This window comes from Mustelus asterias, chromosome 27 (genome assembly GCF_964213995.1).
Source record: "Mustelus asterias chromosome 27, sMusAst1.hap1.1, whole genome shotgun sequence".
NCBI lineage: Eukaryota > Metazoa > Chordata > Chondrichthyes > Carcharhiniformes > Triakidae > Mustelus > Mustelus asterias.
The window spans coordinates 20,464,947-20,525,894 of NC_135827.1; the positions used below are offsets into that span (position 1 = coordinate 20,464,947).

The 60,948-nt window shown below is 45.0% G+C and overlaps 1 protein-coding gene across 1 annotated transcript; it reads left to right on the forward strand.

Annotated features, from left to right (window-relative positions):
• Positions 1 to 21,705: 21,705 nt before the first annotated feature.
• LOC144480026 (galactosylgalactosylxylosylprotein 3-beta-glucuronosyltransferase 1) lies at positions 21,706 to 57,084 on the forward strand. Its single transcript, XM_078199177.1, has 4 exons — positions 21,706 to 21,829; positions 29,332 to 29,846; positions 36,289 to 36,585; positions 56,998 to 57,084. Exons 1-4 carry the CDS (start codon positions 21,718 to 21,720, stop codon positions 57,082 to 57,084), a joined length of 1,011 nt encoding a protein of 336 aa, XP_078055303.1. The 5' UTR covers positions 21,706 to 21,717.
• The last annotated feature ends 3,864 nt before the right edge of the window (positions 57,085 to 60,948 follow it).

Below are 60,948 nucleotides of genomic sequence, written 5' to 3' on the forward strand. Positions count from 1 at the left end.
AGGCAATGGGAAGTGTAGACAGAGTCAATGGATGGGAGGCTGGTTTGCGTGATGGATTGGACTGCATTCACGACCTTTTGTAGTTACTTGTGATCTTGGGCAGAACAGGAGCCATACCAAGCTGTGATACAACCAGAAAGAATGCCTTCTATGGTGCATCTGTAAAAGTTGGTGAGAGTTGTAGCTGACATGCCAAATTTCCTTAGTCTTCTGAGAAAGTAGAGGCATTGATGGGCTTTCTTAACTATTGTGTCGGCATGGGAGGACCAGGAAAGGTTGTTGGTGATCTGGACACCTAAAAACTTGAAGCTCTCGAGCCTTTCACCATTCGTTCCCGTTGATGTAGACATAGACAGGGGCATGTTCAAGATAGCAACTCATTACCATCTACTCAATGGCAGTTGGGGATGGGCAATAAATGCTGGCCTAGCCAGAGATGCCCACAACCTACATACAGGGTAAAGGTACAGAAATACTTCAGCCCGCTGGTTAGAATATTGGAACATTTTGAAATGTTATGAAGAAGACAATTCACCTACTCTAACTAACATCAGAAAGGTAAACATCGTGGAGTTACTTGGCATTAGAGGCAATTCTACTGTACAATTATATTGCAATGTGTCAGCAATTATACTATAGTTGCTATCAGTTACCTACCCAAAGGTGACCTCCTTCTCAAAGTTGGCTGATACTATTTGTCAAATTTCAGATCTCATTGAGATCAGCAACCTGAAACTAGCATCATAATGTGTTGCATTGACAGATAAATGACAGTATAATTGACTCGCACAATTCCAATCCTCAACTGGTCTTATGTTCCTGTCCTTGAACTTTCATTCATCTGCCTTTGTGCTCTGCCTTAAGGCAGGTCCTTGGCTCGTTGTCCGCTGATGCTTCATCTTGACTGTTTCTTCAGCAGCTGTCTTCTACTCTCAGGGCCATGGTAAAATGTCAGGCCCCGAGTCTATCTCACCCAGAATAGGAATCAAGTCTGCCCTGCTGGTGGTGCAGTATTCTGAATCATACACAAGCTATCTCACCAACTGAGCTAACCTGGCCCCTCCCTTACACTTTATACACTTGGAATTGATTCTCTTTGAGGGGAAGGAAGGATGAATTTTCTATTCGTTGAGCTGAGCACCTTTGTCCAGGCAGAATAAAAAATAATTTTGCCATTTTGTACCAGCAGTCTATGCCAATCTCTGACTGGTTTAGATGCATCACAGGTACAAGTCCTCCTATTCTGTGCCAAAATGTATCTCGACCCAAAATTATTCAAGCAACTTTATTTGTTGTTTATAACATTGGCTTTAATTGTCATTTTACCGAGGAAATCAATATCTTCTGTGTCATACTTTAGTTCCTTACAAGTCATGTGTCACATTGATAAGAGTATTGACGTTTAAAGGTATCAAGCTGAAATGTCTTTGAAAGTGATTCTTTAACCCTTACATTGTTTGTATAATTTGTGCCTTTATGTAGTGCCTTTTTGGACCTTTGGAAGTTCCAATGCACTTCACAGCCAATGAAGTACTTTTAAAGTGTAGTCATTGTTGTAACGTTGGAAAGGTGGCAGCAATTGCTGGCACAGCCCTCTCCACCAATAGCAACATGTAATTATCAGATAACTTAAACATTGGATGGTTCACTGGGACAAATTTCCTCACTCACTGCCTTTGGATCCTTTTCATCCATGTAAGAGGCCAAATATCTCATCTGAAAGATGTCAGTTCCGACAGTGCAGCTCTCTTCCTCTCATTCTCAGTACTGCACTGGAGTGTCAATCTATATTATGTGCTTAAGTCTGCAGAGAGACCCGCGCTCCTCCGACCCAGAAGCAAGAGAGTTACCACTGAGGTATGGCTGACACTGAAAAAGGGGCAATCTTCTGAATAAAGTGTGTGTATGAGTGCATGTATGTGTAAGTTAGTGTGTGTGCGCATATGTATGTACCTGTGTATGTATGGATGGGTGGCTTTATAAGTTTGTGCGTGTGTGTAATACAAATGACAGATCCCCAGTTGAAGTAAATCAATCTTGACTGTTAGAAAACTGCCACAAAATTAATAAGTGACCTTAGAAAAAAGAACAAAATTAATAAGTGACTTCAGAACAAAGAACAAAATTAATAAGTAAGCATACTTTAACCTGCTTATAAGTGATCTTTTTGATAAGGGGCCAGATTATCCGACCTTGCCTGCAGCTGGGATTCTCCAGTCCCACTGCAGTGAACAGAGATTTAGCTGAGCGCCTAGCTCTCCATTTACACTGGCAGGGCGTGAACGGCCAGAGAATCCCAGCCAAGGTCTTTTCTGACTTGAAACATTGGCTCTATGCTCTCTCCAGAGATGCTGTCAGACCTGCTGAGATTTTCCAGCATTTTCTGTTTTTGTGTCTTCCCTATTTATTCCACTATTAATTTGCGGCAGGAGCCTTCAGGACCTGAAGGCATTTGTTGTTTAAAATTCAGTATGTTTTATTTTGGAAATCAATTACGATCGTTGTGATATAAGCCAGACTTTGGATCATCGATAGTCATTTATCTCCTTCCCTCTCCAATTTTCTCTGTTTCTTTAACCAGAAGTGATGAATCTCTTTACCTGGGTCTGCGCCCAAGTAACCACTCTTCACATCTGGAGAAAGAAGTGATCCCAGGCAAGATGATGAACCTCTGAATCTATCAAACACAAATTTTTACCCTATCGTCACCTGCTTTCCACACATGTACACAGCTTGTAACGAACGGTGAAACTAAGCTGATTTTCCCCTTTGATTATTCTGGGTGATGGAAGCCAATTTGAGCATCCTTGCCATGGGCTGGCCTCCCGTCAATTTACTCACCACACACCGAGGATCTGGCATGGATTTCCCTGATCTGTGGAGCTGAGTACCACAGTGGTTGCTGACTCTTTCTCCAGTGAAACAGGGAAGCAGTGAAGCATCAGGTCAGAGGGCAACCATTGCAGTCTTGGCTTTAATCTCTTGCTGCCATGTTTTTTGTTTAGAAATTGAATCAGCTTTCAGCTTCAAGATTATTTCATGAATTCAAATTAAGAACAACCGATATACCAGCAATCAGAATGTTCAGATTAACACAAAATATGTTGGCTGATTGCTTCTACGGTTTATTGTTCAAGGATTATCCATCATAATTATAGTTTGGTTGGGACCTGAGCTACATCATTTTGGTGGAATTGAATCCGCCTGTTCCATTTAAACAAATGTACCAACATGCAGATGTATCCAAACAAGCTGTAAGATTTTCCATGAATGTATCTCATTGTTAACTCTTATATTTAGTCTTAAGGAGAAAAAGAGTACAATATCGACTAAAATGTTTCACATCATTTACTATAAATGAATAAATTTTGCATTGAATTTTTCAAAATTCATTTACAGGATGTGGGCATCGCTGGCTGGACCAGCTTTTATTGTCCAGCCCTAATTTAGAAGATGGTGGTGAGCTGCCTTCTTGAAAGGCTGCAGTCCCTGAGCTGTAGGTGCATCCACAGGGCACTTGGAGTACAACACATTATTGTTAAAATCCCTGACTGATATCACATGGAGTATCATCGCTGTGGGGACTGTAGAAGTCGAAGAAAAAGGGCAGCACGGTGGCACAGTGGTTAGCACTGCTGCCTCACAGTGCCAGGGATCCGGGTTCGACTCCCGGCTTGGGTCACTGTCTGTGTGGAGTTTACACATTCTCCCCATGTCTGCATGGGTTTCCTCCGGGTGCTCCAGTTTCCTCCCATAGTCTGAAAGATGTGCTGGCTAGGTGCATTGGCCATGCTAAATTGCCCTTTATTTTCCAAAGATGTGTAGGTCAGGTGGATTAGCCATGGTAAATGTGCAGGGTTATGGGGATAGGGTGGGGGAGAGAGCCAGGGTGGGATGCTGTTACAGAGAGTCTGTGCAGACTCAGTGGGCCGAATGGCCTCTTTCTGTACTGTAGGGATTCTATGGTTCTAAGAAAGCTCATCGCTCATCGCCACTTCTCCTGTTGGCTGCCTGAAGGCAGATCAGACCCAGATCACTGCAGTCACCACCAGAGGTAGGGCCGGGAGGCTGGTCCCAAATTCGTCACAGCCAGAATGGGAATTGAACTCCATGCTGTTGGCACCAATCTGATCCACACCAGCAGACCAGCCAACTTAACTGGTACCACAAGGAGTCCAAGTTGCTGTGGCAAGATACACTTATACATGTTGTAGTTTGGAGCTATGGATAGTGATGGTAGAGGTCCAATTTGTTTCCGTCACATATCTGACCAAGAATCTCTACCACTCTGACCATTACTGGACCTGATGGGGCTTTTACAACAACCAAAGATAGGTAACTATCACTGAGACTAGCTTTCAATTCCAGATTTGTTATTGACTGAATTTGAATGACACCAGCTGCCTTGGTGGGATTTGAACCCATGCCCCCAGAGAATTAGCCTGGGACTCTGGATGGTTAGACTGGTGATGTTACCATCTCCCCGCTTGAACATGAAGCTTCTGGCTCAGAAGTAGGGGTGTTACCCGACACACCACAAGACCTTTCCCACCATCACAAAGTAGGTAAATAAATGTAGCCTTATCAGCATTGGGCTAGGAATGAATTAGAAACAAAATCATTAAGTTGCATCCACTTTTCAAAGGCAAATGTTTGTGTTTGTCCCATTATATAGAATGAAGAGGTGGATCTCATAAATCCTTTAAGCAGAAACAGACGTCAACAGCAGACTAAAAGCAGTCCCGCTTTAAGAGCTCGCAGACAGGAGAATTCTTTGTCACTGAAGATAAACACTGCAGGCTGGTCTTGGAAGAAGAATCCATCCAGTAACAGTTCCAAAATAGCTAAAAGAAACTCTGTCAAAAACTTCCTTCACTGTTTGCCTTCATTTTAGAAGCCCTGCAGCCATTTTCCAACCTAATTGATTGCTTTGTGAGCTGAGCTTAGAGTCAACACGAAAAATATCAGAAACAGCATCACTGTTAAAGCCACGCAGTGATCAGCTAAAGAAGTGGCTGCTAAAGGTACTGCAGTTCAGAGCTATGTTAACTCGAAAGGAGCTGCTAAAGTTTATTAGTCACAAGTAGGCTTATACTAACACTGCAATGAAGTTACTGTTAAAATCCCCTAGTCGCCACACTCCGGTGTATGTTCGGGTACACTGAGGGAGAATTTAGCATGGCCAATGCACCTAACCAGCACGTCTTCCAGACTGTGGGAGGAAACCAGAGCACCCGGAGGAAACCCACGTAAACACGAAGAGAATGTGCAAATTCCACACAGATAGTGACCCAGGTCGGAATCGATCCCAAATCCGTGGCGCTGTAAGGCAGCAGTGCAAACCACTGTGCCACCATGCCACCATAATAGCTGCAGACAACATTAAAAACTCATTAGCATGGTGGCACAGTGGCTAGCACTGCTGCCTCACAGCTCCAGTGACCCAGGTTCAATTCCTGGGGGCTTTGGGAGACTGTGTGGAGTTTGCACATTCTCACTGGCCGGAACTTTACCACCACGCCCGCCCGGGAATCTTGACGGGCACGGCTCGCAGAACGGAATTCTCCATTGGCCTCAGGCAGGATGTTACAAGCCTTGCCCGAGCGAGGTCATGAAATAACGGCCACTGTATCTGTGTGGGTTTCCTCCAGGTGCTCCAGTTTCCTCCCACACTCCAAAGATGTGCAGGTTTGGCCATGTTGAATTGCCCCTTAGTGTCCCACTAGCCATGGGAAATGTGTGGGGTTATAGGGATAGGGCAGAGTAGAGGGCCTAGGTAAGATACTCTGTCAGAGAGGCAGTGCAAACTCGAGGGGCCGAATGCACTGCAGGGGTTCTGTGATTCTATTCGATGAAAAAGGTAAAGGTGACCACAAAATTTCCAGCCCTCAATCGGAAGGCAGCTGATATCTTACCTGAATTTACACTATTCTGACAATGCATCGAATTGTGTTTCCTGGACGTCAATAGTTCTGAAGCAGAAAACAAGCCATTAAAATTTAAACTGCCGCAGCCAACAAAGGCCTCAGACTGAACAGGTCAGGTCTGTCCGACAATCATCTGGACTCAGATACAATGGGCTAAACAGCCTCCTTCAGTGCTGTAACTATTCTGTGATTCACAGTGGCGCAGTGGTTAATACTGCTGCCTCACAGTGCCAGGGACCCAAATTCGATTCCTGGCTTGGGTCACTGTCTATGCAGAGTTTGCACGTTCTCCCCATGTCTGCATGGGTTTCCTCCGGGTGCTCCGGTTTCCTCCCACAATCCAAAAGACTGCTGGTTAGGTGCATTAGTCATGCTGAATTCTCCCTCAGTGTACCCGAACAGGCGCAGGAGTGTGACAAGTAGGGGATTTTCACAGTAACTTCATTGCAATGTTAATGTAAGCTCACTTGTGACACTAATAAATAAACTTTAAACTTAAAACTTTGGCCGCCATCTAAAATGCTTGTTATGGCAAAGTGCATGGTGTAGAATGGTTTCGGTGAGTGACCCAAATGCCATCTGCATTTTAAGAGAGAGGTAATTCAGCCTGTCATTGTGAGGGGAGAGAGCATTTATTCTGCTCCTGCAAACCCAAAATATAATCCGTTTATTATCCAGCTCATTCTGGTCCTGATGCTATATTCAGATTATGACTTTCATGTTCTTTGCCCTGCAACATTTTTCCGTCAAGTAGCTATCCAATTTCTTTATGAAAGTTCCAATATACGAGCGAGGCCCTTGGATTTGCTTAGAAATGGGCTTTCAGCTGTGCTCCTGGATGATGTTATCGGGGTGGGGGCCTTCGTAACTTGGCACGCATTATTCCCCTGGTGCGGAATGAGTGCGTGCTGATTAGGACATCTCACCTCCCGACCGAACCCCGTGAAATAGGTACAGTGCAATCCAATTTCTAGGCCAAGATATTCAAGGAAACTTTGTGCAAACATGATAGAAGAGTCCAGTTGTACGAGAGGATGATGAGAGAGAGAGAATTGTGAAGGTGATTAACAGAGGGAGACCAGTGATGAATGAATTTCAAAATTCCTGAGTCAGTGATTGAAGTTTGCTGAGCTGTATTTTAGAATATATTACACAGGTTATTATGTATTGGCTGAAAAGTGCCAAAGCAAACAACTCATTTGATATTTTGAAAATGCGATAGGAATGATCCTATTACAGTAATAAAAAAAAATGGCTTCACATTAAACCTGCAGTAGACTGCTTCGCTTTGGCCTGTCATAACAAGAGTGATTCTACTCTTGTACAGAGGGAAGTTAATGGAATGCAAGGGAATGTACACTAATTTGGCATTATGAGACCTTGTTGGGTGGCAACATGCTTTTGTGTAGGTGTATAAATTAACGTTGGTGCCGAAGCTTTTCTGTAAATTTTGCTTGGGGACAGTCGTGGCATTAGAAAACTGGAACATAGCCAATGCTATTCCACATTGAACAATGTGTGGGGAAATGATAGATGAGTTGCATTTGCCTGCGGGTGGTACTCGGTACCTCTGTGCATTGCCACAAGCCTGTTTTTATTATTGATTGCTGAAGTTGTTATAATTTTTATTCAAAGTTCATCATTTAATTTTGGGCAGTGACGTGGTATGCATGTACATGGTTGTTACTGATAAATGCAGTGAACAAGCTGTTCATTGACTATAACACGAATTGTTAATTAATCCTTTGTAGACCACCACCAACAGTAATGCTCTCAATATTTTCTCAGGTTCAGCATTTCCAGTCACTCCCATCAGTTACTTACAATGAGACCCAGCCTTTACTGAAAATTTACTGTCTACTGTCTGTAATAAGTTCACAAGAGGCAGAAGTTCCTTCACCAGAATCCCTTTATTTACAATTCCAACAGCAGTACACAGAGTGCTGTCAGCCAGCAGTCCACCTTCGAGAGTGCCAGAGGAATTGATACTCCCAGTTCTATACAAAGTAAAGTCTTCTAATTAGCCCATCAATTGGCCCCTTAATCAGAGAGTTTGTATTCCAATAGGCCAACCTCAATGGCCTGATTAAAGTCACCACACTATCTAGTCAGAAAATAGCATGACTCAACAATAACTTACGTTTATATAGCACCTAGAATCATAGAATCCCTACAGTGCAGAAGGAGACCATTCGGCCCATCAAGCCTGCACTGATAACAATCCCACCCAGGCCCTATCCCCTTAATCCTATGTATTTACCCTAACTAGTCCCCCTGACACTAAGGGCCAATTTAGCACAGCCAATCAACCTAACCCGCACATCTTTGGAGTGTGGGAGGAAACCAGAGCACCCAGAGGAAACTCCATGCAGACACAAGGAGAATGTACAAATTCCACACAGACAGTCACCTGAGGCCAGAATTGAACCCGGGTCCCTGGCGCTGTGAGGCAGCAGTGCTAGCCACTGTGCCACCGTGCCACCCATTAATATAGCAAAAATATCTACGCTTCACAGAAGTGTAATTGGACAAAATTTGATACTGATACACTTGCAGTGGACTACTTTACATTTCCTTGTGTAACTCTATGCCATTTTCTGCAGGCAGGTTTTAGACATATGGTCATAAGTCTATGATTGACACTTGTATCATCAATCCTTTTGACTCATTTGACATCTGTGTGTGTCGCTTAATGTCTCTACTGCAAAAAGTGCTGGAAGCACAGGCCATTACTTAAAGACTACACACATTGTAGTAATGGAAAGACCCAGTGATTTTTTTTATTCAGTTCTTTGGCTGTGCCAGCTCTTCCATTAGTTTGGTCACAAAAAATGGCAAGGTTCAGTGGGAGTACATAATGAAGAAATTGGAACTCTTTGAATTGTTTGTTGTGTTTGCTTGAGGGAAGGTGCCTCTTTCTGGATGGATTTTTACGTGACACAAGAATGTTGCCATGGTGACCAGTACAGCTAACGCTTTTAGCCAAGTTACATAAAGAGTCATTTCTCTGGCAGGATGAAAAGTAATATGCTGTCATTTGCTTCATACTCAGGGAAGTTAGAAGTGGCCGCATAACCCAGTTTTAGCTCACAAGCCACAGAAAGGATTTCCTTTTGGGAATCAAAGCTTTGGACAAAATTCCTGCAGAGGCCATTGCGCCAGGCACTGGTTGGCAGAACTGTTCTGTTGGCTGCCGAAAATGATGTGAACTAACAGGCGATTAAGGAAAGAAAGTTACTTTCTTAAGAGGTTTCCTTTGAGCATCACAGAGAGTTCCGGCCTACGTTCTAGTTCCTAGTCTCAAGCGATAAATGTACATTTGAATAAAACGACCCTTGGGGAGGAAGAGGTAGAATTTCTCTGTGCATTGTATCTAATAAAGGAGTAAAATCACTTATACCAGAACAGAATCGTAACTGCATCGCTGAGTGTAGGGAGGAAGTGGCATTCAGAGGAAAGGTAGCAATTTGAAATTGTGCTGCTCCTGTTGTTTGAGGGAGCCACTATCATTTCTGAGCTGCGTGGGCTTCTGAGAATGAGGGAAGCTTTGAGTCTGAACACTGAAGGAGGAGAGGCTTAGGCTCCAGCTGTGATAGCCTCAGTGATTGACTATCTCTCTGATGTTCAGTGTCAGAACATCATGAAGGAAAAAGCAAAGCTGCAATGCAATTCATTGGGAGGGTGGAGGAGAGGTGAAAGCAGACCGTGCAACAGCTCTTAAAGGAAATTACTTGCCGGTGTTTGTATAACTGATTATCTGATTGTTTTATTTGGCCTTGGCTCCTGCAGAATAGTTAAGTGTAGGGTTGAAACTGTAGGGATAGTGGGACAGAAGGAAAGATTACAGCCAGAATTCTCCCGTTCCGCCCACCACGGGAATTGTAGCAGGCAGGCGGGTGGACCATGCAAAAGTCCATTGACCTCGGGCGGGATTCTTCGGGTTTGAGGTGAGCGTGGCTGGAAATTCCTGCCCCACAAGTGACCACGTCAGTGGGAATCTTTCTCCTTTCAGTGCCAGTGTACCGCTAACTGTGTTGAATGCCGAGTGAGTCTTCAAGAATGGACCTTAGATGTTTGCTATGTATCCATTTCCACATCGAGGTGGAAATTCAATCATTTTAGTTGGATTATGTCCCACGTTTGCCTGCAGCCACATGCTTGCTGAGGGGTGGCTGTATCTCACTCCAGTGGGGAAACATCGACAAATATGCAAGTCTGTTCTTTCCAATGGAATCCTGGAGAAAGAGCTTGACTGGAGCCAGCCAGATTGAGTTAACGTATCCCATGGGCAGAAATTGTAGCCCTTCACCACCTCCACCATGCCGCGTTTCAAATTTCCACCCTGCTCGCGAGACTTTCTCAGATTCAGCATTTCCAATCACTCCCATTGGTGATTCCCATATCGCTTACAAAGAGGCTTTACTGGTGAATTTCTAGCCTGAAACCTGCATTTAGCCTGCATCTTTAGCATAGGTGTGACAGAAATGGAATCAAACAAAATTTGATACTGATCCGCATAAAGGGATGAGCTGCGTCAGGGGCAGAGATGGCCCAAGGGTTACCCAGGACCATAACCATGAAGTCTTTCATTAAATAAATCATAGAACCCCAAGAGTACAGAATAAGGCCATTTGGCCCATCAAACCTGCTCCGACAACAATCCCCCCCAGGCCCTATCCCCATAACCCCACTTATTTACCCTGCTGATCTCCTTGATACTAAGGAGTAATTTAGCATAGCCAATCCACCTAACCTGCAAATCTTTGAACTGTGGGAGGAAACCAGAGGAAACCCACGCAGACACGGGGAGAACATGCAAACTCCGCACAGACAGTGACCTGAAGCCGGAATCGAACCCGGGTCCCTGGCGCTATGAGGCAGCAGTGCTAACCACTGTGCCACAGTGCCGCCCCATAGTTATTTATCACCTCACAGCGCACTTCTGTTCTCAAAGGCAGACTGATTCACACTTCAGTGTGACAAGGCCAAACATAAATCACCAAATCATACAGCAGAGAAGGAGGCCATTCAGCCCAACGTACCCAAGCCAGCTCTTTTAAAGCTAGCCAATGAGCCCCACTACCTGGCTGTGTTCAAATCAATATCAATAAATTTGTTTGGTTTGCAATTAAGTGAGCATACAGTGAACATTTCCACTTTCTCATTGCACTTAGCCCTGATGACAACAACAAACCACAAACAATATGCCACCATGTCCCAATGCGTATGCTAAAGATGGATAGAGCACTCTGGAGGAGGAGGACCTGACTGGGCCTGGAGGTCTGGAGTGCATCTGCTTCAATGCGAGGAGTGTAACGGGTAAAACAGATGAACTTAGGGCCTTAATGCTTGTGCGGAATTTGGATGTGGTTGCGGTGACGGAAACTTGGTTAAAAGAAGGACAGGACTGGCAGCTGAATATTCCGGGGTATCAGTGTTTTAGGCGAGACAGAGGAGGGGCTAAAAAAGGTGGGGGAGTAGCGATATTAGTTAAGGAGCATATTACCGCGGTGCAGAGGGTAGACAACTTAGAGGGGTCATGTACTGAGTCGCTGTGGGTGGAACTCAGAAACAGGAAGGGTGCAGTCACTATGCTGGGGGTGTACTACAGACCACCCAACAGCCCACGGGAAGTGGAGGAAAGGATATGTCAGGAGATTCTGGATAGGTGCAGAAAAAATAGGGTTGTTGTAGTGGGGGACTTTAATTTCCCTGGCACAGACTGGAAAGTGCTTAGAGCTGGGGGACCGGACGGGGAGGAATTTGTAAAATGCGTACTGGAAGGTTCTTTGGAACAGTATGTAGATAGCCCGACTAGAGAGGGGGCTATACTGGACCTAGTTCTGGGAAATGAGCCCGGTCAGGTCGTCAAAGTTTCGGTAGGGGAACATGTGGCAAATAGTGACCACAACTCTGTTAACTTTAGGATAGTAATGGACAAGGATGAGTGCTGTCCTACGGGCAGGGTGCTAAATTGGGGGAAGGCTGACTATAGCCGGATTAGGCAGGAATTGGTGGATGTTGATTGGGAGAGGATGTTCGAGGGTAAGTCCGCGTCTGGCATGTGGGAGTCTTTTAAGGAACTATTGATAAGGCTGCAGGATAGGCATGTGCCTGTAAAAAAGAAAGATAGGAAAGGTAGGATTCGAGAGCCGTGGATAACCAGGGAAATTGAGGATCTGATTAAAATGAAAAGGGAGGTGTACGTTAAGTCCAGGCAACTGAAAACAGATGGAGCTCTGGAGGAATACAGAGAGAGTAGGAAAGATCTCAAACGGGGAGTTAGAAGGGCAAAAAGAGGGCACGAGATGTTCTTGGCAGGCAGGATTAAGGAGAATCCTAAGGCATTCTATTCATACGTTAGGAACAAAAGAGTTGTCAGGGAGAAAATCGGACCTCTCAGGGACAAAGGAGGGGAATTATGCTTAGAACCCAAGGGAATAGGGGAGATCCTAAATGAATACTTTGCATCGGTATTCACGAAGGAGAGGGGCGTGTTAACCGGGAGTGTCTCGGAGGGAGGTGTTGACCCGTTAGAGAAAATCTCCATTACGAGAGAGGAAGTGTTAGGTTTTTTAGGGAACATTAAAACTGACAAAGCCCCAGGGCCTGATGGCATCTATCCTCGACTGCTCAGGGAGACGAGAGAGGAAATTGCTGGGCCTCTGACGGAAATCTTTGTCGCTTCTTTGGACACGGGTGAGGTCCCTGAGGATTGGAGGATAGCGAATGTGGTCCCGTTGTTTAAGAAGGGTAGCAGGGATAACCCAGGAAATTATAGGCCGGTGAGCTTGACGTCCGTGGTAGGGAAGTTGTTGGAGAGGATTCTTAGAGACAGGATGTATGTGCATTTAGAACGGAACAATCTCATTAGTGACAGACAGCATGGTTTTGTAAGAGGGAGGTCGTGCCTTACAAATTTGGTGGAGTTTTTTGAGGAAGTGACAAAAACGGTTGATGAAGGAAGGGCCGTGGATGTCGTCTATATGGATTTCAGTAAGGCATTTGACAAAGTCCCACATGGCAGGTTGGTTAAGAAGGTTAAGGCTCATGGGATACAAGGAGAAGTGGCTCGATGGGTGGAGAACTGGCTTGGCCATAGGAGACAGAGGGTAGTGGTCGAAGGGTCTTTTTCCGGCTGGAGGTCTGTGACCAGTGGTGTTCCGCAGGGCTCTGTACTGGGACCTCTGCTATTTGTGATATATATAAATGATTTGGAAGAAGGTGTAACTGGTGTAATCAGCAAGTTTGCGGATGACACAAAGATGGCTGGAATTGCGGATAGCGAAGAGCATTGTCGGGCAATACAGCAGGATATAGATAGGCTGGAAAATTGGGCGGAGAGGTGGCAGATGGAATTTAATCCGGATAAATGCGAAGTGATGCATTTTGGAAGAAATAATGTAGGGAGGAGTTATGCAATAAATGGCAGAGTCATCAGGAGTATAGAAACACAGAGGGACCTAGGTGTGCAAGTCCACAAATCCTTGAAGGTGGCAACACAGGTGGAGAAGGTGGTGAAGAAGGCATATGGTATGCTTGCCTTTATAGGACGGGGTATAGAGTATAAAAGCTGGAGTCTGATGATGCAGCTGTATAGAACGCTGGTTAGGCCGCATTTGGAGTACTGCGTCCAGTTCTGGTCGCCGCACTACCAGAAGGACGTGGAGGCATTGGAGAGAGTGCAGAGAAGGTTTACCAGGATGTTGCCTGGTATGGAGGGTCTTAGCTATGAGGAGAGATTGGGTAGACTGGGGTTGTTCTCCTTGGAAAGACGGAGAATGAGGGGAGATCTAATAGAGGTATACAAGATTATGAAGGGTATAGATAGGGTGAACAGTGGGAAGCTTTTTCCCAGGTCGGAGGTGACGATCACGAGGGGTCACGGGCTCAAGCTGAGAGGGGCGAAGTATAACTCAGACATCAGAGGGACGTTTTTTACACAGAGGGTGGTGGGGGCCTGGAATGCGCTGCCAAGTAGGGTGGTGGAGGCAGGCACGCTGACATCGTTTAAGACTTACCTGGATAGTCACATGAGCAGCCTGGGAATGGAGGGATACAAACGATTGGTCTAGTTGGACCAAGGAGCGGCACAGGCTTGGAGGGCCGAAGGGCCTGTTTCCTGTGCTGTACTGTTCTTTGTTCTTTTGTTCTTAGCTGTGAAGAAGGCCTATAGTGTGTTAGCTTTTATTAACAGGGGGTTGGAGTTTAAGAGCCATGGGGTTATGCTGCAATTGTACAGGACCTTGGTGAGACCACATTTGGAATATTGTGTGCAGTTCTGGTCACCTCACTATAAGAAGGATGTGGAAGCGCTGGAAAGAGTGCAAAGGAGATTTACCAGAATGCTGCCTGGTTTGGAGGGTAGGTCTTATGAGGAAAGGTTGAGGGAGCGAGGGTTTTTCTCTCTGGAGCGGAGGAGTTTGAGGGGAGACGTAATAGAGGTTTATAAAATGATGAAGGGGATAGATAGAGCGAACGTTCAAAGACTATTTCCTCGGGTGGATGGAGCTATTACAAGGGGGCATAACTATAGGGTTCATGGTGGGAGATATAGGAAGGATGTCCGAGGTAGATTCTTTAATCAGAGAATGGTTGGGGTGTGGAATGGACTGCCTGCAGTGATAGTGGAGTCAGACACTTTAGGAACATTTAAGCAGCTATTGGATAGGCACATGGAGCACACCAGGATGATAGGGAGTGGGATAGCTTGATCCTGGTTTCAGATTAAGCTCGGCACAACATTGTGGGCTGAAGGGCCTGTTCTGTGCTGTACTGTTCTATGTTCTATCCAGTTTTCCACTCGACCGTTTCCCTGAATCGGACAGAGCCTATCTCGGTCTGGCTGTTTCTATCTTGCAGCATATCTCCTGAAACTGACACCAGGCCATGCGTTGATCAAACTTTGTTCCGAGCTGGATAACAAGCTTGCAGTTTGACTGCTTATTCTCTCTCTGGCTCCAGGTTGGCCAGTAGGGCTCCCAATTAAACTAGTTACAGGGCCAACATAATGAGTAAGGGTAGCAGAGATCATTCAGATATGACCCACCCAATCTCTTATCTGCAATGAGTTAATGACTCTGTAGCACCAGGCCATGCACTGGTTCCTCTAGTTTTACATATCTCCCAGACTTCCTGGATAGAACCTTTAGCTACTTGAGAACAACATTTCAATTAAAAGTAATATTTTAATATAAATCAAACCAAAGGGTGGCACAATGGTTAGCACTGCTGCCTCACAGCGCCAGGGACCCGGGTTCGGTCACAGTCCCAGCTTGGGTCACTGTCTGTGTGGAGTTCTCCTGGGTCTGTATGGGTTTACTCCAGGTGCTCCGGTTTCCTCCCACAGTCCGAAAGATGTGCTAGTTAGGTGCATTGAGATGGCGGGAGAAATAGCAAATGCACTAGTGGTAATTTATCAAAATTTGCTGGACTCTGGGGTGGTTCCCGCGGATTGGAAAACAGCAAATGAGACGCCACTGTTTAAAAAAGGAGGTTGACAAAAGGCGGGTAACTATAGGTGGTTAGCTTAACTTCTGTAGTAGGGAAAATGCTTGAATCTATTATCAAGAAAGAAATAGCGAGACATCTGGATATAAATTTTCCCATTGGAAAGATGCAGCATGGGTTTATGAAGGGACGGAGGATGAGGGGAGACTTAATAGAGGTGTATAAAATTATGAAAGGCATAGATAGGGTGAACGGTGGGAAGCTTTTCCCCAGGTTGGTGGTGACGTTCACGAGGGGTCATAGGTTCAAGGTGAAGGGGGGAAGGTTTAACACAGATATCAGAAGGACATATTTTACACAGAGGGTGGTGGGGGCCTGGAATGCGCTGCCAGGCAAGGTGGTGGAGGCGGACACACTGGGAACGTTTAAGACTTATCTAGACAGCCATATGAACGGAGTGGGAATGGAGGGATACAAAAGAATGGTCTAGTTTGGACCAGGGAGCGGCACGGGCTTGGAGGGCCGAAGGGCCTGTTCCTGTGCTGTACTGTTCTTTGTTCTTTGTTCTTGTTCTTGGAAGGTCATGTTTTACTAATCAAGCCCTTCAATGTTGATTGAACTCTTCTGCCTATTGACTCAATATTCCATCAGCACAGAAAAGGGCTGCAGTACTTAACATAACCACGGTAAACAGGATTGCTAGAGGGATGGAGTTTAAAAACAGCGAGGTTATGTTGCAGCTGTATAAGGTGCTGGTGTACAATTTTGGTCTCCTTACTTAAGAAAGGACAATTTATGAAATTAGATGTTGTCAATTGAAATGAGAGGGTTGATTTTCTGACTTGGCACACACCTGGTGGAGAGACTTGATTACAGCAAGAGAGCTCGGAACCTAAATGATTGAGAACTAATAGGCACTACATATCTGAATTTGCAATACTCGCAGAGGCAAGACTCCCCGCCAGCCGCAGCATCAGAAAATGTACCTGGAAGTTTGTACTTTAAAAGCGCGAGGTGAATCTTCACAGTACAGCATCTATTGGTGTGTAACAGTCTTTGAGCTGGTTTCCTATTTATGGCTCTTCTGGGGGACTGAAAATAAAATCTTGCTTTTATAACCAAAATTTCCCCAGTGAGATGACAATCTCTCTTCACGACACCTCAAAATTACTTTCTCATTAAAAGTGAGTCAATGTCAATTAAAACCCTCACTTGCAACACACAGACTAATCACGGGGGAACCTTGTTATGGCAAAGCCTATCAAGTACATCTCCCAAGTAACAAACAATTTCCTTCATCTCCATTACAGACAGTGGGAAGATTTGAATTTCAATAAGCCAACTTAAAGCTGCTTTACCAGTCCCCGGAGCTCATAATAATCCCGTTTCAATGTGATGTAACAAATAGTATAATGCACTCGCTATTAGTTGATGTCACCTTGGCTCCTCTGCAGACCCGGATAAATAAATGTGACACTGCAGAGTGCTGCGTTGTCAAAGGTGCAACGCATGTTACACCAATGCCCCATCTACCTGCTTTGCTGTCTCAGGTGAGTATGAAAGACTCCATTAACTTGGCTTCCCTTAATAACACCACCAAACATAAAATGGATGATTTTAACATAAGGACACAAGCAATAGAAGTAGGAGTAGCCATACAGCTATATGAGACTGCTCCACCACTCAGCATGACTTTTTACTTATTCATTCAATAGTGGGACATGGGCGTGGCTGGCTGGTCAGCATTTATTGCCCATCTCTAGTTGCCCCTGAGAAGGGGTGGTGAGCTGCCTTCTTGAGTTGCTCTAGTCCACATGCTGAGGATTGACCCACAATGCCAATAGGGAGGGAATTCCAGGATTTTGACCCAGCAACTGCAAAGGAACGGCGATATCTTTCAAGTTATGGTGGTGAGAGGTTTGGAGGGGGAACTTGCAGGTGGTGGTGTTCTCATGTATCTGCTGCCCTTGTCCTTCCAGATGGAAGCGGTCATGGATTTGGAAGGTGCTGCCTAAGGATCTTCGGTGAATTGCTGCAGTGTATCTTGTAGATGGTACACACTGCTGCGACTGAGCGTTGGTGGTGGAGAGAGTGGATGTTTGCGGATGTGGTGCCAATCAAGCAGGCTGTTTTGTCCCGGATGGTGAAAAGCTTCTTGAGTGTTGTTGGAGCTGCACCCATGCAGGCAAGGGGGGAGTATTCCATCACACCCCTGACTTGTGCCTTGTAGAGGGTGGACAGGCTTTGGGGAGTCAGGAGATGAGTTACTCACCGCAGTATTCCTAGCCTCTGTCCTCTTCTTGTAGCCACTGTGTTTATGTGGTGAATCCAGTTGAATTTCTGGTTGACAATCTGGGCCTGATTTTACCATTTTGAGTCTAAGTGCTGAATCTGGGCGTCAAATAGATCCGAGCCTGGAATCCTCTTTCCAGCGCGCCCATATGTGTTTTGCCGGCTCCAGTCCGATTCGCGCAGTGGGCGGGGCTTAGCGCTGCCAGACCGATCAAAGCTCTGAACTGCGCGTGCGCAGTTCGAAAAAAATCCGAAGCAGCGCACCCAGGCAGGGAGAAAAAAGCAGAGAGAGCGGCTCGCTGACCCAGATCATGTGGGGAGGGGGGAGGGCGGGGGGGAGGGGGGAGGGCGGGGGGGAGGGGGGAGGAGGAGAGGGGGCAGGACCCAGATCACCCTCTTGTGGGGGGGGGAGGAGGAGAGGGGTTGTGACGGGTCCATCTGGCTCAGCAAGTCGGTTACAATACTGCGTTCCGCATCTACTGAACCATCTTGGATACAAAGGATAATGGCATTAGGGTTCTGCATGTAAGCTTTGCTTATGCTAAAAATTATATCCTTGGTGTCGGCAGCCATTCCTGATGTTACAGTATCGATAGCACCAGGAAGATCGGCCAGTACCATTCATTATCCTTTGTATCCAAGATGGTTCAGTAGATGCTGAACGCAGTATTGTAACTGACTTGTTGAGCCAGATGGACCCACAAGGCAGAAGGACCATCTTTGTGTTGACCAAAGTGGATCTAGCTGAGGAACATACAACTTATCTTGCTAACGGAAGGATGGTGTAGGGAGACCAGCGATCGAGGTAGGTTGGGGATGTGCTCTGCTGAGGGGGACCTGCTTCCCAGGGGTATCCGATCCTGGGGGGGGGGGGGGGGTCTGCCGGGGGGGTCTGCCTCCCAGGGGGGTCTGATCCGGGGGGGGGTCTGCTGAGGTGGTTAGCGGGGGGGTCCACGAAGGATGGTCGAGGAGGATAGTGACTTCACAAGAGCAGAGAGGGCTTTGGAGGTTCCCCAGAAGAATAGAAATCCGCTTCGGACTTTTATTCCCCAGGTCGCTAAAAGCGTGGATCCGGAACAGGCCAGAAGACAGTAAGATGGGATTTGGCGATAGGGTTGGGCGCACGGTATATTAAGTCAAGTTAAATGCATGCTAATGCATTTAAATCGTCGGGCCGCCCGATTCGGGCGCAGGCTGGACCCGCGCCTGAATCGGGTGTCGGTAAAGCTGCAATCTGCTCGGAATCGGGTGCAGATCGCGGTATAGGCCCGACACCCAACTTTACCACGATTCCGCGCTGTTACCAACCTGCAAAATAAAAGTCTGAAGTCACCGCTGCAGCCTCCGAAGAGCGGGGTCAGAGGCTGCAGCGGCTCTCTGACCCAGGTCATCCTCTGGTCGGGGCGGGAGGGGGGTGGGAGGAGGAGAGGGGGTGTGATGTCTCATCCCCTTGGGTGGGGGTGGGGTGGGGGGTGGGAGGGAGGGAGGGGGTGTGACCGATCATCCCCTGTGGACAGGGGGGGGGGGGGGCGCGAGTGGAGGAGAGGGGGAGTGACGTATCATCCTCTGGTCGGGGGGGTTCCACTACCTGTCTGCGGCCGATCCCTCCTGGCACCATCACTGGGACACTACCAAAAACAGATTACTCTTCCCTGCAGGTGCGAGAGAGCGGGAGAGATGGCTGTGGCTGGTCGTGTACCAGTGATGGTGCCAGGAGGGATCGGCCGCAGACAGGCAGCGGAACCCCCCTGACCAGAGGATGATTCGTCACACCCCCTCTCCTCCACCCCCCCCCCGAGGGGATGATCGGTCACACCCCCTCCCCTCACACCGCCCGACCAGAGGATGAACATCAGAGAGCCGCTCTCTCCGCTTTCTGCTTTTTTATTCACACCCGGGCGCGCTCTGTCAGATTTTTTTGAAACTGCGCATGCGCAGTTTTGCCGGAGCCGGCAAAACGCGTATGGGCGCGCTGAAAAGAGGATTCCAGGCGCGGATCTATTTGACGCCCAGATCCGGCACTTAGACTCAAAATGGTAAAATTCCCCCCTGAGAAACAGGTGTAGCAGTGTCATGGAGAGTGAAAAACAGGGTTAAACCTTTGGGCCAATGACCTTCTGTCAGGATTCTGTTAAGTCTATTTCTTCCTCAACCGAAGCTGCCAGGCCCACTGAGATTTTCCAATATTTTGAGGGGAATTTCACCCACTGCAGGAATCGCAACGGGCAGGGGCCGGACCATGCAAAGATCTGTTGACCGCGGATGGGATTTTCCAGTCTTGGTGCGAGCACGGCTGGAAAATCCTACCCTTTGTGTTTTTATGTTAAAATTCCAGCTTCCACAATATCCTTGCTTTTGCATTATGTTGTACCTACTGTGTAAATGTTAACCCACCGAAGCAACTCAGGGAAATAACATTCAGGTACTCTTATTAAATCATTTATTTATAATCACGTCAAGAGAATCTAAGACGAGATATAATTGTCACCTAATGCTTGAGAATCATAGTTCCTTAAGGTACACACTCTCCTGATTCCTGCACTGATTAAAGTAAAGTTTATTTATTCGTTGTAAGTAAGGCTTAAATTAACACTGCCATGAAGTTACTGTGAAATTCCCCATGTCACCACGTTCCGGCACCTGTTCGGGTCAATGCACCTAACCAGTACGTCTTTCAGATTGTGGGAGGAAACTGGAGCACCCGGAGGAAACCCACGCGGACATGGGGAGAAAGTATAGTCTCCACACAGACAGTGACCCAAGCCAGGAATTGAACCTGGGACCCTGGCGCTGTGAGGCAGCAGTGATAGCCACTGTGCCACCGTGCTGCCCGTGAGCTTGGCATTTATAGAGGTTGTACCTCCACTTCCCTCCACCAGCAGCCTCGCCCACCTAAGGTATTGGCTCCAGATTGAAACAAAGGGATCAAGAGAGTAACCATCTCCGAAAGCGCTGTCACTGCCTTGCTGAAGTGATCATTGGGAAGTACTTCTTCCTCAGATCTCCCTTTAGCTCAAACTCTCAGCTTAATGGAGTCAGCATAGCTGAAACCAATAATGCAGCACATGGAAAGCAGAGATGAAAGTCTATGCCCCAGCATTCTGGATGCTACATTACGCTTCAATTGTTTGTCCCAAAACTAGTTAAGCAACATCTCACTATCCATGTTCACGGGGAGGCAGTGGCGTAGTGTTATTTCCACTAGACTAGTAATCAAGAGACCCAGGTTGTGGGGACCTGGCTTCAAATCCCACCGTTGCAGATGGTGAAATTTGAATTCAATATTTAAAAAAATCTGGAACTAAGGTGTAATGATGACCATGGAACCATTGTCGATTGTCATAAAAACCCACCTGGTTCACGAACGTCCTTTAGGGAAGGAAATCTGCCATCCTTACCTGGTCTGGCCTACATGTCATTCCAGACCCACAGCAATGTGGTTGACTCTTAAATGCCCTCCGAAATGGCCTGGCAAACCACTCACTTCAAGGGCAATTAGCGATGGGCAATAAATGCTGCCCCAGCATTTGTTGCCCATCCCCAAGTAGGTTTACATTAACATTGCAATGAAATTACTGTGAAAATCCCCGAGTCTCCACACTCCAGCACCTGTTTGGGTAAACTGAGGGAGAATTTATCATGAACAATGCAACTAACTAGCACATCTTTCGGACTGTGGGAGGAAGCTGGAGCACCCGGAGGAAACCCATGCAGACCCAGGGATAACGTGCAGACTCCACACAGACAGTGACCCAAGTTGGGAATCATACCCAGGTCCTAGTGGTGTGAAGCAGCAGTGCTAACCACTGTGCCGCCCACAGCACATCACATTCCCACAACACATTTGCTTCATTTGCCAATCACTTTAAATCTGTGCCCTCTCATTACTGTCGTAATAAAGGCCTTATGGTAAGGAGTGTGTAAAGTAGGAATATCTTGTGTGTCTTGTGTAGAATATTTTGAACTCTACTGTCTGTTGAATGTCTGTAGTTCTGAACCTTATGGGGTTTGTGGTAGGTGATGAAGAAATGTACGACCAAACCTGGAGATGCCGAAGAGACGAGACATCCTCGCAATTGTGTTGATTGTTTTACCCTGGACACTGCTCATTACAGTTTGGCACCAAAACACCATCTCACCTCTGCTGGCCCTGAGAAAGGGTAAGTGACGACCAGGCTGAGTGACTCCCCACAATGTTCATTGTTTTAAGTTTAAGTTTATTTATTATTGTCACAAGTAGGCTTACGTTTACACCGCAATGAAGTTACTGTAAAAATCCCCTAGTCGCCACATTCCGGCGCCTGTTCGGGTCACACTGAAGGGCAATTTAGCATGGCCAAGGCACCGAACCAGCACATCTTTGGACTGTGGGAGGAATGATGTGGAGATGTGGGAGGAAACCAGAGCACCCAGAGGAAACCCACGCAGAAATTGGGAGAATATACAGACTCTGCATGCAGGGAGGCAGCAGTGCTAACTATTATGCCACCGTGCCACCCTATTTTTAAAATGATTCTTGAAAGAAACGTGAGGAACGATATTCCATTGTGTCCTCTCGATGTAGAAATCTAGGAATCTGGAAAATATAAATTAAGAGAAGATCAACAGTTTCAGTGTTCACATGACATTCCTCTATTTGCTATGTTAAAGGAGAAACTAACTACGTATCTTAACCTATCTACTAAAATAGCACATATTGTCCTGTAAATACTAATATTGCATTATCGTTTCTAGGTAATCGAGAAGTGTCCACAGCCATTATTTTCTGTTTAGATTGAAACAGGCGGCATGGTGGCACAATGATTAGCACTGTTGCCTCACAGTGCCAGGGACCTGGGTTCAATTCTGGCTTCGGGTGACTATTTGTGTGGAGTTTGCACATTCCCCCCGTGTCTGTGTGGGTTTCCTGTGGGTTTCCTCTGGGTGCTCTGGTTCCCTCCCACACTGCAAAGATGTGCGGATTAGGTTGATTGGCCATGCTAAATTGCCCCTTAGTGTCAGGGTAAATACGTGGGGTTATGGGGATAGGGCCTAGGTGGGATTGTGGTCGGCGCAGACTCGATGGGTTGAATGGCCTCCTTCTGCACTGCAGGGATTCTATGAACAGATGACGGAACATTTATAAATTAGAACCATTCCAGAAATGTTGTTGAACTTTGTGTGGATATTTTATGTTAAATTATCTTTTTTCAATTGTTCTGAACTCTGCCAATTGTACATTACATTGCTGCCTCACAGGACCAGGGACCCGGGTTCAATTCCGACCTCGGGTGACTGTCTGTGTGGGGTTGGAAATTTTCCCCATGTTTGTGTGGGTTTCCTCTGGGTGCGCCAGTTTCTTCCCACAGTCCACAGATGTGTAGGTTAGGTGGATTGGCCATATTAAATTGCCCTTTAGTGTCCAATGATGTGCAGGGTAAATACATGGGGTTTAAGGGGTGGGATTGATGTTGGTGCAGGCTCGATGGGCCGAATTGTCTCCTGCACTGAAGGGATTCTATGATAATCTAATGAACAGATTTTTGTCTCTATTAGCCTGCCCCGATTGTTCAGGAAATTTGGTCACATTCCACTCAAATAAAGCATTGGATTTTCCCTCTCCTTAAATTATTGTACGGAATGCGACATGGTGGCACAGTGGTTAGCACTGCTGCCTCACAGCACCAGGGACTCAAGTTCGTTTCCCCACTTGGGTCACTGTCTGTGTGGAGTTTACAAGTTCTCTCCGTATCTGCATGGGTTTCCTCCGGGTGCTCTGGTTTCCTCCCACAGTCCAAAGATGTATGGGTTAGGCCATGCTAAATTGCTCCTTAGTGTCCCAGGATGAGTAGGTTGGAGGGATTAGTGGGGTAAATATGTGGGGTTACTGGGATTGGGCCTGGCTGGGATTGTTATCAGTGCAGACTCGCTGGGCCGAATGGTCTCCTTCTGCACTGTCGGGATTCTATGATTCTATCAAGGTCAGAGAGGAGAGGTAACTAGTGTGAGACCTTTCCTGTTGGACTTTCCTCACTGTGTTCCATCCAAAACATAGGAAAAGCTGAAAGTATCAAGCCAATGGCTAGTTACTAAAATGAGAGATTGAGGTGAATATGAATAAGGAAACAGTAACTGAACAGGGACAAGGCTGTACAATTAGAGAATAAATGCAACAACAAAAAACATTGGAATATAAATGGCAGATCAATCAGTTGTGCAACAGAGTTAATTAGAAAATCAATCAGAACCAGTCAAGCATTCACAGCTGAAGGAAAGCGGGGTGGCCAAAGCTCTGGTAGCATTTTAAAACATACAAGGTTAGCACTGCTGCCTCACAGCACCAGGCACCCAGGTTCAATTCCGCCCTTGGGTCACTGTCTGTGTGGAGTTTGCACATTCTCCCCTTATCTGCGTGGGTTTCCTCCGGGTGCTCCGGTTTCCTTCCGCAGTCCAAAGATGGTCAGGTTAGGTTGACTGGCCATGCTAAATTGCCCCTTAGTGTCGGGGGAACTAGCTCGGGTAAATGCATGGAGTTGTGAGGATAGAGCCTGGGTGGGATTGTGGTTGGTGCAGACTCGATGGGCTGAATGGCCTCCTTCTGCACTGTAGGGATTCTATGAAACAGATGAAAGGAGCCTGATCCATCGTCCTGACCTATGCTGCCATATAGTGTAACTTCACTTCAATATCATCCTCATCCCTGCCAGGCCTTTCCAACATTCAGTGAATCTCAGAGCAGAAGCAAAGTATCAGATCCTAGAGTAACTCAGTGTTCTAGGTAGGGCCAGACCGAGACGGTATACAGGGAACGGAATGGTATTTCCTGGTATTTATTTAATTATCTTGGAAATATTTTCCACCATTCCATTTGCTTTCACAATACCCTCACGGTATTGGTCAGGAATCTTCAAAACCTCAGGCATTGTGACACCTATTGTGCTCCCAACGTCAGTTTCACATTCCCCCAAGTTACAACATTTATCTAACTTGATCAACATCTGCCAGATATGGGCCCATTCACCTACTGCATCTAGAAATGCCATCAGTCTTTTTTTCTCATCTAAGGTCCCTACACCAGCATATAACTAGGTCCATCAGCAAAAATCTGCAAGTCTCCTGATGCTGTCATCCAGATCATCAATAAAGATGGTGACAAGAATCAGCCCTCATAATGATCATCGTGAGACTCCATTAATAACCAATCCTCACACAGAACCACCAACATTGATAGCTACTCTTCCGTCCATGAAAATCCCATTGATTCTTATCCAAACCAAAATCTGCCTGTTAACCCATAGGACTCCATTTTATTTAGTAGCCTTAAAGTAATGAAGACTATTCTGGTCCATGAATATGTGAGACCTGCGCATTGCTTACAATGAATTTACAGAACGTACAAGGGAGACGGTGGCGCACTGGGATTGTTACTGGACTAATAATCCAAAGATCCAGGGTAATGCTCTGCGGACCTGGGTTCAAATCCCGTCATGGCAGATGGCGAAATTTGAATTGAATAAAAATCTGGAATTAAAAGTCTAATAATGACCATTGTCGTAAAAACCCACCTGGTTCACTAAAGTCCTTTAGTGATGGAAATCTGCCGTCCTTACCTGGTCTGGCCTACATGTGACTCCAAACCCACAGCAATGTGGTTGACTCTTAAAAATGCCCTCTGAAATGGCCCACTCAGTTCAAGGGCAATTAGGGATGGGCAATAAATGTTAGCGACGCCCAGATCCCATGAACGAATAAAAAAAATCTTAACTTCATCCTGAGTGCAGTTTATATAATATTGTGAGGTTCAAATGTACACATAACATTTTGAGGCCGATCTTTGACTGCTATTCGATTGTCTTGGTTGTTCTTGTTATGCCTTTTTGGTACAGATGTTCATCACCATTCAGTGTATGGTTTGCCTGAAGGGAGCTCTTTCGCTCTTTAGCTCATTGTCTGTTAATGTTTCACCCTAAGCTATTTTTTCTTGGCAATTCTTTTTGGTTTGTCATTGCTTTCCAGGGTGAGGAGGCAGGTCCCAAGTTTTCCTCAGCCATACTGGGAATCAAACTTGTGCCATTGGTGTTATCCTGAACCATATGCTTGCCATTTGCCAACTAAACCAGCCGGTGCACCAAGCATAAGTCCACATGCTGAATAAATAAATCATATTTAATTCCTCAGTTAATCTCAGGCTACCTGCCCTGGAATTGTATGAAATTTAATTAATTGTCCGACCGAAAAAACAGGTGGAATCTGGCCTCCACATAGCAATTGATTTTGCTGCCACATGACTCACCTATTTTGCAGTTTTCCTTGGGGATATTAATCAGGTCACAGATAAAACCAGAGTATTTACACTTTAGTCAGCCTCTTGATTGGAGATAATAATCAAATCTAATTTCTGTTAATCTATCTTCAAGTCTATTTTCTAAATGAATGGATATCCAATACTCAAAATTAAGTATGGGAAATGAAGAATTTAAAATACTCGTGAAGAAGTTTGCAGGCGATGCATAAATTAGCCGGGCAGTTGATAGCAAAGAGGATTCCTGTTGACTGCAGGAAGGTATAAATGGCCAGGTCAGGTGGGCAGAAAAGTGGCAAATGGAGTTCACCAAGCCTCATGTCAAAAGGTCAAATAACGCAAATGACTACACAATAAACCGGAGGATACTAAGAGGTATAGTGGAAGTGAGGGAATGTCTACAGATTCCTGAAGATAACAGGACAGGTTGATAAGGTGCTTAAGAAGTCGTATGGAAGTCATATGGAATCCTTTCATTTATTTGCTGAGGCATAGATATAGCAACAGGGTGGCATGGTGGCACAGTGGTTAACATTACTGCCTCACAGCGCCAAGGACCCAGATTCCATTCCAGCCTTGAGTGACTGTCTGTGTGAAGTTTGCACGTTTTCCCCATGTCTGCATAAGTTTCCCCCTGGTGCTCCGGTTTCCTTCCACAGTCCAAAGCTGTGGAGGTGAAATGATTGGCCATGCTAAATTGCCCATTAGAAAAGGGGGATTAGCGGGGTAATTATATGGAGTTACAGGGATAGGGCCTGGGTGAGATGCTCTATTGGAGAGTCTGTGCAGACTCAATGGGCCAAATGGCCTCCTTCTGCACTGTAGATAATCTATGAGGGAGGATTAGATGGAACTTTATAAAACATTAGTTAGGCCACAGCACTGTGTGCTGTTATGGTTACCTTATTACAGAAAGAAAGTGATTGCATTAGAGAAGAGGAGAGGAGATTTACAAGGATGTTGCCAGCTCTGGAAAATTGAAGCTATGAGTAAAGTTTGGATAGGCTGGTGGTGTTCTCCATGGAACAGAGGTAGCCGAAGGGAGATTTGATTGAGATGTACGAAATTGTGAGAGGACTGGATAGGAAGGGCCTATTTACTTCAGCAGAGAGGTGAGTGACTAGGGGGAAAAGACTTAAAGTGATTGGCTGAAAGATTAGAGGGAAGATGAGGAAATGTTTTTTCACCCAGAGTTTGTGGGGGGTCTGAAATGCACTGCCTGAAAGGGTAGCAGAGACAGAAACCCTCAATCATTTAAAAGGTGTGCATCTCAAGTGCCGTGACCTGCAGGGATATGGACCAGATGCTGGAAAGTGGGATTAGATTGAGTGGCTTGTTTCTCAATTGGTGCAGACACAATGCCGCACATGGCGTCTTTCTGTGCAGTTAACTTTCTATGATTCTCTGATATTTATTTAAATTAGTCCTTCAACTAAATATTACACCATCATGGCAAACATTGCATTGCTAGATAATGGACCTGTTCTGGTCAGTCACATCCTTCCAGGTTGGAAACACAAGTCCCATTAGCAGATAACACATATGAGGTAAAATGTGGGAATTCATATCTGCCTGGGAGAGTACGGCTCAGATATGAACCAATGGAATTTCCCGTGCATGTAGTTTTAATGATCATATAGCAGTTGATACATAAGTGCAGACTAGCAGTGTTAGTGATGGAGGAAAAGCAATATGATTTTGTATGATTAGTTGAACACATACTGTGTAAACAAAAGTATTAACTTGCCTCTGCAAATGGGATACTCCATATATTTACACAAATTAAATGTATCTGTGTTCTAGCAAGCAATGTTCTGCCCTCTTTCCAATACATCCAAACCATCCACAGCCCTTGATGAAGGAGATCGAGAACTTGGCCAGTAATGGCTGCTAATGGTGTTCTGTAATTATAGACTCCAGACACACAAAGCCCAGGTTTTAAAGTTTAAAGTTAAAGCTTATTTATTAGTGTCACAAGTGGGCTTACATTAACACTGCAATGAAGTTACTGTGAAAATCCCCTAGTCGCCACACTCCAGCGCCTGTTTGGGTACACTGAGGGAGAATTTAGCATGGTCAATGCACCTAACCAGCACATCTGTAACACTGTGGGAGGAAAACAGAGCACGCAGAGGGAACACACATAGACATGGACAGAGTACACAGACTCTGCACAGACAGTGACCCAAGTCAGGAATCGAACCTGGGTCCCTAGCGCTGAGATAGCAGTGCTAACCACTGCGCCACCGTGCCACCCAAGTTGACTTCATTGTTTTGTCACCTATTTCATTTGATCTGGCACTCAACATCCAGTCAGTTCCTCCCCTTTGAAGTGAAAGTGAAGTCAGATATTAGCTAGATGCAGAATTGTGATCATGCAAACTCTGCGGTGCCAAAATTTATCTTTTACACTTACGAACTGTATTGGACACATCACTGTGTGTGCCAGCTTGGCTTCGTCGGGTCAGAAGGTGATGTCTTCAGTCCCACACTGGCACGTGAGCACACAAAATGAGCTGTGCGGTACAAAACTGAATGCCACACTGTCTGGGGTGCCATCCTCTGCATGAATCAATAAGGCAAAGCCCAATCTGAATGGTTGGGTAGATGTTAAAGATCCTACAGTATTATTAAAATAAGAACATTGAATTATCCTGATGTACAGGTCAATATCACCAAAGAAAAGTGCTATTCATTTCATTTCAAGCGTCCCTTTGTGCAGAGCAGCTACAGCTATTAGTAGTTGCATTGCAAAAGTAATTCCTTTGCTAAAGTGCTTTGATTTGTTTTGACCTGATAATATGCTTCATAAATGCAAGTGTAATCATTATATATTATATCATATTGCACAGAAACATGATATAAGTACACAACGCAATCAGTGGATTGTGTAATGTAGAGTGCCATCTAGTGATGGAGTCTGAGCTCCTCTTTACAGTTACTAACAGACATAAGGCAATTGCCAAGAAGATATCATAGAGCATAGAACAGTACAGCACAGTGACAGGCCCTTTGGTCCACGATGTTGTGTTGAACATGGCGCCAAATTAAACTAATCCCTTCTGCCTGCCCTTGGTCCATATCCTTCTATTCCTTGCATATTCATGTGCTTATCTAAAAGCCCCTTAAATGCCCCTATCGTATCTGCCTCCACCCCTGGCACCTACCACTCGCTGTGTACAAAAACTTGCCCCTCACATCTCCTTTGAACTTTCCCCCCTCACCTCAAGTGCATTCCCCCTAATATTAGACATTTCAACTCCGGGAAGAAGATTCTGACTCAACCCTATTTATGCCTCTCATAATCTTATAGACTTTGAAGCCAAGAATGTTCGCAGTCAGTGTGAAGTTTACAAACTTAAGATTTGTCTTTTTTTTCAGATGACGGGAGTGAGAATGGCAACCGCCGGGATCTTGGTCAGTCATCAGGCTCCAAGGAATATTGTCCATCAGATAAGGATATCGTGGAGGTGATCAGGACAGAGTATGTTTATACGCGGCCCCCTCCCTGGTCAGATATCCTCCCCACCATTCATGTCATCACTCCAACTTACAGCAGGCCTGTACAGAAGGCAGAACTGACGAGGGTCGCTAACACCCTACTTCACGTGCCCAACCTCCACTGGATAGTAGTGGAGGACGCGCAGAGGAGAACAACACTGGTGACCCGGCTTCTCAAGGAGACGGGCCTTAACTACACGCACTTGAATGTAGAAACGCCGCGCAGTTACAAGCTGAGAGGGGACATTCGGGATCCTCGTTTCCCACGCGGCACAATGCAACGGAACCTGGCACTGAGATGGCTTCGGGAAATGTTCAATTTAAACAACACGCAGCAAGGCATCATATATTTTGCAGACGATGACAACACATACAGCTTAGAGTTGTTTGAAGAGGTAAGGTCGATTTCATTAACAATGGCTCTTAGAGCACGTGACGTGTTTGTGTCTGAGCAAAGGATTCAGATAGTGTCTCAATCCACGGCAGGAATCATTTTGTTCGAAATCATTATCTGAACCCTCAGGCTGCAGACTTTAACTCCCTTCTGTCTGTTCTTTTGTGATATTGGGCCATGAAGATATGATTTGATTTGATTTATTATTGTCACATGTATTAACATACAGTGAAAAGTATTGTTTCTTGCGCACTATACAGACAAAGCATACCGTACATAGAGAAGGAAAGGTGAGGGTGCAGAATGTAGTGTTACAGTCATAGCTAGGGTGTAGAGAAAGATCAACTTAATGTGAGGTAGGTCCATTCAAAAGTCTGATGGCAGCAGGGAAGAAGCTGTTCTTGAGCCGGTTGGTACGTGTCCACTTGTTAAGCAATGTTAGAACAATCCTATAGAGGGGGGAATTTTCCTCTCCTGACCACCATTGGATAGGATGGGATTTTCCGGCCTCGCTTGTCCCGAGACCATAAAATTCCATCCGAGCTCAATGGACCTTTCCATGGTCCACCCCTCGGCCGCTCCAATTCCCATGGCAGACAGAACGGTAAAATTTCGGCCATAGTGTTTGAATAGATAGGATTTCCGTGTCAAATAACCTCTGGTCAATCAGAGTCTCTTACATCCTAGAATCCCTACAGTGCAGAAGGAGGCCACTTAGCCCATCAAGCCTGCATCAACCACAATCCCACCCAAGCTCTAACTCTGTAACCCCATGTATTTAATTCACTTGATACTAAGGAAAAAGTTAGCATGAACAATCCACCTAACCTGCACATCTTTCAACTGTGGGAGGAAACGGGAGCACCCAGAGGAAACCCATGCAGACACAGGGAGAATGTGCAGATTCCACACAGACAGTCACCTGAGGCCGGAATTGAACCTGGGTCTCTGGCACTGTGAGGCAGCAGTGCTAACCACTGTGCCATGTAAAATGTATATCATGTAAAATGTATATCATTTTTCTTGTCCAGCAAAGTGTCCATTTCTTCTTATTAGATTTATGGAATAACATGTATACCTTGGAAACACAAACTCAAAGTGATTGGAGTGAGTTGCAAGCATCAAATTTAACTTAGTACCTCAGGTGATTATAATGCACCTGTTCCTTAAAGAGTGGCACCTGAAATCCTTGTACAATTTTAGTTAGCCAGATCTTTCCTGTCAATATCTCACTGCATAAATAAGGATTCACACAGTTGACACCTTCACATTCTTGCTCTTTGTCTGGCTAAGTGTTATATTCCGCTGTGACCTTTATGATTCCCTGGTGGTAGTGACAGCAATGGAAGAAGGAGTCATGTCTAAAAGGAGTGGGTAATTTAGAGTTTGGAGATAGAGGAAGGTGCAGTTATTCTGTCTGATACAAGGCACTGAAGTTAAGGAGTCTTCAATATGCTCCATTGAGGGCCAAAGAGGAAAGAGTTTTGCTCTTCACTCTTCATGTAAAGCCTCATTCGGATCAGTCTGCATCCAGTTTTAAGAACACCTCAGGAAGGATATATTGATCTTGCAGAGGGTTCAGTACCAATTCAGCAGAATTACTCAGAAAGTTAGAAGATTAAATTGCAATGACAGGTTGCAGAATGTTTACTGGTATTTCACTGAGTATAAAAGATTGATGGGTGAGGTAATCGAGGTGTTCAAGATGTTAAAGACTACATTATGAAGCACTTTTTCACACAAAAGGTAGTAGAAAACTGAAATTGTACTCCCTCAAAGTGGATCCTATGACAATTGGAGCTTCCAAGACTGAGATCGATAGGATTTTTTTAGGTGAAGGTATCAGGAAGATGGAACTAAAAGAACAAAATGTATTTTTTTCTATAACAGCAGTATGTGGTCTACATAGAGGCTCTTTGTGGAAAAAACTATGGATCATAGAATCTCTATAGTGTAGAAGGAGGCCATTTAGCCCATCGAGTCTGCAATGACAACAATCCCACCCAGGCTCTATCCCCATAACTCCATGTATTTACCCTGCTAGTCCCTCTGGAGCTAAGGGGAAATTTAGCATGGCCAATCAACCCAACCTGCGTATTTTTGGAGTGTGGGAGGAAACCGGAGCACCCAGACGAAACCCACGCAGACACGGAGAGAACGTGCAAACTCCACACAGACAGTCACCCAAGGCTGGAATTGAACCCAGATCCCTGGCACTGTGAGGCAGCAGGGCGAATCACCGTGCCACCGTGCCCGATCTACTGACTTTAATGCCCAATTCCTGATGTGTGCTCCCAGCACACTAAGCTACATTAAATCAATCTGCAATGAATCCAACCTCCTCATTCAAATGTTAAAATCCCATCAGTGTATTTTCCGCAAAAATGATTGTGCTTTGGCCCATTACGGATGACTTTTCCTTTATGATGACACGCAGAAATGTTTTACTTCAGAACGAGCAGAGCAAGCGAGTGGTAATGCTGCAGGGCCAGCATTTGCAAATCCGACTGCACTTGCAGCAGTACATGGACCATTGTGCCTCAACTTGAGAAACAATATTCAGCCCATTAGGATTGTAACAATATGTAATGTAGCTTGCATAAATTGCAATGCTTTATACCCACAGTGCCAGTGTAATGATAAATATGGTAATAAGACATTGACAAATGAAAGATAATTCCCATCATTTGCTTTTCACTAATATTGCACTTAACTTTGCATCTTTGACATTTATCGTGCTCTTTCAAGCGTTATTAAGAGTCTGGTTATCAAAGCTGAACCTTTCGACTCTTCTCATTTCTTTTTTTCACAATATATCTTCACCTGACATATTCACTAATACAAGGAATTCTCCACAACAACAAAATTGAGTCTCTTTGGGCCCAATTTTAACCTCTGTGTGAGTGAGTGCAAATCTATACCTTACACTAAACAACTAGTCTATGAAACTCCAGTCAGTTGCATCAAGTTCTTGAAGCAGAATATCACTCGGGTGGTTAGAGTGAAATCTCTAGAAGATGGCACAAAATGTCGGGCGGGATTTTATGGCCTCGCTTGTCCCGAAACCGTAAAATCCCACCCGAGGTCAACAGATCTTTCCATGGTCGACCTGCTCCAATTGCCTTGAGGGTGGGGCAATAAAATTCCAGCCATCATATCTGTTGTGGTGTAAGTGTTTATTTACACACTGCAAATTTCACAAACAGAAAATGATATGGATGCTTGGTTTTGATGTTTTGAACTGAGAGAATGCTGCCCAATTCACATGGGGAACTTTAATCTCTTCTGTTGAGTAGAGCCAGAATTATAGAATCATAGAATCCCTATAGTGCAGACACAGGCCATTTGGTCCATTGCATCTGCACCGACTCTCCAACGGAGAATCCCACCCAGACCCTATCCTTGTAACGCAACATATTTATCCCACTAATCCCCCTAATCTACATACCTTCTGACACAAGGGGCAATTCAGCATGACCAATCTACCCAACCTGCACACCTTTGGACTGTGGGAGGAAACCGGAGCACCCGAAGCAAACCCACGCAGACACGGGAGAATGAGAAAATAAAAATAATTTATGCACCAATTTGTTGATACCTTAAGCTCCCATTGTTACTCCAGTAATGAATCAAGTTGATTCAATACTACTCTTTTGAATTTAAAAAAATATATGTATTAATTACATGCATATTTCATTTGAAACCTGCACAATAGATTCTAAAAATATTAATGTATCCTTCCGTACTTGGGTGGGGCGGCACGGTAGCACAGTGGTTAGCACTGTTGCCTCACAGCACCAGGGACCCGGGTTCGATTCCCGGCTTAGGTCACTGTCTGTGTGGAGTTTGCACGTTCTCCCCATGTCTGCATGGGTTTCCTTCGAGTGCTCCGGTTTCTTCCCACAGTCCAACGACATGCAGATTAGATGCATTGGTCATGCCAAATTATCCCTCAGTGTACCCGAACAGGTGCCAGAGTGTGACGACTCGGGGATTTTCATAGTAATTTCATTGCAGTGTTAATGTAAGACTACTTGTGACTAATAAATAAACTTTACTTTAGGGAAAAACACAAGAACCTGTGATCTGTCCAAAGTCCCAAAACAACAATGCAGAAATCTATTATTAATCCTCCAATATGCCACCCATGATAGCTTTATGCTGAGTGTGGTTTCTGCTTAATCATCCGTGTGAGGCTAATCAAAATATCCATTAAGGCTTTTTTTTTCTGTAAATGTTCCTGACATGGTCACATTTTGCAGTGTGGTACCTTTAAGAGATGTCCCCTACATGCTTTGCTGGATTTTCAGAAATTCCATGCTGGATCTTAGTTAATCAGTGTTTAAGTCAACAACTGCAGTGAGGCAAACCAAGAATCTCTTCGAGACTTCATTTTCTGCTGGAATGGGAAAGGTTTCTCCCAAAACTCAGGCAGGGTATGTGAGGAGGCAGCCTCAACTGAAAAGGCAGATGATCCCTCTTCACACTGTTGCCCTGCAGCGAGTAGAACATTCCAAACTGGACAATTAAATGTTGGCTCTGCAAGCTGATGATCCCTTTACATGGCAGTAAAATTATTTTAATATATTCACTTGTCAATTTGAAAAGCCACGTTGGTTTAAAATGAGGTTTTAAAGCCGTCAGCTGTTATCAGTCAACATGGTGGTGGGGACATCTGCATTACTCAACACATTGCTGGTTAAAACAGACAAAGGGGGCATCCAGACTTGAAAGGTTGGCTCTAATCTCTCTCCACAGATGCTGTCAGACCTGCTGAGATTTTCCAGCATTTTCTGTTTTTGGTTGTGAAAGGAATACAAGTCAAGTGAGGTCTCACTCTCCTGATTACTGTGCATTGGTTACCATGTGCACATATGGGGGGGACATTGTGTGAGGGGAGTTTAGTCATAAAACTCCCAAAGTCAAAAAAGCTTACCGTCTCACTCATCAAGATGGCCATTTAGGTCATATCATCAACACCCCAGCAAGGATCAACACCTTCAATGCAATACCCCAGTGAGATTCAGCATCTTTAGAGCAGATTAGTCATGAAGAGATGGGAATATTAAATATTGAAAATTGATTAAAATGTGTGTTCAGGTTGGGAATGATCAATTATGGTCACATTTTTACAGATTCCCATATAAATTTAGACAAAGGAAGCCTTTATTGAGGCCAAAACGTCTGATTTCAAGAAGAAATTAGGCATAGTTCTTGGGCCTAAAGGAATCAATAGATATGGGGGGGAAATAGGGGATCAGGATATTAAATTTGATGATCAGCCATGATCATGATGAATGGCAGAGCAGGCTCGAATGGCCAAAGAACCTAATCCTGCTTCTAGTTACTATATTTCTATGTTATTCTTTCACGGGATGTGGGCATCACTGACAAGACCATCATTTGTTGCCCATCCCTAATTGCCTTGATGAGTGGTTTGTTAGGCCATTTCAGAGAGCCAGTTAAGAGTCAGCCACATTGCTGTGGATCTGGAGTCACGCGTAGACCTGACCAGGTAAAGATGCAGATTTCCTTCCCTAAAGGACATTGGTGAACCAGGTGTGTTTTTACGACAATCGATGATATTGTCATGGTCACCATTACTGAGACTAGCTTCATATTTCAGATTTTATGAATTGAATTTCGATTCCACCATCTGCCGTGGTGGGATTTGAACCATGTTGCCTTCTGCTCTGAATTGCTAGTCCAGTGGCATTGCCACCATCTCTCCTGCAATTTAGCTTTTCAAGACTGAGGGAGCAGTAATGCTGTGGCCTCTAGAAAGTTTGAAATATTTATGATCTAGTTCTTCATAAATGAAAAAAATAAATAGGATATTAAAAAATACCAACTTGACTGCTTTGCATAGCAACACTTACCTTAAGAATATTGCACTATTGCTGACAATGTCCAAGTTGCCACCGACATATTACTTGAAGTAGTCACTTAATTTTGTTCCCTGGTTGGAGAAGCCAGAAATTTTGAATGTGCACCGTTCAGATAGAACTGAGATATTGGACGGCTGATGAACAGTAAAATTGAAAACTTTTACTGAGACTATGGGCAGGATTTTACGACCTTGTTTGGGCAAGGCTTGTAAAATCCCACCCGAGGCCAATGGAGAATTCCAAATCTGCGGGCCTCGCCCACCCTGGAATTGGGGCGGACAAGGTGGTAAAATTCCAGCCTTTATGTCTGGGAGACTGTCTCCAATCACACGAATAGGCACAACATATCCACAGTGAGAATGTTCTGACCTCTGGTCTACATCTTCCATCCAAGCTGATTAACGGGCACTTTTTAATTTGATTGAGGTTTTTGATAGCATGCTATTCAAATACACAAGGGACTAATCTTCTAAATGTATTTTTATGGTAATTCTGTTGAGTTGATTTCAATGAACAGAAAATGCTACCACTCTTTCCTTTTCCACTTTCCATTAGATGCGTGCCACGAGGAAAGTCTCAGTCTGGCCTGTTGCCTTTGTGGGTGGACTCCGATACGAATCTCCAAAAGTGAATGCGGTGGGAAAAGTTTACGGATGGAAAACAGTGTTTGATCCGCACAGACCGTTTGCCATAGATATGGCAGGGTTTGCAATAAACCTTCGGTTAATCCTGCAGAGACCTCAAGCTTACTTCAAGCTGCGTGGAGTAAAGGGCGGCTATCAAGAAAGTAGTCTTCTACGAGAGTTAGTGACACTTAATGACCTGGAACCTAAAGCAGCCAATTGCACTAAGGTAGATCATGTATATAAATCCTGCCTACTGCAGGAAGTTGGAAACAAAAAAGATATAGGGCGGGATTTTACGGTCTTGCTCGACCTGAGACCGGAAAATCCCATCCGAGGTCAATGGACCTTCCCAATGTCCGCCTCTTGCCCGCTTTGATTCCCGTGGTGGGCAGGGCATGGAATTCCGGCGATATTTGTGATGAAAGAGCTTCATTTATATAGCACCTTTCACGCTCTCAAGGCATCCCAATGCATTTTACAAATAAGTTAATTACTTATCGAGGTATGGTCACTGCTGTGTAGAAGGCTAAGATAGTGGCCAAATTGGACACAGCCAGGTCCAACAAATGGTAATGTGATAATTGACCAGTTAATTTGATTTTTGAAATGTACAAGATTAGGAGGGGCATGGACAGAGTGGATAAGGAGCAGCTGTTCCCCTTCATTGAAGGGTCAGTAATGAGGGGGACACAATTTCAAGATGAGGGGCAGAAGGTTTAAGGGGGATGTAAGGGAAAAAACGTTTTTACCAGGGGGCGGTGACAGTCTGGAATGCACTGCCTGAGAGGGTGGTGGAGGCAGGTTACTTCACAACTTTTAAAAAGTACCTGGATGAGCACTTGGCACTTCATAACAGTCAGGGCTATGGGCCAGATGCTGGTAAATGGGATTCTGTGGGAGGTCAGGTATTTCACATGTGGCGGTGCAGACTCGATGGGCCGAAGGGCCTCTTCTGCATTGTATGATGATTCTACCTGAGTGATAAATGTTGGACAGGACACTGGCAGAATTCCCCTGCTATTCTTCGAATATTGGTGTGGGATTTTTACGTCCAACTAAGAGAGGAGATTAATTCTTGGTTTCACATCTTAGCCATAACATTGTGGGGTTGAGTTTCTGCCTCGGACAGAATCAGTGATCTCGGCCCAAATTGCACCCAAAATTGCACTAGTTTTGAGATCATAGAGTCATAGAGACATAGAGGTTTACAGCATGGAAACAAGCTCTTCGGCCCAACTTATCCATGCCGCCTTTTTTTTTAAACCCCAAAGCTAATCCCAATTGCCCGCATGTGGTTCATATCCCTCCATACCCATGGTACCCATGTAACTGTCTAAATGGTTTTTAAAAGACAAAATTGTACCTGCCTCTATTACCACCTCTGGCAGCTTGTTCCAGACACTCACCAGCCTCTGTGTGAAAAAATTGTCGCTCTGGACACTTTTGTATCTCTCCCCTCTCCACCTTAAACCCATGCCCTCTAGTTTTAGACTCCCCTACCTTTGGGAAAAGATATTGACTATCTAGCTGATCTGTGCCCCTCATTATTTTATAGACCTCTATAAGGTCACCCCTCAACCTCCTACGCTCCAGAGAAAAAAGTCCCAGTCTATCCAGCCTCTCCTTATAACTCAATCCATCAAGTCCCGGTAGCATCCTAGTAAATCTTTTCTGCACTCTTTCTAGTTTAATAATATCCTTTCTATAATAGGGTGACCAGAATTGCACACAGTATTCCAAGTGTGGCCTTACCAATGTCTTGTACAACTTCAACAAGACATTCCAACTCCTGTATTCAATGTTCTGACCAATGAAACCAAGCATGCCGAATGCCTTCTTCACCACTCTGTCCACCTGTGACTCCACTTTCAAGGAGCTATGAACATGTACCCCGAGATCTCTTTGTTCTGTAACTCTCCCCAACGCCCTATCATTAACTGAGTAAGTCCTGCCCTGGTTCAATCTAGCAAAATGCATCACCTCGCATTTGTATGAGGGAACTGAGGATGCCAGCAATGGCTTTTTGGGGGGAAAAGGGTGCCAGAATTGACGATGTGGGTGGGGGTGCAGGGGGGGAGGGGATCAGATGTTTAGTGGGTGGGGTTGTGGGCATTGACTGTGTGTGTGGGGGAAAGGGGCTTGATGTTTGGGGGAAGGGGGGGGGCTGCGCCAGCACTGGCTGTTTAGGGTGGAGATGGGGGTATGTTGGGATGGTGGAATTCCCACGAGGGTGGTTGGGGGTATTGAATTCCGACTCCAGCCAAGACGACAGGTGGGAAAAGGTGCCGACTCCAATCAGGGGTTGGGGAAGGGTGAATATTGACTTCAATTAAAGGGAAGGTGGAGGGAGGAGCCCTTGGGACCTCCCAGGTGGCTTGGGGGGAGGATCATTCATATTCTGATTGGGGCACCCTTTAAACACCTCGATCTCAGTGCAGCCATGCTTTGCCAGCATGTTTGGCCACACTGCCCTTCGTGACGGCGTGAAACCCACCCAGCTGTTTTATTTTGACAGAGTGTGGCAAGATCTGGAGAGAAAACCGCCCTGTTTCTCTGGAGAGAAACATGCTGTTTTTCTTGCTGGAACTAACACTGCCAAATTCTGATAAGATTGCCCCAATCAGAAAATAACTTGATAAAACAATATAAAATGGTATGCTAGTTATTGATGATAACCGCCAGTTTCTTAGTATCATAGAATAGAATTATAGAAGCCCTACAGTGCAGGAGGAGTCTGTTCGGCCTATTGAGTCTGCACTGACAACAATCCCACCCAGGCCCTATCCCCGTAATCCCACGTATTTACCCTGCTAGTCCCCCTGACACTGAGGGCCCTATTTTAGCATCAAGTTGCACCCGTTTTCGGACGCGAAAACTTGCTAAAGTCGGGCATGAGGCGAGTAGCGTGATCCGTGCCCGCCTCCGCGCCGGTTCCCCCCTTACCAAGGCCCGAAAATGGCCGAGATCAGGACCGGGCCTGAAACCGGCGCGACGGCCATTTAAATGCATTTGAACGCATTTAAATTTAATTAATGGGCTGCATGCCCAGCTTTACCGGCACTTCCCCCTCTTCCACCACGTTCGCCAATCCCGATTCGGCGTGAAACAGACATGCTCAATATTAGTCCGATTCGGGCGCTCCATGAGTGAGGGTTAACGAGGAGGTAAGTGCGTAGCATCCAACGGCTCTCTGCTGCTCATGGGTGTCCTTTCATTGTGGCCATTTTCTTTCTCAGATCAGTGAGGGCTCTGCGAGTGTGTGGGGGGGCGGTGCGGTCGGGTGGGGACGGGGCTGTTGTTCTGCAGGGTCTCCAGCATGGACCCGGGTCTCAGCACTGACCTCGGGTCTTGCGGTGCTGCTGGGTCCTAGTGCACTCAGCTCACTTCCAGCTGAAGAATGTGTACAAAGCCCTTGCAAATTGCATTGCTGCAGCCTCTCAACTTTGCAAGGAACTTTGATTGTAAGGAGCATGTGGCTGGGGAAATTGGGGGGTCTGTGATTGTGGGGAGAATATGGCTGGGGGAATTGGGGGTGGTTGTGATTGTGGGGAGCATGTGGCTGGGGAAATTGGGGAGGCTGTGATTGCGGAGAGCATGTGGCTGGGGGAATTGGGGGGTGGCTGTGATTGTGGGGAGCATGTGACTGGGGGAATTGGAGGGGGCTGTGATTGTGGGGAGAATGTGGCTGAGGGAATTGGGGAGGCTGTGATTGTGGGGAGCATGTGACTGGGGGAATTGGGGGGGCTGTGATTGTGGGGAGAATGTGGCTGGGAGAATGTGGGGGAGGGCTGTGATTGTGGGGAGCATGTGGCGAGGGGAATGTGAGGGAGGGGAGGGGCTGTGATTGTGCTGAGTATGTGGCTGGAGGAATTGGAGGAGCTGTGATTGTAGGGAGCATGTGGCTGGGGGGATAGGGGGGCTGTTATTGTGGGGAGCATGTGGCTCGGGGAATTGGAAGAGCTGTTATTGTGGGGAGCATGTGGCTGGGGGAATTGGGGGGGAGGGGGGCTGTGATTGTGGGGAGCATGTGGCTGGGGGAAGTGGGGGGGCTGTGATTGTGGGGAGCATGTGGCTCGGGGAATTGGGGGAGCTGTGATTGTGGGGAGCGTGTGGCTGGGGAAATTGGGAAGTATGGACAGTGACTGTTGACGTGCTAGGGGCAAGCACCGTTCCTTACCCTCTACGTGTGTCTTTGTCTCCACCACCCGCCTGCCCTCCCCTCCCCTCCCTCCCCCCAAATCCACCCCATCACCCTTCAGAGTGACAAGATGGCTTTTGCAATGCAACCAATCGATCTTGCTGTTCTGTTGGTTGCTGCTGGAGCTGAGGAGGAGGAGCTGGAGGAAGATTTGTGGGCACAGGAGGCCCGGGCAGGAATAGAGGGAGACAACCACCAGAGGCAGGAGGTGGCCGCCACTCACCCAGATGGGGCGGGGGGGGGGGGGGGGGGGGGGAGCGCAGGAGAAGGAGGGAGCAGAGACCCTGGCAGTTCCATGCATGAGCGTCATTTGTACAGATGTCGGACACCGTGTGCAGCCGACATCTCCGCCTCCAAAAGGAAACAGTGCAACACCTGTGCAACCTGTTGCAGGACCTGGCATCTAGGGGGGGGGGGGGGGGGGGGGGGGTGGGGGCGGTGAGGGGGCACCCACTCTCAGTGGCTGTCAAATTGACGGCTGCTCTGAACTTTTATGTGACTGGCTCCTTCCAAACCCTTAGCGGAGATGTCTGTGGCATCTCCCAATCAGCTGTGCACACCCACCTGTGTCAAACAGGTCACAGAAGCCCTGTATGCCCGGGCTGGGCAGCACATCAAATTTAACCTGGACCAGGCTCATCAGGGAGCCCAGGCTGCAGGGTTCGCAGCCATTGCGGGGATGCCATCGACTGCACACATGCTGCCCTCAAGGCCCCCCTGCAGAATCTGCAGAGGTTCAGCAACAGAAAGGGGTTCCACCCCCTGAAAGTTCAACTCGTGTGCGACCATAACATGAACAAGACACCCAGGGAGTGCGCACGACGGCTTCATTGTCGGGAGCTCAGTCATCCTGGAGGCATTTGAGGAGGAGCCCAGGCTGTGGGGATGGCTCATGGGTGATATGGGTTACCCGCTTCGGACATGGCAGATGACGCCTTTGCGGAGGCCTGTGTCTGAGGCGGAGACCCGCTATAATGAGGCCCATGTAGCCACCCGCGTGGTAGTGGAGAGGTGCATTGGGCTCCTCAAAATGCAATTCTGGTGCCTGGACCGATATGGCGGGGCCCTCTAATACAGCCCAGTGATCTCTTCCCGCATAGTGGTCGTGTGCTGTGCCTTGCACATTCTGACTCTACAGAGAGGTGACATACTGGAGGAGACGGAGGAGGTGGAGGCTGACCAGCCGGGCATCGCTGGGGAGGATGACCAGCAGGAGGAGGAGGAAGTGGAGGAGGAGGATGATGAGCAGGAGCATGCCGAGGAACACCAACCAGGGCTGCAGGGTTGGCAGCCCAAATGAGGCATGCAAGGGTGGCAAGGGAAGCCCTGATCACCAGGTGGTTCAGTCGCTAGGAGTACATGTCTGTGGGTTCCCTCCCCACCCCTCAAAATTCCTTCTATCTCCTGCAACATTGCCACACCAGAGTGGTGGGCCTGGGTACTCTGTGTTAGTGAGTATTTTAGCAGGCAGGAGGGTGATGACGACTCGCTAAGCACCATTATGATGATGCCCTGGTGCAACTAGTCTGACTCCTACCTGAGCTCCGCATGCACGCTGGCACCTGGCCCCACGTCTGTGTAGTGAGTAAGGATCTGAAACCCCCATACAGGGCCCTGGGGCGGGTGGGGTGGGGGATGGGAGGGAATCGCTCGTGGGGTCTGGGTAACCAATGACTTCCTTTGCTCAGTGACACAGCATTGAGGGGCCTCCCCAGCTGACATCAACATGAAGCATCATTCTGGTGATCATCAATGGAAGAGGATTCTTATTCGAGACAAATCTGAGACAAATTAGTCACCGGTGGGTAGTGCAAAAACAGTTAATTACAATAAAGGTGTTTAAATCAGACGTTCTAACATAAAAAACTTCTGAACAGAAACCATTAAGGTGCTAAAATAACTTTCTAACTAGTGCAGCCCTTCACCCGTGCCATCTCAGTGCAACTACAACTTCCTAACCTTATGTGGCCTACCACTACTGCAGTACAGGACTGGAGTCCAGAAGGCCCTGGGGTATCCAGATGTGTCCCTGCAACACAGGACACAAGGTTAAGTGCAAGGGAGGGAGAGGAATCCGGGATGCCAAGCACGTAATCCACATTTCACCATTGAACATAGAACAAAGAACCAAAAAAATTACATCACAGGAACAGGCCCTTCGGCCCTCCAAGCCTGTAGCATCCAGGTGCTCATTTGATTTGTAACGCCCCCCACCCTTCCAGGGACCATCTACCTCTATTCCCATTCCATTTACATAGCTGTAAAGACGCCCCTTAAAGGTCACTATTGTATCTGCGTCCGCAACTTCCCCCAGCAGCAAGTTCCTGGCACCCACTACCTTCTCTGTGTAAATAAGCATGCCTCATACATCTCCTTTAAACCTTGCCCCTTGCACCTGAAACTCGTGCCCCCAAGAAGTTGCCTCAAAGTGAGTGGAGGAAGAACAGTTGCTCACGTCTTGACGGCAGCTGGACCATGCTGTCACTGACAGCCCACATCTCGTCTTCTCTTAAGAGCTCTAGCACCCGCTCCTCAAAGGGGGTGAGGACCCGGAGGTCTGGTTCACCACCCCCTGTCTTCGCCCTCTCATGGGTGTTGTGCTCGGTCTTCTTCTGTGGAAACAGAAGGAACCATGAAAGAAATGGTGGCGTGACTACTGCAGAGTATCAGGTGGTGGCCCTTAGAGAGCAAGCACAGTGGGGCTCTTTAGGGGGAAAGGAAGGAGTTGCTCGGGGGTCAGAAGCTGGGGAGCATGCAGGGTGCTGGGGATGGGAGGATCTGGGAAAGATTTGGAGGAAGATGCAAGATGGGGTTCAGCACTCACCCTTGCTGCATGGATGAGGCCGTTGACCTTTTTCCGGCACTGCTTCCCGGTTCAGGGGGGGCCAGTGCCCTGGCACTGACTGAGGCGGCGACTTCCTCCCAGGCCACATTCCATCAGCCCTCCTGGGTCTGCGTCCTCCTGCGGGGAAGCGGAAGTCCTCACCTCTGCTGCATCCAGCAGCCTCCCCAGGTCACCCTCAGTAAATCGGGGGGCTGATCGTGCGCATATTTTGTGCAGGAATGCCTGCCTGCCTGTCCATTCTTGAGTTTTTCATGAAGCTGCCCCTCGTTAGGGCAGATCAGCTGCCAGCAGATCATTCCAGCAAGTTCCATGCAGTTTGCTTGTTAGCATTGAGGGGAAGGCAAGTGAGCACTTGCAGGTGTGCTAATGGGGGTGGGGGAGGTGGGGGAAGGTGGGTGCTGGATCAGTGCCTCAATGATTGGGGACAGGGGAGAGAGAGAGAGGGAGGTGTCACACAGCCATCCGAGTCTGAAGGAGATGAGGGCCTTGTGTGGGAGGATCCGGGGTGGGGGTGAGGGGGATCACCCTGACTGATACCTGTAGGGTGGAGAGTGGATCTCTCTGCCTGAGATCAGTGGGAGGGAAGGAGGAGGGTCCGCTGCCACTCTGCCTGATTTCAGTGAGGGGAAAGGGGGGTCTACTGCCACTCTGCCTGATATCGGTGGGGGGGAAGGGCAAGGGGCCTGCAATCAATCTGGGTAGCGGGGATTGGGGGGATAAGGGGGTCAGTAATGTTTTTGGTGGAGCAATGTCAGTGGGGGCTAGGGAAGGCATTGTCTGGCCCAGGAGGGATGTGGCAGGGGAGCCGCATTCTATAATTCTTTTTCTGCACATGCGCAATTGGAGGCACCAATCGGAGCTGCAGGGTTTTGGGCATGTTAAGCCCCACCCACAGACTTGTGCAGCACGATTCGGAATCACTGATATTTTTTCAGGCAGAGTGCGTACAGGGGCGCCTGAGAACAGGTTAAAAGTCGGATCTGAAACACGCCCAGTTTCAAGTCCGCCCAGCACTTAGAATCAAAATGGTAAAATAGGGCCCTAAGCATCAATTTATCATGACCAATCAACTTAACCTGCACATTTTTGGAGTGTGGGATGAAACCCGAGCACCCGGAGGAAATCCCCGCGGACATAGGGAGAAGATGCAAACTCCACACAGACAGTTACTCAAGGTTAGATTCGGGTCCCTGGCGCTGTGAGGCAGCAGTGCTAACCACTGTGCTATCATACCACCCTTATATGTTGAAAAAAAGTTCAAACTCTTTTAAAATATACCCAGGTGCCCAAAAGAATCAGTTAAATATTATAGAATCATAGAATCCCTACAGTGCAGAAGGAGGCCATTCAGTCCATCGGGTCTGCAACAACCACAATCCCACCCAGGCCCCATTCCGGTAACCCCACATATTCACCCTGCTAATCCCCTGATACTAGGGTCAATTTGCCATGGCCAATCAACCTAACCCACACAACTTTAAACATTAAGAGCCCATTCAAACGTCCAGAAGGACACGATCATGATGATAAAGTTTTGGAAATGAGTGCAAAAAAGGCAGAGACCAATTTGCAACAAATATAATCTCTTGTATGTGGATCTTTTGGATGAACTGTGCTGAAATATGTGGCACTAACTATTGGAAAGTCCAGAGCAACGTCTTGAATAATACAGTACTCTCTCAGTACAAAATGAGATATCAGTTAAATTGTGGCGTGGGATTTAAATTCATGACCATCTGACTTAAAGACAAGAGTGCCACCATTGAGCCAAGGCAGAATCAGCAACACACTCTCTTTGATACTGAAAGTGACGAACATTTATTTTATTATTCATTCTTGGGACATGGACGTCGCTGGCTGGCTGTTATTTATTGCCCATCTCTAGTTGCCCTTGGAGGCAGTTGAGAGTCAACCACCTTGCTGTGGCTCTGGAGTCACATGTAGGCCAGACTAGGTAAGGACGGCAGATTTCCTTCCCTAAAGGACATTAGTGAACCAGATGGGTTTTTCTGACAATTGACAATGGTTTCATGGTCATCAGTAGATTCTTAATTCCAGATTTTTTTTATTGAATTCAAACTCCACCACCTGCTGTGGTGGGATTCGAACCTAGTTCCCCTGAATGTTAGCTGAGTTTCTGGATTAATAGTCTCGTGATAATACCGGTAGGACGTTGCCTCCCCTTGAGAGTGTGTCTGGAACATATGTGCTATCGTGAGAGGTTTACAGAGACAGTAAGTCTCTTGATTGCTCCATAAGTTAACTAGTGTGTTATAATTGGATTGCAATTAATGTACCTCAGATATCATTTTTATAGTATTAGAATATTCCCCATGTGAAGTTATCTAATAAAGCTTTTATAAAAATTATAGTTAATCTTATGTAATAATATAAAGACATCACTGCCAAGTAAGCTAAAGAAAATTAATTATCAAGTACTTGCCCTCACCATGTGGCCTCTTTGAGTACAGGAGGGTATTTTTAGTTATAATTAAAAAAACAGTAGCATATCTTCTATATATAAAATCCATAACGGTGAACATTTTTTTTAACCCTATTTTCTCCCCTTTTTGAGTTGGTTGCCAAATGGTAGGAAGAAATGTGAGATGGTTCACATTCTGATCCCTTCCCTTTGCAATTCAATAATGAGCAGCGAAGGGTTGGCTTTTAGTCGCTTCATGATTTATTGCCATTTATCTCACGATGGCATAAAGGAAAAGTAGAATGACATTTTTGTGGCATTTTGACATAGCATGAGTTCTATTAAAAAGAGGTGGAAGATTCTTCATCAATACAACATCAGTGCAAATTTCAAAATTTCTGGTATAAACAAAATAGGATCATAGTCGTTCAGACATTCAGAACTTGAGTATTGTTGAAGAAAGGGACATGCTGTCAAAGCTTTTTATTTTGCACTCATCAGAACAGATACAAGAATGCCAAATTTGAAGGGGAGCAGCAATTTATACTGCATGAAAATGGTCATGATTGGTTGGCAAGTTGACTCTGATTGGTTATGATGTTGCCATGGCAAATACACTAGGGAGCTATTGTCCCCAGCTCTTTTATTTATTTAAAAAAAGTTACACCATTTGTATATGCTCCTTCTGCTTATGAAGGACAGATCCCTGTATATGTAGCTTCTATGTTTAAGTGTGAGCCTGGCTGATTAATTTGTTGCTACAACTATCATTGCAAGCACACTCAGGATTAGTCAGTAAGTGCTGTCCAATTACTGAATCACATATTGGCCAGAACTTTACCGCCCCGCCTGCCACAGGAATTGGAGCAGCCAAGGGGCAGAGCATGGGAAGGTCCGTTGACCTCGGACGGGATTTTACGGTTTTGGGACCAGTGGGGCCATAAAATCCCGCTCATAATGTTAGACATTGTTTCCTAAGTTTTGCAAGCACGGGCTAGTATGGCTGGTACTCTGCCTATTGTGAACAGCTGAAGGGGATGTGCTGTTTGACAAGATTCACCAGTCTTTAGGAAGTACAGTCTACATACCCAACATCACAATCCCACTGAAATTCATACACCACATTACTCATTTATGTGGTAGACAGAACAATTTTTTGTCTTGACGGCAGCAACGTATTAGTGGAAAACACCACTCATGTTGCTACTGCATATTAGGAACTTGAAACACTAGCTACACTTGTTGCTCATTTTTTCATCTTCCCACACAAATGATGAATGTGTTGTATGAATTTCAGTGCCGATGCAATGTTAGATATGTAGGCTGTACATCCTAACGACTGGAAGACTGTAGAAACAGCATACCCTTTGGCTGTTTGCAATAGATAAAGTACTGATCGTACTCAACCGGCCTTTACTTGCAAAACTCAGAACATCATATCTAATTGTTAAATCTAATTCCGCAATTGAATAGCACTTGCTGAACAATCCCATGTGTGCTAAGAAGTACACCAACAATCAATTTAAGATCATTAGTCAGGCTCACAATGTAGTCCACTTTCTAGAAGCTACATATGTACATATGTAGAGAACTGTTCTCTGTAGGCAAAAGGAACATGTCCAAGCATTGCACATTTTTTGAACTAAACAAATGGGTAGAGGACAATAGTTTCCTAGTGCATTCGTCAAGGCAGAACCTAAACCAATCAAAGTTGATGTGCCAACCAATCAGAACTCTTTTCTCATGCAGTATAAGTTGCTGCTCTGTTTGAAATCTGGCATTCTTGTTTCTGTCCTGCTGAGTGCAAGATGAAAAGCTTTGACAGCATGTCCATTTTTTTCATCAATAACAGGATAATGTCATTCTAATGATGCAGACATGCTATGGCAGTTGGTGAGGTGAAGAAAAAGTGTGTTACGATTCCAGTTGATGTTATAACTGGATGGGAAGATCCCAGAATGGAACCCTGGCTCAAAAGACCATAACTTTTACTTTTGTTTGCAAAACATGGTGGAACCAAGTCAGGAGGCCGCTAATTTGTTTTAACAACAAAAAAAGAACATTTATTAAACATTAAACATTGGATTATGATACAATACTCCCTTACTCCCCCCTTAGTTTAACAAATACACACAGATTTTATGATTAACAAGAATTACCGTGTACATCATAAGCTACAATAGTCTCAGTAATACAAAGTCCGTTTAAGCACAGATTAGCTGTGGTCAAATACACACACTCACTCTGAACCCCAAGTGAATGTCTATGGGCTTCTCCTCAGAAACCCAGATGATTGTTACATGAGAGTTTCCAAAATGCACTCCCAAAAACACGCTTTAAATTCTTCTTTCACAACAAAGCTTTCCATTAGCGGTTTGCATTCCAAAATCCAGTTCAGGTTTTCCAAATGATTCCTTTAAAGCATCCAATCCATTTCTAACAGCAAATCCAGGTTTTGCATCACCTCCTTTAGGATTTCTTTGTCTTGACTGCGAGACAAACCGTTGTCAATTGCTTTAACTCTCGATTCCCAGACTCCAATAGAATGGTATCAAACCTTTGATTTACCTCTGAAGTCTGCTTTCACACTTTAAATCTGGTTACTGCAATTGCCTCTTTAACTCAGAACACTTTGTTTTCTATTCCTTGAATTCATCTGAATAATACCTTGGTTTCCGTTCTCTTAATTTTACTGGTCTTTCAATATTTCTGTCCAATTCCCTGGTTATTTGGACAGTAACTGTTTCTTTGGGAAGCCTGCCGCTTTGCAGCTCCCATCCTGTCCAGTCCATCTCCTGGCAGAGTTGAGCGATGTTCATTCTCTGGTATCTTTCTTAAACTGCAATAAATACAGCTAACAGTAAAACTTAAAAGGTTTTATCTTACAAGGCCTCTATTTGCTAAGCAACCACTGCTAGTTTATTTATTCTTCACACCGTAGCCTTCTCTAAGCACAATCAAAACATAGTTGGAACTTAACCAACCCCGCACATACAAACACGTTTATCCAGCATGAATCTAACTATAGGTTTTACCCTTTCAGGCACAGAAACATTAAAGTAAACTCTCTTAAAACTATACTTTATTTGTAATATTTACCCATACAAATATAAATCCCTTAAAATTACCTGACACTAACATCAATTTTGATGTTACAACCTCAAAGCACTTTACAAGAGGTGAGTTGCAGGGCTAAAAGGGATTTTGTTTTTCAGAAAATGCAACAGGAAAATTGGTGTTTTTATATCAATCACTGGAAAACCCATCAATCATTCCATCATTTTCCTCAAACTGAAGAGAAGATTGCAGGCAAACTCTGGGGTGCTTTAAAGTTCTGCAGTGAATTACATGGTTTAATCCCTTCACCATTGCACTGTATTTATTGAAAAAACTCTTGTTGCTGCCCTAAGTGGCTGCTGTCAAGTCAAGCTAAAAGCTTAGTTGCTAATGATTTGATTTTTTTCCTGCAATGATTTTTTTTATAGCTTATATCCTGCTATATCTGACAGGCACTTTTTCACCATCTTACTTATGGAGATTATGTTCAGAATTATATTTATACCTTACCAGACGACAGTCTACTCTAATGTTACTTGTAGTGTGCGTGTGTGTTTGTGTGTGTGTCCCATAAAACATGCTGCAGTTTGATGTTAAGCCACAACAACCTGGAAAGGGCAACTACTAAAGGCACTAAACAGTGGTGAAAAATGGCATCTGGCTCTACTTCTGAGACAATAGCAAAGCCCTTGGCCCATATTCTCCCGTCCCGCCCACCGGAGGGGATAGTAGCGGGCGGGGGCAGACCATATAAAGGTCCATTAACCTCGGGCAGGATTCTCCGGCTTTGAGGCGAGCACGGCCAGAGAACCCCGCCCAAACTTGAAAGCAGAAGAGATTCAATTACTGATGTTATCCCTGCCCCGCCTCAACTCAATAAGCAATGTTTCAAACTTTCTGCTGGGTCAGTGTGGAAAGTTTCTCAGCACGAATAAAATCCAAGTGAAGAGTCAAGGTCCATTGTGCGGAACAAGATGGAAAAGGACAATATTTGTGCAATGTCTATCGAAACTGAGGTCCATATGAAACAAATGGTGGCAGTCCAACAATACAAGATCCATTGAGAGTAGCAACATTTTGTTTCATGTGGAAATGTAGTGTAACAAGCACATAACATGAATGATCTCCAACATCCAGTTGAAAAGCTATCCTTCATACTTCAAGATGTTCCACTTCTGATGCCATGCTTTAGAATTTCAATACGTCATTGGAAGGTTGTCCACACATGGAGAACTATACTCAGAGAGAATAATCAATCCGTGCTTGTGAGCATTCAAGGTGATAGAAGGGCAATCACACACTACCTATGGCTGTGACATCAACTGAAGAGTTATCTCTGAAAATAATTGAAGCATTTTTTCAGATTAAAGCAACAAGTAACTGAGTGTACGGAGAAGGCAGGTCATCAACCTGTATTATGTTAGTTGATCCCATCTGTAAATATAGGGGGAAGCTATGGTGTAGTGATATTATCAGTGGTCTAATAATCCAGAGACCCAGGGTAATGCTCTGGGGACATGGGTTCGAATCCCACCATGGCAGATGGTTAAAATTTGAATTCAATAAAAATAATCTGGAATTACAAAATTCTAATGATAACCACGAAACCATTGTCGATTGTTGTAAAAACCCATCTGATTCACTAACGTCCTTTCAGGAAGGAAATCTGCCGTCTTTACCTGGTCTGGCCTACGTGTGATTCCAGATCCACAGCAATGTGATTGACTCTTAAATGCCCTCGGGGATGGGCAATAAATGCTGCCCAGCCAGCGATGCTCATACCCCATGAATGAATAAAAAATGAAATTAACAATTGCTTCAGGGAGAGGGAGGTTGGGTCAGATTTCCATTCCTAATTGCCAACACCAATTGATGGAAGCACACTTTTAAGATCATTTGGTGAGGTGTAGCGTCCCGTAGCTAATGTTCACAGCATTTGGGGTGAGGGTGACCTCCTAGAGTGCTCCAGTACAACATTAGAATGAAGTAGAGGTGAAAACCGACTGAAAAAAAGAGCAGGAAAATGGAAATATTGTAGAGTGGTCCCGTACTGCCCCATTGCAGGCAGCCTTACATATTCATCATTGGGTGAACCTTCACTCTTATAGCTCCCTACATAGTCAGTTCAGCCAGAAAGCTGCTTGCTTTGGTGTTTTTTTTTATTGGTTTCATTCCAACTCGCCTCTCAACTCTCAATGCATAAATACAGAGCAGAATCACTGAAGACAGGAAAATAAGTGATTATGGGAGCTTCAGAGAAAGATGAACTGTGGAAAATAAGTTATCTATTTTAAAGATTTATGTAAAACACTGAGGCAAAATTCCATTTTTGTTTACAGTTCATATCCACGCTCTAATATCTAACAGAACGCTGCAGTGATGCAATGCTGCCACTTTAAAGCATTAAGTGCACAACATAAATCACAGCAACAAGGCCTCAGTATAATCAACAATCTCTTCCCTATCAAACACTACCTTCTTCCTTGCTCAATTTTCTACCGAAACAGTTACTTCAAACTTTGTGTCAATTTTCTTCTGATTCTCAGCTTAGCAACTTCTCAAAGCATCCAGATTCTGGATTCAGGAAACTGGGACCATTCTTCTACCTCCCACTATGATGGCACAACGAGGATTAAAAAATTACTATGTATACCCTTAGTGAATACATAGCCATATATCTCAGTCTGTTGTCATTAGGGCGGCACGATGGCGCAGTTCTTGGCACTGCTGCCACACAGCACCAGGCATCTGGGTTTAATTCCCGGCTTGGATGACTGTGCGGAGTCTGCACGTTCTCCCCATGTCTGCGTGGGTTTCCTCCCACACTCTGAAAGACATATTGGTTAGGTGCATTGGCCAGGCTAAATTCTCCCTCAGTGTACCTGAACAGGCACTGGAGTGTGGCTACTGGGGGATTTTCACAGTAACTTCATTGCAGTGTTAATGTAAGCCTACTGTGACACTGATAAATAAACTTTATACTAGTATATTCTAAAATCTGCATTATTTGTGTTAATACTTTTAATAATATCCTTGCCTGAGGTGTGGTGATCGTCAGGTTAAATCACCACCGGTCAGCTCACCCCCACAAAAAGGGGAGAGCAGCCAATGGTCATCTGGGACGATGGCGATGTTACCTTTTTATTACATTTCAGGTTTTCTTTTTATCTGTTGTAATGTTTAACACTTAATTTAATTTATGTATAGCCATTTCGACTTTTATAGGGCTGTAGTAAAAGTCAGATATTAAAGAAATTCATGTATGAATGATGGTTTTTAAGCATTTACATACATGCCACTGTTACTATAGGGTTCATTAGTTTTGTGCAGAGTATATACTGGTTGAATGGTTATGGAAGTGCCATAGGTTGGCATGGAGGGCATGAGAGACCATTGGGGGTGGGTGGAGGTGCATGGCTTGGCATAGAGGGTATGAAGGAGTGGTGTAGGGACATAGGTTGGCTTGTAAGGTATGGGGGCTATTGGGGGAGAGGGACAGAGGTTGATATGGAAGGTATGAGGGCAATTGTGGTGGGTGCAGGGATAAAGGTTGGCATGGAGCATATCAGGACCCTTTGGGGTGGGTGGGAGGTCATAGTTTGGCATGGGAGGCATTGGTGAGACATTCTGAACTTGTCTGTCAAAAGGTTCCCTCATCCAGATTATGGTTCATGACACGCTGGAAAGGTCGTGAACCACGACCCCTTGACAAGTTGGCCCAATCCACAAAAACTGCTGAGGGGTAGGAGTTTCATTTTTATTTACAAAAAAATGTGAACATAAGCAGCTTTGGGAAAGACAAAGACATTTTTGGGGGAACTTCATTTACTCAAATTGTTCTGATGAAGGATTCCCTCAAATTGTCAACTTGACTTTCTTCTTTCTGACCAATCTGTCATGCATGTAGCGAACATTTCTCATATGCTTAACAGCTCTGTCCTTTCTTGCTTTAACCTTTATCCTCTTTAAAACACCCATTTTGGCAATCTCAGACTTTGTCCCAGTTTTATTTAATATTAGGCCCTCTAGCCCTTGCCCCTCATATCCCTTCACTTCACCCTTCACATCACACCCCTTGACACATATGCTTCCCATGCCCCATTCATGCAAACTCATGCCTTTCCGCCCACTTCTATGGTCCATCATACTCTGCCTGCTAACTTATGCCCCTTCATCCATGCCCAATGTCCCATCTTACCCTCCATACCAATCTTTCCCCCTCCACACAAACCTAATGGCATCCAATACCTCCATGCCAAACTGTGGCATTTTCATGACCACCCAGCTGTTTCAACAGAGTAATTGATGTCTCGGCTCTCAGTCAAGAATGAGACTTGGCTGAGGGCCCAGATACCCATTAAGCTGTTGAAACAACTGGGCCCAAGGGAAAACATTGCTTGTTTGACAGTTCTTTCCTCTTAGATCTATTTTGTCAGTGGTATGTTTATTTACATAATATAAAGAGGTTTCAAATACCTGTTGTTTCTGCTACTGATACACTAAATATATCGTGATTTAGACTTTTATAGAGCTGTAGTAAAACTCGTATATTAATTCATGTATGAATGACTGTTTTTAAGCATTTCCACACATGCCACTATTACTATAGGGTTCATTAGTTCTGCAGAGTGTATTTTGGTTGAATGGGTATGGAAGTGCCATAGATTGGCATGGAGGGCATGAGGGATCATTGGGAGTGGGCAGAGGTGCATGGCTTGGCATGGAACATATGAAGGAGTGGTGCAGGGACATAGGTTAGCATGTCAGGTATGGGGGCTATTGTGGTTGGGGTGGTTGGGGTGGGTGGGGGGGAAAGAGACAAATGTTGGTATGGAAGGTATGAAGGGCAATTGTGGTGGGTGTAGGGATAGAGGTTGGCATGGAGCATATGAGGAGCCGTTGAGGTGGGTGGAAGGTCATAGCTTGGCACGGGAAGTATTGTTGTGACATTCTGAACTTGCTTTTCAAAAGGTTTCCTCATCAAGATTACGGTTCATGACACGTTGGAGGGGTCGTGCATCACGACTCCTTGACAAGTTAGCCCTACTCCACAAAGATTGCTGGGGGCTAGGAGATGATTGTCCATGCATTGGAGCCAATCAGGTCAGGAATGTAGGGTGCATGCAGATTTACAACGCATTCCAGCCTCCACCCTTACCCCATACTGATGAAAAGTTGGGATGCCTGTAATGGGGTTGGAGTCCCGAAATCAGCTCCCACCCATCGGCCAGGATTCTCTGCACCTGTTTTCAGCAGGCAGGAAAGCTGGTGAGGATGGGAATCCAATGGGAGTCCCCATACGGATTTTACACCAGCAGGATTTCCCACTCTGATTACTCTCACCCTCCACCAATGATGAAATGGGGTTCCCACGAGGAAAGGTTGGAAACTCCATTACCATATATTTACATCTCATTAGCATTTATCTGATCATCTTTAAAGGGCTAGAGAATCTTCTAGACTCCACAAAAGTCCAGCCCGTAGACACTGTTGTAATGTAGGAAAATGGCAGCCAATTTACGCACTCCAAACTCTGACAATCAGCAAGTGATATTGATCAGATATCAGATATGTTTTTGTGATATTGATTGAGGGGTAAATATTGGCCAGGGAGAACTCCCCTCCTTCAAAACATTATCTGGGGAACTTCTACATCCACTGAAACAGACAGATGGGGGCCACAGTTTAACGTTTCATTCAAAAGACCAGATAGTTTAGTAATTGCAGTTCATCAAACTTTGCTGCCCATCATTTGCTAAATCTTTCAAATGAAGTGAGCAATGTTGCAAGTTAGCATTCCATAGTCACCCAGATCACATTAAAGATTGAGACAGCAATTGGGGTAAGCAAACCACCAGAACAGGAATTGCCTCTGCCCACTAAAAAATAAAGCCTATCCCAAGAGAGTATCATTGGTGGTCAGTTCAGATAACAATTTGGTCACTTTGTTGAACAGCTGATATGCTGTGGTGACCACCAATTGCATAGGGTTACAAGGAGAACTACGGGTAAAACACAAGTGTAATCTGTTGAATATGCATCTTGGACACAATCCTTTAACAATCAGTGTCTGGTAATTAATTTAAACAACTGTTTGAACTAGGCTATTGCAGACAGATGACTGTAAGGTGTCTTTTTTTTATATATTACAAAGGCTAGGAGCCACAGAATGTTACTGCATGATGTTTCACAAATAAAGTTACTCCCTTTGCATGGACTGAATGAATTTACTTTCTCACTGCCCATGTTCAATATGTTGTGTGTGGAAAGAGGTGTGTAGTTTTGTACCATCAGAGTGTGCATTCCAATCAAATAATTCAGTAGCAAGCTTTTGTGATTTTAAAATATATACTTATCCCAAACTGACACAGTGTTACACACACGCACATATGTACACACACACGCGCGCATGCAAGCACACACACACATACACATTGGATACTGGCAATGATGGTGCACTATCACAGATAACAGTTCCTTCAGTCCCTGCTTTATGGATTCCAGCTTCCCATGTGGCAAACCTGTGGTGTTTTTGATTAATTCAACAATTTAAAGTTGAAGTGAGGGTAAAGCAAAGGGTTCACGGCAGGCTGCGTGCTTTTTTGTAGTTGAATATCTCGGAGGTTGGTTCTCAGATGAATTTGAGACTGGAACAGGTTAGGTACTTTGGCTGCTTGATGACTTGCTTCAGCCTCATTCTCAGAATAGCTGTTAATTGATAATATTAAAGGATCTGCTGGATACTTGGGTGATATAGATTCTGCAAACAATTTTGCTCACATGATGACTGGATTAACACTTATGAGGCCTACTTCACACCCTGCTGTGGATCTTTCACTTTATCCCCCAATTTGGATAGGGGTGGACCATTGTTATGCAATGGGAAATTGATAGTGGCCATTGAGTTTAGATCTTCCATTTTGTCCAATATGAAGCATGAAGGCTGGCAGTCTGGAAACTCCACAGTCTTCAGGTGTTGGCCTATCCTTAAACAATGGGATGTGTGAATTCTACCGACAGCTGTGAGGTACACGTACCCATGTCCATATTTAATTAGATATTCACTGGAGATTTGATATGGTCTGTCGCACAAATGCCAAAAGTCACATGATTTGTGGCAGTCGTCTTAACAGTTCATTAGCGTCCCTTTAAAACAAATAAAAGGCATCCAGAAACTTCCACGTGAGCATGGTCCTTGTTTAAACTTGTAAACATGATGTTTTCACTGGATATGACACTTTATATTGAATTAGAAAATTTGCTGAAATCAGTTAGAAACAAAAAGCTCAGAGGAGAGGTTGATAATCTCCTATAGGCCTCTGCACGCGGCCTTTTGTTCCCAACTGCGAGTAGATCATAAGGATTTGAATTTCTGTCCCTGCCGGGATAGAGGAAAGAGCTGGTTTACATAATGACAACCCTTCTGATGGTCCAGTCAAGTATAAGAACCACTTCCCTGCCATTGTGTAGCATATTATATCAGTACAGCAGTTCACTGTACCAACCCTTTGATAAAATTCTGGAAAGCAATTTGCCTTATTTGATCTCTCTAAGTAGAGTGCAGGTCCTAATAATGCCAGATTATTGAACAACTTACATGCTATGAAGACATCATAGCATTGGTAACCAGCAGACACAGGCTTCAGATAATTGGCAACAATTCCAAGGGGAGAAAAGTGAGGCAACAAATAAATTATGCAGCAAGTTGTTATGCTCTAGAATGCATTGCCTGAAGGGGTTGTGGAAGCATCTTCAGTAATAACTTCCAAAAGGGAATGAGATATAGACTTGAAAAGGAGAAATCATCAGAGCTATAGAAAAAGAGCGGGGAAGTGAGACTAATTGGACAGATCTTTCAAAACAGCCATCACTGGTACGATCAGAGTACAATTTTATGACTCTATTGCATTTGTTTTTTTTAATACAAATGAAAATTAATTTTCAATGGACGCCCAGAAACTTGCACAATATATCATTGGGAAATGTCTATAATCTGCGCAGTTGGCACATCTCAATAGTTCTTCATTGTATCAAACTCAGTGCTTTGAAGCTAGAATTCCTACTGAGCATTATGTTGTTCTGGTAGTCTTACCTTCGCCCTTTCTTTTCTGAACAGATACTAGTTTGGCACACACGGACCGAGAAACCTGTGCTGGTGAATGAAGGCAAAAAAGGCTTCACAGATCCAAACGTGGAAATATAACACACAGGTAAATATGAAGAAAGTCAAAGGGACCTGGGGAGTGCCCATTCACAGGTCCTTGATAGGGGAAAGGCAAGATGGTAAGGCAGGCTAAAAATAGTGTAATGAATCGTTGGACTCAGAAATTGAATGCAAGTCAAGGGAGCTTACTGGTTAACCCTCAGTTGGTAATTGTGTACAGTTCTTGAGCACCTCACTTTAGGAAGAGTTGCAAAACCCGGAACAGGGTACAAAGGAGGTTTACCAGGAGGTACCAGGAATAATGGGACTCAGATACATAGAGAGATTGAAGAAGCTGGGATTGTTCTCCTTAAAACCAAAGATTAAGGGGATACCGACTGAGGTATTCAAATTCATGAGGGGCCCAGATAGAGCAAGTAAGAAGAAACTATTTCCACATTTCCAAATTTCTGAATGATACAAAGATAGGTAGGAAAGCAAGTTGTGAGGAGGATACAAAGAGTCTGCAAAGAAATATAGATAGGTTAAGCGAGTGGGCAAAAACTTAGCAGATAGAGTATAATATGGAAAAATGTTAGGTTGTCCACTTGGCAGGAAGAATAGAAAAGCAGAATGCTATTTAAATGGACAGAAACTGCAGAATGGAGTACAGAGGGATCTGGATGTTCTTATACATGAATCACAAAAAATTAGATACACCCAATGATTAGGAAAGCAATTGGAATGTTAGTCTTTATTGCAAGGGGGATAGAGTATTAAAATGGGGAAGTTTTGCTCCAACTGTGCATTTAGTTCTCTTAAAGGTTATTTATTAGTGTCACAAGTAGGCTTACATTAATGCTGCAATGAAGTTACTATGAAAATCCCCTAGTCGCTACACTCCGGCACCTGTTCGGGTACACCGAGGGAGAATTTAACATGGCCAATGTACCTAACCAGCACATCTTTCGGACTGTGGGAGGAAACCAGAGCACCCGGAGGAAACCCACACAGACACGGGGAGAACCTGCAGACTCTGCACAGACAGTGACTCAAGCTGGGAATTGAACCCGGGTCCCTGGCACTGTGAGGCAGCAGTGCTAACCACTGTGCTACTGTGGCACCCCTGAAGTAATCCTTCAAGAGGGATATACTTGCATTGGTGGCAGTTCGGAGACTGTTCGCTGGGTTCATTCCTAGAATGAAGGGGCTGTCTTTTGAGGAAAGGTTGGGCTTATAATCATTGGAGTTTAGAACAATGAAAGGTGATCTTATTGAAACATAAGATTCGGAGGTAGCTTGATAGGGTAGATGCTGAGAGGATTGTTTTTTCTCATGGGGGAATATAGAACAATGGGACGCAGTTTTAAAATATGGGGCCTACTATTTCAGACAAAGAGAAGAAGGAATTCCTTCTCTCAGAGGGATGTTAATCTTTAGAATTCGGTACCTCAGAGAGGAGTGAAAGCTGGGCCATTGAATATATTCAAATTAGATATATTCAAGTTAGATTTTTATCTGCAAGGGAGTCAAAGGTTATACTGGGAGGGCAGGCAGCAAAATGGAGTTAAAGCCACAATCAGATCAGCTATAATCTTACTGAATGACCAAACAGGCTCCAGGCTCAAAAGGCCAACTTCTGCTCCAATTTATGCTCTTAGGCAAATGGGTCAGTAATCAGAGGTCATAGATTTAAAATAATTGGCAAAAGAACTGGAGGGGAAACGAAAGACTTGTTTACAGAGGGTTGGTAAGATCTGGAATGATCAGAAAATGTAATGGAATCCCAAAGTTACAAAATACTTACAGCACAGATGGTAGAATGCAAGTCAAGAAGGAAGATAGTTGACCAAAGCTGAGGTTGAAGAAAATGTTTTAAGAAAAGCTTTGAAAAGGAGGAAATGGGGAGGAAAAGTTTAAGCAGGGGAATTCCAGAGCGTTGGAGCCTGGCTGTTGAAGACTCCTGACACCAGTTTGCAGATGAATAAAGTGGGAGAATGCACAAAGAGCCAAAGTCGGGGAAGCAGCTGTGCAGGAGACTGAAATCTAGAGGTGAAGGACCAGTGATTGAGTGAGGCAAGGCCATGTAAGGAGTTAAAAAGAGACATGAGGGGTTTAAATTTGATGCATCGAAGGAAGCAATGATAGATCAATGAAAACAGGGCTAATGACGGAGTGGGACACCAAGGATAGGATCACAAGGATGTTGCAACTCAGAAGGATGCAATTCTGCTTGACACTAAATGAACTTTTGTTGTCCTATTGCAACAACTGTCTACTTGTGTTACATCTTTTAAAGTGTCTCGGAATTTACCCTTTTGTTCATTTAGATTTACTCTGTGATAAAAACATCAACATGCTATACACAAGAATTAAAGCAAGTTCACAAGCATTTGTGTTCAACCCATCTGCCATTTCTTTTCTTTCAGACTAATTGACCTTAAACCTGGCTACAAGCTGATTGCTACGTTCTCTCACCAACACGTACAATGGATAAAATGGTAGTGGTTTCATTTTTAGCAAAAGCAAAAATTTCAGATTATGTACCTAAGGGTGACAGGACCAAGAACAGGTCTCTTTCACCAGATAATTAAATGGACAAAGCACAGAAGAGATTCCCGAGAAATGAACAATTGTGATGGAAGAGTGTGTTCTGTGACTTCAATTAGCAAGGCTCTGTGATGTATGATTGGGGAAGATAGGGTTCCCTTGTATGTGTGAGAAAGGTGACTCCGTTGCAATGCATTCTGTCGCATGGGTAAAGGGGGATGCATGCACTCTGTGTGAATACCAAACCAGAAATAAATACTGACTTAAAAAGCTTCCTACGAGATGCAGGGAAGCAGTGAAGATTGAGTTGTAATAGTGAGTTACCACAATGAACCTTTTCTACTATGAAGACCTAAGGAATGGAATGTTCTGGTTTACATACCTCGTGAGCCCTGTACCTATTTGTTTATTCTTTACACGTGTATGTATTCACTTAGACCACATGGATATCGATTCCAGCTTACCACGAAGTGTGTAACACTCTCAACTTGTAGCGTTCATTCGCATTTTTGGCAAGGGCTCCTTTTGACACTTGGTAATTCATCAGTTGGTACATCCAAAGTGAACAAGGCTCATATCTCTTTAGCTTGGTTCAAGTAATACATATTCATACATGGAAGATCACTGCAGCTTGAGAGGTATCCGTGTGAGCCTTGCTAGTTTAGCTCACTGGGCCCGATTAACAAAAAGTAATACACGAGGATGATATTAAGATATCAAGGAAGGCTACATTCAAAAGTAATGCAAAGATGCTACGTTTATAGATGAAAGCCATACTTACTGGAGGTGTTGCAAGTTAACACACGGAGCAATGCTATATATTAATTGGACCTAACCAGTGTTAAATAACCACATTTCACTGCTAATTGTGAGCTGCCATTTCAATAAGAAAATTATGGGCCACGTGGATAATCCGTTTCTAGTTCTTTGTAGGTTTAGGTGCTCAAAGCAAGATATCAGCATTAGTCAGATTGTATCTCCTGTATGTATGAAAGAATGGGTGATATAGGAACGGCAAAGCTCACTCTGTTTCCGTACCATATGATCATGATCGGAGGTTACCATACATGTACTGCTCAGAGTGGGACACCCAACTACTGTGAACCCATGATTAAAAGATCATTTTTAAAATGCTGGAAATAGAAAGGCAATCAGAAACAGGAAGAAAGGGTTAAAGCTTGAAGTATGATCCACTTCTGGGACTGGTCCGGATCTAATGAAGAGGCCCACCTGCAGTGTTGACCCTTTCATTTCTTCTTAGACACTGATTAACGTGCTAGATAATGCAGCAATTGCTGGTTTTATCTTAGCTTTCTGTTACTCGTGGTTTTTTTCTTTTGTCTCTAATTGTGACACACCTGGGGTGGGGAGCCA

Excerpts from the sequence above, each read along its gene's own strand:
- LOC144480026 (XM_078199177.1), top strand. The coding sequence starts at position 21,718 with ATGCCGAAGAGACGAGACATCCTCGCAATTGTGTTGATTGTTTTACCC. Across the intron at positions 21,830-29,331 it reads TCTGCTGGCCCTGAGAAAGG|ATGACGGGAGTGAGAATGGC; the intron begins GTAAGTGACGAC and ends CTTTTTTTTCAG. Across the intron at positions 29,847-36,288 it reads GCTTAGAGTTGTTTGAAGAG|ATGCGTGCCACGAGGAAAGT; the intron begins GTAAGGTCGATT and ends ACTTTCCATTAG.